At 35.7% G+C, this 72089-nt stretch overlaps 2 protein-coding genes and 2 pseudogenes across 2 annotated transcripts; 3 read left to right on the top strand and 1 right to left on the bottom strand.

Annotated features, from left to right (window-relative positions):
• The first annotated feature begins 16688 nt into the window (after nucleotides 1-16688).
• Nucleotides 16689-18660, top strand: LOC113277343 (annotated as a pseudogene).
• Nucleotides 18661-19351: 691 nt separating this feature from the next.
• Nucleotides 19352-21492, top strand: LOC113281203 (patellin-6-like). The gene is made up of 6 exons (XM_026529880.1): nucleotides 19352-19589; nucleotides 20077-20341; nucleotides 20446-20482; nucleotides 20562-20670; nucleotides 20766-20876; nucleotides 20968-21492. Exons 1-6 carry the CDS (start codon nucleotides 19488-19490, stop codon nucleotides 21082-21084), a joined length of 741 nt encoding a protein of 246 aa, XP_026385665.1. The 5' UTR covers nucleotides 19352-19487; the 3' UTR covers nucleotides 21085-21492.
• An 814-nt stretch (nucleotides 21493-22306) lies between these two features.
• Nucleotides 22307-29222, top strand: LOC113278875 (annotated as a pseudogene).
• A 124-nt stretch (nucleotides 29223-29346) lies between these two features.
• On the bottom strand, nucleotides 29347-31744 carry LOC113281202 (cytochrome b-c1 complex subunit Rieske-4, mitochondrial-like). The gene is made up of 2 exons (XM_026529878.1): nucleotides 31432-31744; nucleotides 29347-30320 (listed from the first exon to the last, which is right to left on the bottom strand). The coding sequence occupies exons 1-2, from the start codon at nucleotides 31619-31621 to the stop codon at nucleotides 29674-29676; spliced, it is 837 nt and encodes a 278-aa protein (XP_026385663.1). The 5' UTR covers nucleotides 31622-31744; the 3' UTR covers nucleotides 29347-29673.
• Between the last annotated feature and the right edge of the window lie 40345 nt (nucleotides 31745-72089).

Below are 72089 nucleotides of genomic sequence, written 5' to 3'. Positions count from 1 at the left end.
ACTATAAGCTTAAGCATTTTCGTAAACACTTAAGACTTAACTCGAGTAACAATTAAGTGATCAAATACGTCTATGGTATTTTTAGAGATTATTCAAATGCTAATTATCTCGGAGAAATAATTTACATGCTTATAAATTTAATTGACATGGTAAGTAGGCGTACAAAGTACAAATACTTAACCTCTTCGTGAACAGTTATGTCATGGTACGTGTACCGGTTTGTGAACCTTAAGACATAACCGAGTTCCGGAGTTCACAGAACTTTTTCGTTATGCATACTGGTACGAATACTATTTAAACATAACCGAGTTCCGGAGTCCACAGAACTTTTGTGATTTGCGTAGTGGTATGGATACCAAACCTATACGGATACCATTTAAACATAACCACGTTCCGCAGTCCATATAACTTTTCTGGTACATGTACCGGTATGGATACCAAACTGGTTCCATAACCCAACAGTTCTTTTCTAGTACGCTACTGGTTTGCGTATCGATCCGGTTTCACGAGTTCACAAACTTTTAAGGTATGCATACTAATATGCATACCAAAAAATTGTTTGTCGACATATAGCTACTCCGTTACATGTACAGAGCACATGTATTACGGCTTCAGACTTATAAAAGTTTTCCCAGTTTGTACGATCGGTATGTACACTGTCTTATATCCGAATCTACAATAGTTCTATATTTCTTTCTAAATCGATTCGAAACATTCCCGAATAACATCAATGACACATATCACTATTCCAGGTTATTTTCGAATGATAATCCCTGAATCATAATTTTGATTGTGAACAATAAATTGTCCTTAATCGAAATTCATCAAGTATGAAACTGTTCATTAAGCTTAGTCATATTATGAGAAATAATTACAAGATGAATCTTGACTCGAAATTCTTGATATGCTTATGACATTCTAATTAGTTAGTTAGAACATTGCTCAGTCGAACTCAAGCATGCGTTGCTATCTCAAGCATGTTTGTCAATGTTAGTGATCAAAACTATAAGTCTTGATTTCTAGCCTACTATAGCTAAGGTCTCGGACTAAAATAGAAAGTGTAGTTGAGCTAAAGAACTCCATGGAAATCATCATACAAGACAAAGGACTACTCAAGGAACTGGTGGATCTTCATCGACTAAAAGGTATGTGGAGACTTGAACTTATATATCACTCAAAAGTCTATCTACTCTATCTCCTATTCTTGAGACAAAAGTCGTTTTGGTATATAGACTTTGATTATACACATTTGTTATTTCGAGCCGAGTTTATCTCGCCTATCTATTTCTCGAAATATGTGTTGGTAAGCTTTTGTTTTGGCCAAGTTCATCTTTACCTAGTGACGAAAGTCATGTTATGTTTCAATCACTTTGAAAATTGCTCTGACGAAAAATAGTTTGTGAATAACAACTATATAACGTCCTCTGAGAATGTTTCAATGATTGAAATGAAAGTTTAGATTATATAACCATTGGTGGATATAAGCATTGTTGTGGAAACACATACATGTATAAGTCCTTATTGCTTGAACCGAAGTTTGCGAACTTTGTTGATCAAGAGAACCGGAATAGTGGTGTGAGCTAAGTCCAAGAACTGGCGGAGGTTCTCGACCTGAGAAAATATGCTGGAGTTTGTGAACTCCTTCCGGGAACTTAAGTTTGAGTTGGTTATATCTAAAAACGGTTGTTTGTGAACTTATTCATATCAACTAAGGAATGCTAAATGCAAACCGTGGCTATATAGTTCATGAACCGATTCGAGTGAATCAAATTGTTTTGCTTCAATTGTGTCTTTTGTAGTTACATAATATTTCCTTGCAATTGAACAACTCTCTAACTAGTTCATTTGAGTCATTTGAACTAGTTATGGTGAAGAAGAATATGGTTGATATGAAAGTGCTCATATGGCTAACCATTGGTTAACTATTATTGAACCAATAAATGTTCATGTTTGGGTACGGTTACATAAACCCAAAATAGTACATTTTATTTGTGTGTAACAAGCTAAGTTTTCGATCTAATGGTTGGGAAATATTAGCTTGAATCTAATCAGGTTTTCATCTAACGGTGAATATTGAATGCTTTGTTACCAAGCTAACATTGATTACAAACCCTGATTTGAAATATTATATAAAGGAGAACTCTAGCAAATAGGAAACCTAATCCCCACACCTTACGTGTGATACTAGTTGTGTAAGCTAGAGTCGATTCTCCTTTAACCTTTGGTTTCTTCTCTAAACCAGGTTAACGACTTAAAGAATTCATTGATATTGTGAAGCCAGACCGATACTACTTTCTCGTAGTTGTGTGATCTGATCTTGCTGATTCTATCGTGTTGAGTACAATCGTAATGATTGGCTTGAGATTGATATCTCCGATAGGCAAGATAGAAAAGTAATCACAAACATCTTCGTCTCATAGTTTGTGATTCCACAATATCTTTTTTCGCTGCGTCGATTTAAATTATTGTGAGGTGATTGATAATACTAGGCTGTTCTTCGGGAATATAAGTCTGGTTTATCAATTGGTTCATGTTCACTTTGATTTATCAAAAGACGGAACAAAAACTCGTAGGTATATTCGTGGGAGACAGATTTATCTATTCTGTAGACTTTTCTGTGTGATACAGATTTGTTTATTAAAGTCTTCGACTTTGGGTCGTAGCAACTCTTAGTTGTGGGTGAGATAAGCTAAGGGAATCAAGTGCGTAGCATCCTGCTGGGATCAGAGATGTAGGAGCATAACTGTACCTTGGATCAGTGTGAGATTTATTGGGGTTCAACTACAGTCCAGACCGAAGTTAGTTTGAAGTAGGCTAGTGTCTGTAGCGGCTTAATACAGTGTGTGTTCAATCTGGACTAGGTCCCGGGGTTTTTCTGCATTTTCGGTTTCCTCGTTAACAAAATTCTGGTGTCTGTGTTATTTCTTTTCCGCATTATATTTTGTTATATAATTGAAATATCACAGGTTGTGCGTTGTTCAATCAATTAGAATATCCGACCTTTTGGTTGTTGATTTAAATTGATTGACACTTGGATATTGGTCTTTGGTAGCATCCAAGTTATCTCTCTAGTATTTGATAAAGACTCACAGATTTCTATTTGTTTGAGTATATATCAAATCGAGAGATTGAGATATAAACTCTTTGATATACTTTTTATCTGGATTGAGTCTGACTGTCTAGTTGATTCTCTAGAAAGTATATTGGAGTTTGTCCATACAGATTGCTAAGCGAAATATTAGGTGTGGTTGTTGTACCCCCGGTTTTTCAAGTTATGCGACATCGTCTCATAGATAGAAAGATGAATATTTCTTGAGAAATAGGTGGTTCAGTCTTTACTTACCTTTTGTTGAAGAAGTTATTCCAAAAGTTTCGGTTGATCTTCGCATTCAAATGGTAGAACGCGATGATGGCTGTCGTGATGTCCGTTTCTCAACTACACTTCTATACTAATCCGAGACTTAACTAATTGTAAGATAGAAATCAAGATGTAGTTTTTACAAATAAAATTGACAACAAGCTTGAGATAGCAATACTTGTGAGTTCGACCGAGCAATGTTATAACACATATTGTATATCAATCCATTCGATATAGGAATGCACTAATTGGGGATTGGGCATGTCCATGAAAGAAATATAACAAGAATGCGAGTTACGAAAGCTTGCATAAGCTACTTGCATCAAAAGATGATGCAAGGAAAATATGGCATGAGTATGGATGATGTACTCCTGGAATGACGCGTTGAAGCAGAGTAATGAGACCAAAATAGGCTTACGATGAACTATGTACAAATCCAAGGCATTCCCTATGCCTGTACAAGACTCGGAAGTCAATGATGCATGAAAATATATCATCATCATCATCCTTTTTAACCTTGAACCCTTTGCATAACAAGGGCATAAGTTGAAAGGTGAGGAAGCTAAGTTTAAGGTGTCATGCTTACAAAAAATGTTTGGAAAGAATAATGTACATTGTCTAGTGGGAAGTGAAGTTTCATGGCATCGAAGGCTTAATTTTCTGGTCTGCCACAGTTGGTATCACATAAAGTTATGAGATAATAATAAGGACTGTGCGTTTTGGACTTGTTAGTGTTCGTTTGTAATGAGACTACAAAATTTTCCTTGAAATGTAAAGGAATCAGTTAGAAGAGTAGGCCAACTGTTTTGCTGGAAGAGAATTCGTAATTCTATAGTTACTTTGCTAATAGCGTTAGACTTAATAGAGTATTGCGAGTTTTCCATGCCTTAAATGGTAACCCACCAGATAGTTAGTGACATGGAAGATCGTTAGCTGTAACGGCAGACAGACACTGGGACTGATCATCCCCTCAGCCATTTAGAACGGTGTGTGTTTCTAAGACGGCTAGCTCCCACATAAGAGCTAGTGGCAACCCGGAAGACCATTAGATGTAACGGTATGCTTGCATCCGATTATTTTGGAATTATAGTTTGGTCCTCACAGTACTGCGTTAAGAATTGCTTGTCATACTGGACTACCTTTTTTAAATTGTGAACTTTGAGCACTCCTGAATGTCACGATATGAGAAGTGCACTTAGGATCCTATGTTGGGATTTCCTTTTGGCAACCCTGAGTATGTTGTATAGGACATATGCTTAGATGATCCAAATCGATATTATCGGTAGTGTTGTAGACTCTTTTAGGATTCCTAGGTGTGCGATATGGGACGTATGCTCAGAAGGTCTTAATTGATATTTATGACAGAACTTGTGAAACCTTTTTGATTTCATTGTTTGGGCTATGGGACGTATGCTCATAAGGTACTAATCGACGTTCACAATCGAGTTAGGACCCTTGTACAAATTTTCAGCATCATATGCTTGGTAAATTCGAATCAACGAAACTGGCCAGTATAATATTTTTTGTTTTGAATTTCAGGGACAAAATTCTTTAAAGAGAGTAATAATATAAACACATATTTTTCGCATGACAATATTCTCAAAGATGCATCACTGAATGAGATTAAGTTTCATCTCAGTCATGTGTTATGCATTCAGGACATGTTATCCTAGAAATGACGTTACATCATCATGTTGCATCACGCCAGTATGATGCAGGTCAAGAGATTAAATGCATTATTATGGTGCATTTCGTCAAAGTTCTGCATTGGCCCAGAATTATGATGCATTGTTGTTGTGTAACTTCTCTAATTCGTTTTCAAGGAAGTATATGGACTTGGTCAATGTCAAATATCTCCCCCGTTTCTATTTATGGAAATGTCAATAAGACATATATATATATATTGGAAAAAGGTGTTGATCGAAGGTGCATTAAACTGAGAGGCATCTTTAATCTATAAAGCCTGGACGGTGAAGCATATATGATGCAGAACCATCAATATGCAGTGTTGCTTAATCGAGAGAGCTTCATGAAGTGTAGGCATCATCATTGCTACATTGTTAAAAAAAGTGTCACTATGATGTATTCCAAAGGAGAGGTCAATGATACACACTCTTGCACATCATTTTCAAAAGATCCTTTGGCCTATACCGACTAGGGTTTGCTTAGCCTTGACATCGAAGTCATTTTTTCCTTAATAGGCTCATGTTTCATATTCCTTTCGAGATGACCCACCGGATGAATTACTATATGTGATTGATACGTTTGAGTTGAGAAGCACGGTACGTAGGCATCCACAATGAGTTGCAACATTAGTGGTATAGCACCTTGTCACTCATACTACATAACTGCGAGATTATTGCTACAAACTTGATAGGGAAGTTATAGTTAGTTTCTTAAATGTTCATATTATATATCAATCCATTCCATGTAGGCATGCACTAATTGGGATTGTGCATGGACTGGAAAGAAAGCTAACCAGAATGTAACTTACGATATCTTGCATAAGCCATTTATATCAAAAGGATAATGCAAGACAAGGATGGCATGAGTCTGGCTGATGCACTTTTGGAACGAGCAAGATTAGTGCATGCTTTCGTCTTATTGCCGAAATGGAGTAATAACGCGAAAATAGGCTTTCAATGGCCTATGTAAAAATCCAAGGCATTCCCTTTTCCTCGACGGGACTCGGAACTCAGTGACGTATGCATCCAAATACATCAGCAATAGCCATTATATCAGCCTTGCACCCTTCATATAACAAAGGTAATTTGGAACCTTGTGAAAGCTACATTTAAAGTATCTCGGGAAGAAAAATGAATGTGCATTTTCCTAGTGGAAAATGAAGTTTCACGGTATCGGAGGCATAATTTCTGGTCCATCACACATCAATTCAGGTGTACGACCAAGGACAAGGAAAGATGTTTCTCCTAGTTAGATTAATCCTACTTCTTTGAAATTGGGTTTTTCATATGATAAATTTGTGTTCAGTGGATGAATTTGTAAGGGTAGAAGACTCCATGTTTATAGATCTATGACCAAGGCTTATTTGCAAACAAGATCTACCAATTTTTAAAATCCTATAGATATGCAATGATTGTATGTTTCCGAATTTTACAAATACCATTTATATTCCAACTCATAACCGATTTCACTCATAGTATATATGATAACTAATATTATCTAGAAAATATTCACGTACTTTACTATTATGGCAACTACAGATGTACAAACCTTTGGGATTTGGTGAGCATATAATTTGATACCTAAATTGGTATTGAAAAAATCGGTTTCCAATATCTTTCCTTGAGTTTAAAGGAATATACTTGAACAATAAGATATTAGAGTTCAGATGTTCAAATTTTATGCTCACACCTATGAGCATTTCAAGTCTAGCTCGTGTATTTCTCTATGTTTCCATAAACACAAATACAACAGACCAATCAATAATGTAGAAACAAATAAGACAGTCATGTTCGGTCATATGATCAGTCCTGGGATGGATCATTTCCACAACAGATGGTCCTACACTTAAAATCGGTCCCGGATCAATCTTGAATCCCTTTTCAACTATCAAACAAGTTTTGCAAGTCTACTTCCTTAAACTATGTTTTTTTAAATTGCTTTCAATTACCAAGTTATGGCTTCATCCGGAAGGTCCGCATACTAAATAACCACAAGTTACCAATTAATGCAATTTTTACACGAAGTTCAGAGATAAAATATACTTTGTAGTTTCATATCACTTAAGTTGTTGAAAGAACTATTGTATAACCTTATTTAAAATACTTTGATCATGGTATAATGACCAAGTCATCCGTACTGAAGTCATTGTAACAAATGTAACTTTAAATTTGCAAGTTATGTTTTCCATGAATAAAGACTGGAAAAAATATAGATAAAAATAGAACAAATCAAATATGTAGTTATTAACCTCGAACTGGAGGATGATGTCTTCATTGCCTTCGGTATGTCTTCAGGTCTTCATGAATAACTACACAAAGGTTCAACATTTTTATGTTCTTAGTCTAACCTAACGAATTTGACTTCAAGCGACTTGAGTTTTACAACTAAACATGATAACCAAACTTGACATACCAATGTTTGGTAGGTTCATCCGAGCAGTGCTTTAACAAGTTCGCGAACTTTATAGGGTATTTTTCAAAGCCCAAATCGACGGTTCTAGAACCATTATGAGTTAATCTAATTGATGTAACTTGACCTTTTTCCAATTTTCCGTATACAACTTAAGAATCGAGTAGAAAATTAGTTATTATTACAAAAGAGAAGCTTCTAGTAGAGCATCTTTGGTAATCATCCTTGGCTAGAAAGTTAATCACATAACATGCATTAAACCAAGGAGAAAGATGTTGCCCAAAATATTTATCTGATAATTATCCAGGGTAAAATCAAGACTTGGAAAAAAAACTTGAGATAAAGTTATCTAAAGATATGCTTGAGATAGCAAAAAAAAGCTTGAGATAACAAAAATTTAAGTAGACTGGAAATCAAGATATGGTTTTGTGCATCTAACATTGAAAACAAGCTTGAGACAGCAAAATTTGTGAGTTCGGCCGATCAATGCTCTTACAGTCTCCCCCTTATCAATTTTAGTGACAAATTATCAATATGTATGGATTTAAAATAAATGATATCTCATCTTCAAATTCATCATGCTTGATTTCTTTGGTTCTTCAATATTGATTTGATTGACTAACACTTGTTGAACCTTTGATTGCACCTAGTTTAATTATTCTGGAGAACCTTCTCTTCTGACATAAGGTCACTCAAACTAGATCAAAGGATTGACGGAATCTTCAGAACTGTTATTAGATCTGAAGACAACTTGTGATCATCCATTGTTAACAAACTTTGTTTTGTGCGTGATCAATCATAAGTGGAATCAAGTTTTTTGTGCAGGTACAATTGAAGATTTGAAGACAAAAAGACTTTTCTTATTTGTTTTACATCTTGTGATATTTGTGCACACATCTTGATTGACTGGGATCCGACTATGATCTTATTTATCTTTGGTGGATTTGATCAAGTAGTCGTACATATCGGCAACTATAATTTGGTGGTATTCTTCAATATCCAAATCTGATAGCTTGTGAATCCAGATCTGATTATTTTAGATCTTGATTGATCTAAACCCGACAACGGAGTTTACTTGTTAAACGGAAGAGCCTTTGTCAAATATTCAACATATTTTTATTCAAAGATTGATAAAGTGGTTACCGAACAACTTTGTTCTTTTACTGTTTGGAATACGATCAAAAGGAGTTGAGTGCTAAAGACTTTACATTGGTAAAGCAACTCAAAATAGTGGTTTCTGTCTTGGGATTCATGTGCTTTGGCCAGAAGGTTGTAGGTGCAGGGATGCTGAAGGAACTAAGTAACTAGGGGTAGATTACTTAGTTTCAACTATACGAAGTTGACTTTTTTCTTTGTATAGCGGCTTAATTTTGAATGTATTCAAAACTGGACTACGTCCCGGGGTTTTTCTACATTTGGGGTTTCCTCATTAAAAAATTCTTGTTGTGTGATTTACTTTTACTTTCGGTAATTATAATTATTTTAGTATCATTAAAAGTAAATACACTAGTACGTTAATCCAAGTCACTTTATAGTTATCCTATAGTATATCGGTTTTATACCGTAACTACTATCAAGTGTATACCTTGTTGTTGTATTGTCTCGACTTTGTCCATAGACGATCACACTAGGTATAATACTTATAGGTTGATATCTAATAGATTGTGGTGTACTTAGGTACCCTCGTCATTTCACTAAGAGATGCTTTAGCAGTGAAGACTTTTGACACCAATCCGCCTCTAACAGATAAACCTATTTGATTTCTATTTAGATCGATATATCAAGGCTGGGAAATCTATTTTCAATAGACAAAGCTAGCAAACATCACAAATCCGTAACACTTACTCTCGGTTAGCTGAGAATCCTGGATTATGAACCATCTCTCAATAACAATTTTAAGACGGTCAATAAAGAAGAGTTTTAGATATCTATCTCGAGGAATCATAATGAGACGAAGAGAACTTTATGACTTCTATATATCTCGTTCCGTAAAGATATTACTAAAACCTCAATAACATAAAAAACAAGATAAAGATGCACGAACTATCAAAGTAAAGATAGTCGGACATAGCTTCACGAATCCTTAAATGAAGTTTTTAAGTGGTAAACCTAATTATGTTTTTGAGAGGAAACCTAGGTTCATATATGACGACTCTAGCAAATAACTAAGACACAGAAGTATCAGGGATTGAATTTCCTGGTTGTTTGACTCTCTCTATTTATAGGCTTTCGAGATTAGGGTTGCTTAGAATTCAAGCTAAGATAACCTGAGATTCAAGCAAACACTTTCTCTGCTTAGATAAAACTCTTGTCAGGAGTTCATGTAAGCATGTGAGAAGTTTTTCTTGAAATTACATAGAATAATATAAACTATGGAAAGTATGCTTAACAACTAATAAGTATAATTGTGTTCATTTAAACACTTCAAACTTGAATCATGATGCACATACATAAGGTGTTTTAGTGATTAAAGATGTCTTAGAGGTGTTCATGAGAGTTGTAGCAATGTTAAATGTATTTATGAAAATATATCATAAACATCTGCTAATTTGTACCGGGTAGGTATGCGAGGGTACGCGTACTTACAAACCAGTTCTTGAATTCATATAACCAAGGTGCGCGTACTAGGTATACATACCCTTAGGATATTCACGAACTAAGGATCTTGAGGTAAACATATGTATTGGGTATTCGTACCTACCTATATTCCGGAACTTAAGATATCCATGTACCGGAACTAGGTATGCATACTTACCCTAAGTCCAGATTTTAGTAGTCTCAAAATATCTTTTTTTGATGATTGAGACACTCCCAATTTCCATAGATATAAATATCATTGCTTGGGAAATTTTTAAATGATTCACAAACATAGTTCTTAAACAATAATTTTTTTCGAACTAAGATTGCTAAAGACCTATTCGAGATATTTAACAAGACAAGCTTGACTCGAAACTTATTATTTGCAGTATTAAATCTACTCGAAGTCATACGACATAGTCTCATATAGATAAAATGATAATACTTGTGAGTAAATGGAATCCCTCAGTATTCAGTCTTCACATACCTCTTTGTTGATGAAGCTCTCAAAATGTCTTTGTTTGATCTTCGATCTTCAATCTTCAAGGGTTATTCAGTGATGTCTGATACTCAACTACCAAACTTTAATCTTAGTCCGAGAATTTTCTTAAGTAGACTAGAAATCAAAATATAGTTTGCTTGAGATAAAAAAAATTGTGAGTTCGACCTAGCAGTGCTCTAACACAACCCACCAGACATTTCCTCAATCTTCACAGGAATTGTTTTTTCAGTAAAATCTTCTTTTTGCCAACGAAAACTGAAGATTTCGTATTGTTTTTCAACATAGAACTTAGGTCGGTTCCTATGCACATACCAAACGTTAATATTTTCCACTTTTGCACCTTTTGCACCCACTATAGGGATAGAAGCATACATAATTGGCTAAGTGGTATTATGTGAAAGAGACTCTAACGTGAGATAAAAACTTCATCGCTCGTTGGTCAGCAAAACTCCACCAATATAGTGATTATTGCTCGATGTTATTCTTGTCGTTCTGTAGTTCATCATCGAACGGTCACAATTTCATCCCTCTATAAATACTCAATTCCAAACTCATTTCAACTCACACCTTATCCATACTTCTCATCATTTCACACTCTTCCATATCTCTCAAAATCTTCTAGTTTTTCGTACTATCAATTCTACCATGGTTGAGTTCATAGGATACGAACGTGTCGCCGAAATCAAAGATGTGTTAACCTATCTAATGTGCAAAATCAAAGAAAAAACCGGGGTCCAAAATTTATTATCCTCTTAGATGAATGTATTTGTCAGAGTTATGTTTACTCTACCATAGATAGTATCAATGGTACACAACAACAATCGGATTTTGGTAAAACATATTTTAGAAATTTCAAGAAGAAACAATGAACCTCTATAATCGTGATACAAGTGGGTTGAGCGGTCGCTTCATTGTCATCACTAAGTAAGTAAGTTTGTATATTGCTCAGGTGATGCGAGCTGGTCAAAACATAAGGAGTGGTGAAATCCTGATGAGCCTTGAACAAAGGTGTCAGGCGAAGTTGCTCCACATGGGCGGAAAAGGCTTCCAATATAGAAGTTGTTATGAGATCTTAAAAGTATTTCCCTATTATAATCCAGTTTTGTTATTTTAAGTTATGTTTATTTAATTAGTTGACTTTTCAACTTTAGTATATTGTTTTACTTTTTCTTAATTTCTTAATCAAATGTAAATTTTAATTAAGTATCGATAAATTAAAAATATGTGTCCAATTAACAACAATGCATTTTTACATTATTTATGAACTTCGAATTAACTAATAATATTGCGCTCTGTTAGAGCACTGCTCGGTCGAACTCGCATACGTTGCTATATCAAGCATGTTTGTCAATATTAGTGATCAATACTATATGTCTTGATTTCTAGTTTACTTATGACTAAGTCTCGGTCCAGGATAGTTAAGTGCAGTTGAGCTCCAGAATCCATGGCGATCATCTTACAAAGACGAAGAACTACTCGAGGAATAAGTGAAACTTCATCCGACAAAAAGGTATGTGGAGACTTGAACTTATCTGTCACTCAAAAGTCTATTCTATCTCCTACTCTTGAGACAAAGTCGTATAAGTATGATAGTTTTCATACATACACATTTGCTATTTCGAGTCGAGTTTACTCGCGTATCTTTTTCTCGAAATATGTGTTGGTGAGCTTTTGATTTAACCATTTTCATCTTTACCCGTGACACAAGTCATGAAGACGTTTCAATGTTGAAAATAGCTTTGATGACGATAGTCGTGAATAACGATTGTTATAACATTATACAAGAATGTTTCAATGATTGAAATGTAGAGTTGAGATTACCAACTATGGATATAAGCATATAATATGTTCGCACGTTAGTGTATAAATCCATGTGCCGGAAACCAAGTGCGTGCATATGTGTGCATGCGGTATTGGCGAAGGAGACAGGTTGAGTACGCGTACCCGTACGCGTACCTGCAGAAGTTTTCATACCGAAAATTTCTGTTGAGTTTGTAAGTTTGCAAACTAGTAAACCAGTCACCTTAGGTAAACATACCCATACGCGTATTCACGGAAGTTTTCGAACCGAAAATTTCTGCTGAGTTTGTAAACTCAAATCTGGTAGCTAAGGTACGCATACCCGTACGCGTACCCAAGTTGGTTATTTCTCAAATCGGTTGTTCATGAACTTAAAGGATTGCAATCTTTACAAACCGTGGCTATATTGTTCATGAATTGATTCAAGTGAATCAAACCGATTTTGTTTCAATTGTGTCTATGAATAAAGACCTAAGCAATTGAACAACTCTTGAACTAGTTCTTATGAGTCATTTGAACTAGTTATGAGAAAGATGAATACGATTAATACGAAAGTGCTCATATGGCTAACCATTGGTTAACTATTTTTGAACCAACTAAGTGTACACGTTTAGGTACGGTTACTCAAACCTAAATGAATACATTTCATTAGTGTGTGACAAGCTAAGTTTCGATCTAACAGTTGAAAGATATTAGCTTGGTTGAATCAGGTTTTTCATCTAACGGTGATTATTGAATGCTTTGTTACCAAGGTAACTTAGATTGCAAACCCTGATTTAAAAAATAAATAAAGGAGACATCTAGCAACTGGAAAAACTAACCCCCACACCTCCTGTGTGATACTAGTTGGTTTTGCTATAGTCGATTCTCCTTTAACCTTAGGTTTCTTCTCGAGACCCTGTAGGTTAACGACTGAAAGACTTCATTGGGATTGTGAATCCAGACGAAACTACTTTCTTGTAGTTGAGCGATCTGATCTTGCCATTTTCTATCGTAGGAGTTCAATTGAATAATTAACTTGAGATTATATCTCCGATAGGGCAAGATAAAAAAAATAATCACAAATATCTTCGTCTCATCGTTTGTGATTCCACAATATCTAGTTTCACTACCATACGATTTAGATTATTGTGAGGTGATTGACAATACTAGGTTGTTCTTCGGGAATATAATTCCGGGTTATCAATTAGTTCATGTTCACCTTGATTTATCAAAAGACGGAAAAAAAATCATAGGTTTATCTGTGGGAGACAGATTTATCTATCATCATAGACTTTTCTATGTGATACAGATTTTTTTATTGAAGTCTTCGACTTTGGGTCGTAGCAACTCTTAGTTTTGGGTGAGATCATCTAAGGGAATCAAGTGCGTAGTATCCTGCTGGGATCAGAGATGTAAGGAGCGCAACTGTACCTTGAATCAGTGTGAGATTGATTAGGATTCAACTACAATCCAGACCGAAGTTAGTTTGTAGTAGGCTAGTGTCTGTAGCGGCTTAATACAGTACGATGTTCAATCTGGACTAGGTCCCGGGGTTTTTCTGCATTTGCGGTTTCCTCGTTAACAAAATTTGTGGTGTCTGTGTTATTTCTATTCCGCATTATATTTTGTTATATAATTGAAATATCACAGGTTGTGCGTTAAGATCAATCAATTAGAATACCCAACCTTTGGTTGTTGATTTACATTGATTAACACTTGGATATTGGTCTTTGATACCATCCAAGTTTATCTTTCTATTATTTGATAAAGACTCGCAGATTTCCATTTGCTTGAGTAAAGATCAAATCGAAAGATAGAGATATTAACTCCTTGATATACTTTTTATTAAGATTGAGTCTGACTGTCTAGTTGATTCTCTTAAAAGTATATTAGAGTTAGTCCATACAGATTGCTAATCGAAATATTGGGTGAGGTTGTTGTACCCCAGCTTTTTCAATATCTTTGACCTCCTTGTCTTGTTCATTTCAAGAAACTTCCATTAGGTATGCTCTTAAGGAGAGTTTCCTTTGTTCTTCTGTCCAGTGTGGTTAACTTTCAAATTTACTTTGTCTTTGCCTTTATTTTCCTTGTCGTGCCTCTTTTTTGCCTTTTTAGCTGCAGATTCGGTTTGGTTAACATCCAAGACTTGAAGACTTCTTTGTTTTTTTACCTATTTCTTTATAACTATCACATATCTTGTTAACAACAACTTCAAGTACTACTCCAGGAAAATCAAGTTGCGTTTGAAATTCTACCATTTGAAATATTTTTGAGATAAAGAAAGAGAAAAAAATTGTAAAAAATTTAGTGTGGAAGTCAAGTTTGAAAATCACCTATTATAAGCGACGGGAAAATAGCTGTTGGCGATGGAGTTTTCAGCGAGCGATATTGACAAAATTGTCTGCCATAGATAGAGTCCTTATCGCTAACGCTATAATGCACATCATCCGATAGGACTACCATCGTCGAACCAGCTTCGCATGATGACGCGGCCGGTTTGCCAGGCTACCTGGAGCATCAAATAGGATTTTTGGGGTACTCCGTAGGAACCGGCCTTATACCGTTAAGACTTGGGAGTTTCCGGGAAGAGATGCCTTTATGATGTGTACCAAACAATGAGGCCACGACACGAATGAACTGCACATTGGGTCGCCAGGTCATTAAGCAATTAGGTGCAGTTCCTTAAATGGGTAGTAGGACCAACTCGTTCAATCATGTGGCCTGGACTATTATGGTGGAGTGTCAATTTTGAAGATTTAACCATGGAGAATGGGTCCAAACATAATTAATGAAGGTTATTACTGGGACGTCATCATCTAATAGAGGGGTTTCATTTGGATATTTAATGATCAAAAATTTAGTTATGGGATACTTTTGATTCAATAGCAACTGTCCAAACTACCCTTAAACTAAAATTAAAACTTAAAAATATAAACAAAACCTAATTTTTATTCTTCATTCTTAACATTTCAATTGCTCTTCTTTTTCCTCTCCTTTTTCTCTTCATCCTCTTCAACGATAAATCCATTTGAACTCATATCATCGAACAAACTCATGGTGTATGTAAGGTAATAATCGAACAAACACATCTTTGTTTACTCGTTTTTGTGCTTAAAATAGGTTAGATTGAATGAAATTGAAGTAAAATTAGGATTTCAGTAACGTTTCTGCTAGTGCTACGTCTAGGTTCGGCGCTTCTTTTCTAGACGTAATTTTAATTTATAAAGAAATCACAACCAGGTTTGGATTAATTCCAACCGTAGAATTTTATTTGCATGTAGTTTTACGTCCACCTTCCTTTTAATTCTAACCGTAGAAATTGACTTTACGTCCATGTTTGGATTGATTCCAACTGTAGAAATTGATTTTACGTCCAGGTTTGGATTGATTCCAACCGTAGAAATTGATTTTACGCCCAGGTTTGGATTAAACCGTAGAATTTTATTTGCATGTAGTTTTACGTCCAGGTTCCTTTTAATTCCAACCGTAGAAATTGATTTTACGTCCAGGTTTGGATTGATTCCAACCGTAGAAATTGGTTTTACGTCCATGTTTGGATTGATTCCAACCGTAGAAATTGATTTTACGCCCAGGTTTGGATTAAACCGTAGAATTTTATTTGCATGTAGTTTTACGTCCAGGTTCCTTTTAATCCCAACAGTAGAAATTGATTTTACGTCCAGGTTTGGATTGATTCCAACCGTAGAAATTGGTTTTACGTCCAGGTTTGGATTGATTCCAACCGTAGAAATTGATTTTACGCCTAGGTTTGGATTAAACCGTAGAATTTTATTTGCATGTAGTTTTACGTCCAGGTTCCTTTTAATTCCAACTGTAAAAATTGATTTTACGTCCAGGTTTGGATTGATTACAACCTTAGAAATTGGTTTTACGTCCAGATTTACATTGATTCCAACCGTAGAAATTAATTAAATTAAAATTAACTAAAGGGTTGTTCGGTCATTACAAAATTATTTGAGATAAGGATTTTTGATATTATTTGTGGGTGACTCTTTTTTATCCTATTAGGTGATGCCCCTCTAATGGAATGTGACGCCCCAATAACAACCTTCTCATTAATAGTTAGAGGTGATGGGTGCAACCACAAATCTACAACTACTTAAATGAACTTTCTCCCAAGTTCTCAACCACAATTTCTACACCCCACATCAGCACGTAACTATGACATTTTTTTTTGAGTCCATGACATCAAAACTTATAATGTTCCGGCAAAAGGAAAGAAAATCACCAATTTTTTGAAAAATGATTGAAGAAATTTATCTCCGTCTTCTTAAAAAGTTCAGCCGACCAAACTTTAAAAGTTTCTGTCATATATGGCAACGACATATCTCATGGCTTTTTGACGAGTAGTCCACTCATGACTTGCTCACTCCACCAAATATAAATACAAAATCTCTATAATAGAGAACAAAGACCTTGAAAGAGAAAGAGAAAGAGAAAGAGATCAAAAAGATGGACACAGAAAATCATTCTGAAAAAGTAGAGAAAATAGTGGAAGAAGAAGATGGAGGAGACTTAGCGAAGAGCTTCAAAACAAACAATCATCAAGAAGTTAGTGATGAGCAGAACAAAGTTAGTCTCATGAGAACCTTTGTCGAAACTCAGGATCCCACTTCTAAGGTATGCCTGCCTCTCTTCTTTCTTTTTCTGTGTTGTAGTGTAGTACTGTAGCAGCATATCCATTTTGCTGTAGCTTCAATTTTGTTTAATTTTCAGTACAATGGGTACCCTTTCTAGTTACTTGATTTAGTAAGATTTAGGGGCTGATAAATTCAGTCTATTTATAGTACTATTCCTAGAATTGTGTATTTCCTAATGTAGAATATATTTATTGACTTTCAATTTGAGGCTTAAATTGGTGGTCAACTCCATCTTATTGCAACATTTCAGATACTAGATCCTTGCAAGTTTTGTTTCTCTTAGCTCAAATTTTTCAAAAACCAAAATTTTACTAGCCATGACAATATCACCTGATACTCTTTGTTTGTCCTCTGGCCCTAATTGTACTTCAGATTCACTCTTGTAACGCACAAAACCACATGTTTCCTGGTTCGCCTATAATGTATGTGGTGTTTGTTTTGTTTAGGATGTGGATGATCTCACGCTAAGACGGTTTTTACGTGCTCGTGATCTGGATATCGAGAAAGGTTCTGCATTGTTCCTGAAACACATGAAATGGAGACGTTCGTTTGTACCTAATGGTTTTATCTCTGAATCAGAGGTAACACATGATATTGCCCATAGCAAGGTGTTTATGCAAGGATATGATAAGAGTGGACAGCCAATACTAGTCATTTATGGTGCTAAACATTTTCCTAACAAAGTTAAGGGAGGTATTGAGGAGTTCAGGCGTAAGTTCTTACACTTACTAATATATGGAGTTTGTGTTTGTACCCGATCGATACATTACTTTGAACTACTTATTAATTCAATATTTTCTTGTAATTGTTACAGGGTTCGTGGTGTACTGTCTTGACAAATTAAGTGCAAAGTAAACTACTCATCGCACTTCATATATATATGAATCTTTTCATGTATATATTCTCCTGAGTTTGTCTTTGAATCTACTACACAGGATTCCCACAGGACAAGAAAAGTTTTTTATCATTGCAGATCTTGAAGGATGGGGGTACTACTCGAATTGCGACATCCGTGGATACCTAGCAGCTCTATCTGTCTTGCAGGTATAGCTAAAGCAACCTTTAAGTATTTTCATCGAGTCTTGTTTGGGTCTTAAGACAGCTTCATAGATATTATGCATGGTGATTTACAGGAGAATTACCCGGAAAGACTTGCGAAGTTTTATCTAATTCATGTCCCTTCAGTTTTTATGGCCGCATGGAAGTTAATATAATATACCCATTTATTGATAACAACACCAAGAAAAAGGTAACACTTAACTCTTATTTCGTGCGTGACGTATTAATGTCACAATGTGATGTTTTGAAGCAGTTCCTTCTCAGTGGTTTTGCTAAAAGTTGTATCCACAATCTTTTCAGTTTGTTTTTGTGGATGACAAAAGCCTTAAGTCGACTCTGCTTGAAGAAATCAATGAAGACCAACTGCCAGAGGTTTACGGAGGTAAACTGCCATTATTGCCAATTGAAGAAAGCTGATTAACTAGCCCAATCCCATGCCAAAGCTCCTCACAAAAAGAGCATACACTATCGGGATCATCATCTTGAAAACTGCAGAAGAGAAAGGAAAAGTTCCAATGGTAGTCCTAATGTGATCGGTCAAGACCAAAGATTATCTATCTTAATCTCTAGACAATGAATGCCTACCTACTATATATAGATCTAATATAAACGTACCAATGCTTATATGTTGTATGAATTAAGGAACCCATTGCTGCCTTACATTTATGGACAAGGCTGAAAAACGCAGTAAATTCTTAGTAGTTGCTGTACAATATATGGCCGGTGGATGGCACTGCTTGTGTCTTTCAGCATCGATCGGTAACACAACAATACTTGGCCCCAACTTTTGTGGCCCTCAAAAGCTGACATAAATGAAAACTGTAACAACATTTCCTGCGAACAGCAGCTGTTAAATTCAATCACTTCTACAAAAAAAATCATGAATTCGATCACCATAACAAAAATCAGCCATTGCTTAAATAATTTTAACAAAGAACTCAGATATGCGAGACACCATCTATTGTTTACTCAAGGTTACCATCATGATGCAGGCTAATTTTTTATCCTATGAAAATTTAGTTTCTAATTACTAGTTATGTTTGATATCCCATTTTTATTTGATTAGGTTAGCAGTTAACAGATGGTCTCATGTGAACACTTGGGCACAAAATTGGATTCCTCGTGCATCTTTTGCATTTATAGAGAACTGAAATGCGAAGCAAGTGCGGAGTTGTACAGCTTGTGTGACTGAGACCCATATCCAAAACCATGACCATCTTAGCCATTCACTTGCTTGTAGGTTTGTTTGACAGTTGTAAATGGGTAGTTGAATCATGCTTACCATAATGGAATATTGAACTGTAAGTTTATATTTGTTTGTTGGCCGCTGAGTTGACTTATTAATAGTCCTTCTCTCTTCCTCCTCTCCTCACTGCATAAAATATACTTTTCATTTCAAGAGTACAAAGATAGAGAGATCAGAGCTCAGAAGAAGTAAGGTGGTGGTGATCAGATGGATAATACAGTGAAGGAACATGAAGAAAAACAGGTGATGGAGCAGAACAAAGTTAGCCAAATGAGATCCTTGGTTGAAACTCAGGATCCCACTTCTAAGGTCTGTGTCTCTATCTCACTCACTCATTTCAGTACAATATGTAAACCATCAAAAAAAAAAAAAAATTCAATCGGATAATATTTTTGTAACTACTTCAAGTATAAATTGTTGCTATTTCAATTCATTTTAGTGCTACTTCTTTGATTTGGGTTTCTTAATTCAGTACTTGTTGATTGATTTCCTCATGGAACTTTAAAAAGACTAGCTAGACAGCGCCATTCTGCAACCAAGATCTTGCAATTTCCGTTCCCTCTTGCAAAATTGCAAGAACCCATTGGTATTTAATTGTGAGCATTGTTGTGAGTGAAGTGTGAAAATAACAAAGGGAGTTTGATAACCCCATCAGAACAATGCATTGGATGCACTTACTAGAACAAATTTGGTTGACTTCATAGGAATGTTTGTTGTTGTTGCTTAACTGTTTGTTCGAATTTATGGGTTTGGTTGTTTGCCTTTTGAAGATATGTGGTATGTGTATTTTGGACAGGATGTGGATGATCTGATGATAAGAAGGTTTCTACGTGCCCGTGATTTGGATATCGATAAAGGTTCTGCATTATTTTTGAAATATATGGAATGGAGGCGTTCGTTTGTGCCTAATGGTTTTATCTCTGAATCGGAGATAGCGTTTGATTTATCCCATAAGAAGTTGTTTATGCAAGGATTGGACAAGACCGGACGCCCAATTGTAGTCACCTATGCTTCTAAACATTTTCGTAACAGAGCAAAGGGAGGTGTTGAGGAGTTCAAGCGTAAGTTCTCACATTTACCATCGAGTCAAGTTTGAATGTGATACAGTGGCATTAGTGTTTGTTTTTTTATCTTGATCTAAGTCAGCTTCTCTTGGTCATTGCAGGTTTTGTAGCGTACACTCTCGACAAGATATGTGGACGGTAAACTACCTACTTGTTCTCCACCGATATACTGAATCGTTCCTATGTTCTGACTTTGTTTTCTTTCTTTATCCTACAGGATGCCCGCAGGACAAGAAAAGTTTTTAGCCATAGCGGATATTGAAGGCTGGGGATACTATTCGAATTGTGACATCCGTGGATATCTAGCCGCTTTATCCGTCTTACAGGTTAACACGTTACCACTAAAGCATTTTCCTGACTGTTGTCTGCATCTTAGAACAGCTTAATGGATAACTATGCAACTAAAACTGGTGAGTTGCAGGATAATTACCCAGAGAGGCTTGCAAAAATGTACTTAGTTCACGTCCCTTCTGTTTTTATGGCGGCGTGGAAGTTGATCCACCCATTTATCGATAGTAACACCAAGAAAAAGGTATCGCCTGATGCAGCCAAACTAGATCATATCTTTGCTTTATATGGTGACATAAATGCTCAAGTTTGTGATGTTTGGCACAATCTTGCAGATTGTATTTGTGGAGAACAAAAATCTTAAGTCAACTCTTCTTGAAGACATTGATGAGAGTCAACTGCCAGAAGTTTATGGAGGTAAACAACCATTAGTTCCCATTGAAAAATGCTAAATGATATTCATGCACATTCCAAAATCTTGTCTATGCGATATCTATGATATTGATACTGAGAAGTTGTGGCAAACGATCCTACGATTGACAAGTTAAGTACTCATTATTGTTACTTCAGTTGTGTATCACAGCGCTTCAGAAGCTATGTATTCATTTATTTCATTTTTCCTGTGTAAGTTTCTACTATTGAGATTCTACAGGTAATTGTACTGGTGAGACAGATATATATACACTGCACCACCCATCTTGTGCGACTAAGAAACAACTGTTACATTCCATACTGTGTAGGAACGCATTGTATCCGAGGAACATATACTTATGTAAATCTTGCCCGCCTGTTCTTGTGGCACTTCTTTGTTAGTACTTTTGCTTTAATATCGAGTCTTGTATTTTCTGCGTATACCGCAAGCTATGTAGTGAAAGGCGAGCTAGGCGCTCGAGCATGCAAGGGGCGCCTAGCTAATAAAACGCCAAAGGCGCAAAATTGTGAGATTTTATTTATTTATTTCTAGGCGTAGGCGAGGCGAAGGGTTTGGCTCCTCGCCTAGCGCCTCAGACAACATGGTCTGTAAGAACCTTAAATCGACCCTGCTTCAATAATTCGACGGGATTTAACTGCCAGTAGTTAGCTATCTGTCACTAGAAAGCTATGTCCTTGTTGTGATGGTCATTTTGAAAAGTTAAAATCAATGAAAAAAGAAGGAAATCATGACAGTTGTTGACAAAGTCCTAACTCACAAGATCCAGTAAAAGTATGTTCTCCAAAATATTGTGGACCGCGTTTAATGACCCATAAGGCTATAACCATCGGTCAATTTTCCGCGTCTTTGGAACTAGGCTTCTGGCTAAAGATTATTTTCCGCAAAAGTCAGCCCTCAAAATTGATAAAGTGGGTCGGCGTGATGTCTCCAGTACGGTGGTAAAGTTGTCAGGTGTGTTGATTCTCATTTCATGGGGTTGAAACCGGTTCACAATCAAAAAGAAAACAAAAATGAAATGGGATACCGCATATAGACAAAGAAAATCTTAGTAGCGTCTATTAACCGTTATGACAAGTCTTCTGCTGCCATTTTTGAATGTTTTGGCTGATGAAATCGGAGTTTACGTTAGTCTATTGACTTCTAGTCTCTATCACCATACATGAAATATAGGTGTCAAGAATATGCAACAGACTTGCAAAGAGTGAAGACTAGTTTGGTATTCAAAGAGAACAAAAAATCAGATGGCCACAGAAGATCAATCTGAAGAAACAAAGGAAATGGAAGTAATGGAGCAGAAGAAAATCAGTCTTATGAGAGCCTTTGTTGAGAGTCAAGATCCCACTTCTAAGGTTTCTTTCTCTTTGCTGTCTCCTTTCGTGTGCTTCTTGAACTCGAATCTTGTTTTATCAATTACATTAGTTTGTTTAACTACTTTTCTGATTTCGGTTTCTTACTTTTGTGTGCATTACTTGATTTTCACTTGGAATTTAAACAAAACTAGAACTCATTGGTTCCTGAAGTTTAAGAGTTGGTCAACTCCATCTTGCAGGTTAAATATTCAAGAAACATGGGGTATATCTAATGTGGAACAAGGTAAAAGAAAGCAATACTAGATTGCTATAAGCAAGAAGAGAAGAGAATTCAAGCAAGAAGAGAAAGATAAGTTTTGTGTTTAATAATTTGATTAAGTAATAGATAGCTCTTACAAGACTTAATCTAGCCTTTATATAGGCTTGAAGAATAACTAAACTAGGAAACGGAAAACTAAAAGGAAATCTAAAAGAATCCTAAAAATAAGAAAGACTGAAACTAAGAAACCATGGAAGCCAAACCTCTAAGCGGAATCTTCTGAAATTGTAGTATGCCCTGCATCAGTCCCCCCTTCTAGAGTAAAGCTCGTCCGCGAGTTGTCCAAACAAACCAGAAGTTCATTGTCACCATGAAACGTAAAAATCTCTTGAACATTAAATGTGTTGGAGATATTCCAATCATTTGGTAGATCAATAACATGAGCATTATCATTGATCTTCTTTAAAACCTTGAAAGGACCATATTTCTTCATCTTGGTTTTGTTATAAGTATCCACTGGAAATCTCTCTTTTCTTAGATGTATCATCACGAGATCCCCTTCCTTGAAGGTTTTAAACCTCTTGTGTTTATCAGCATCCTCTTTATATTTAGAATTGGACTTCTCCAGTTTAGATTTTACTTCATTATGTAATTCAGTTGCTTTGTCTACAAAAGAGTCGGCTGCAGTGTTTGTACTCTGTGTGGTGGGTAAGGCTACCAAATCAAGAGTATGATTAGGTACTTTAGAGTACACAATCTCAAATGGAGTTTTCCCAGTAGAACGATTCACAGAAGTGTTGAAAGCGAATTCCATATGTGGCAATAACACATCCCACTGCTTACTATTATCCAGGCACTTAGCTCTAATCAAATTCCCAAGTGATCTATTAACAACCTCAGTCTGTCCATCAGTTTGCGGATGTGAAGTTGTGCTGAATTGTAAACTGTGCCTAAGCGCATCCATAAACTTTTCCAGAAATAACTCAAAAATTTGGTATCTCTGTCAGAAGTGATAGACTTTGGAACCCCATGCAATCTTACTACTTCTTTAAAGAACAAAGAAGCAACATTAGAAGCGTCAGTTGATTTCTTACAAGCTACGAAGTGAGCCATTTTAGAGTAACGATCAACTACGACCATAACAGAATCATTACCTCTAGCAGTACGAGGTAAACCAAGTATAAAATCCATACTTATATCAACCCAAGGTGCATCAGGAACTGGTAAAGGAGTATACAACCCGGTATTTTGAATTGTACCCTTTGCTCTCTGACAGACCATGCATTTTTGTACGAACTTTTGTACATCACGTTTCAAAGATGGCCAGAAATATCTTTCTTCAATCAGGGCAATGGTTTTATCTCTCCCAAAATGACCACCAAGACCACTGCCATGTAATTCTCGCATAAGATGTAAACGTAAAGACCCTTGAGGAATACATAATCGATTCCCTTTAAAAAGAAAACCTTCTTGTATAAGAAAATCATCAACCCCATGAGTTTGAGAACTGCATTGATCCCATAGTTTGCCAAAATCTCATCTTCTGGATAAATGTCTTTGATATAGTCAAATGCATAACTCTCATTACGAATTGTTGTTAATAGATGACTTCTTCTACTTAAGGCATCAGCAACTTGATTCAATTTGCCACTTTTATGTCTCACGGAGAAAGTGTATTTGTTGAGTGTGGAAAGCCATCGATCATGCATTCTGTTAACTTTAGCAGAAGTATTCAAAAACTTCAAAGCATGGTTGTCAGTGTTGACAACAAATTCCCTATGTATAAGATAAGTATGCCACTGCTTAAGAGATTGAACAAGAGCCAATAACTCTAATTCATATGTAGACCATTTCTTTTGTGCATCTGAATTCTTCTCACTGTATATGCAATTGGATGACCCTCCTGTGATAATACTGCACCAATACCAACAACAGATGCATCACAATCTATTTCAAAAGGCTTGTTGAAATTCGGAAGTGCAAGAATTGGTGCCGTACAAAGCTTTTCTTTAAGAAGAATAAAGCTTTTATCCATTGCTTCCGTCCACTCAAACTTCTCCTTCTTGAGACAGTCAGTCAAAGGTGCAGAAATAGAGCTAAAGTTCTTCACAAATCTTCGATAGAAAGAAGCCAAACCATGAAAACTACGAACATCACGAATAGAAGTAGGAACTGGCCAATCTTCAATTGCTTGAACTTTAGAAGGATCGACATGAATACCATCAGTAGAAATCACATATCCCAAAAATGTTACTGAAGAAGCCATGAAGGTACACTTCTTCAAATTAACATATAAAGAGTTGTCAGCAAGAACTTGAAACACTTGTGAAAGATGTTGGAGGTGTTCTGGCTCACTGCGACTAAAAATTAGTATGTCATCAAAATAGACAATAACAAATTTACTGAGAAAGGGTTGGAGAACCTGATTCATAAGTCGCATAAAAGTACTAGGTGCATTAGATAACCCAAATGGCATGACCAGCCATTCATATAAACCTTCACGTGTCTTGAATGCTGTTTTCCACTCATCTCCACCTCGAATGCGTATTTGGTGGTAACCACTGCGTAAATCCAACTTAGTAAAAATAATAGAGCCCGACAGTAAATCAATCATATCATCAATACGCGGGATCGGAAATCTATAAGGAATGGTGATGCGATTTAATGCTCTGCAATCGATACACATCCTCCATCCATTGTCTTTTTTACTAACCAAGAAGGAGGACTGGCACAAGGACTGTTGCTAGGTCGTATCAAACCCTTTGTAAGCAAATCATTTACCTGTCCCTGTAATATCTCATGCTCAGCAGGACTCAAGCGATAGTGTGCTTGGTTTGGTAAAGAGGCTCCAGGAATAAAATCGATGCAGTGTTGAATATTCCGTAAAGGAGGTAATGCAGTTGGTAGTTCATCTGGAAATAAAACATTATATTGAAATAATAAGGGCTTCACCTTTGCAGGAACTCAATCATAGGCTTAGAATCTTCATGGGAATGTAAAGAATGTTGTGGGTGCAAAGAACGAATAACAGTGGCTACGACAGCATCAGTCTGCGCACAAGAGTTTGAAGTGGAATTGGATGGACTAAGAACCTTGGTTTTCCCATTATGAACAAAAGTGTAAGTATTCTCGAATCCATTGTGAACCGCGTGAAGATCGTATTGCCAAGGTCTGCCAAGAAGAAGATGGGTTGCCGTCATATTAATGACATCACATAGAACTGTGTCTTCATAACCCTCAAAAGAGAATGACACATAACACTGAAGAGTAATCTTCTGTGTGCTAGAGGCATTAACCCATCCTACAGTGTAAGGTTCTGGATGAGAAGTTACTGGTAGTTCAAGCTTCTTAACTACGTGATCAGCAATATAATTATCCACACTGCCACTATCAATTATCATCTTGCAGATTTTACCCCCAATATAACATCTGGATTTAAATACTGTGTCTCTGAGACTTGCATTGTTGAGTAAGAAATAATGGACGAATCATCCCAACAAACTCATCGTCATCACCAGGTGAGTCTTCATCTTCGAACTCATTAAGCGCACCAGTGACTTCATTAATGAACTGAGGTTCACCAATCAAAGCATTGAATTTCCGACAATCACTAGACGTGTGCCCCGATTGCTGGCATTTATTGCACTTATCTCCACGAAATTTTGCATAAGTATTAGTTTCTGTTGCGGTGGAAATTGTTGTTGCCTGTTATGAAACCGATTCCCTGTAGTAGGAGGAGTTGGTTGCAGAGAGTGAGACTGCTGACCCGGCTGAAGATCAACTGGATTGGCTAAGATAGGTGTAGCCAGAGGTGGAGTATAAGGCACAATATGGCTAGGTTGTCGATGTGAATGGCTAACATCATCATAAGGAGGCCTGGGAATAGTCAAAACAGTATCTGGAGAAAAGTTTTGAGATGAATTGGTACCCCTGGAATTATTTTGATAACGCCCTTGTCTGGATGGATAAGTCCTAGAAGAACGAAGAAGGCGATTTTCTATCTTAATAGCTTGCTGCACCGCTTCGACCATAGTAAAAACTGAATGAGTCATACCATTTTGTATTAATCTATTCAGCCCCTCAATGAATCTTGCAACTAACTGTTCTTCAGATTCTTTGAGTTGATTTCGTGCCACCAAATTATAAAAATCGGACACATATTCTTCAACAGTGTGTGCCCCCTGCTGAATGTTCTGCAATTTGATGAAAAGTTGCGGCATAAAGTCTCTAGGTAAGAACTTATCCCTGATCAAAGTTTTCATACGTGTCCAAGTACGTATTTTCGGTTTGTTAGCGTTTCTACGATCATCACAGATCTTATCCCACCAGGCTGCAGCTCCTCCTTTGAGCTTGTAAGTCACAAGTTTGACCTTAGAATCTTCAGGGACTTCCATAAATTCAAAAAAAGCTTCTACCTCAAAGAACCAATCAGTTAGTTCTTCAATACGAAAATTTCCAGAGAAGTTGGGAATATCAGCTTTTAGCTTATATTCGGGTAAAGAACTGTAAGGGTTGTGACCAGTTTTTAAACGTCGTTCTTCAATCCAATTCTTCTCTAGATCGTTCTCACGTTCATCTTCATCATCACTGTCGAGTGTAGGAGAAACTAGCTTCTTCTTTGAATGACCTATGAACCCTTCATACGGTTTCTTAATGTTTAAAGTACGCAATACATCTTTAGGTACTTCATCATTCTGTAAAAACTGAAGTGTATCATTTTTAGTTTTGTCTTCTAAGTCTACAAGCTCAGGCATATCCAAATCTATATTTATGTGTTTTGCAACCTTGAAAAGCTGATTCTGCATTGCTTCAACCCTAATTTTTCCTCCATGGACTTCTCAAGAGTTTCAGTAATGTTTTTTGCCAAAATCTCGGTATGAGATTTGATGAGAGCTTCGATTGCTGCTAGAGTAACTGGTTGAGCAGTCATTTTTTTTTTTTTTTTGTACTTAAAAGGAATGAAAAGGCGTTGTGGAAGCGAAGTAAAGGATCAAGTGATAGGATGAAAAACCTAAAACTAAGCTCTGATACCAACTAATGTGGAACAAGGTAAAAGAAAGCAATACTAGATTGCTATAAGCAAGAAGAGAAGAGAAGAGAATTCAAGCAAGAAGAGAAAGATAAGTTTTGTGTTTAATAATTTGATTAAGTAATAGATAGCTCTTACAAGACTTAATCTAGCCTTTATATAGGCTTGAAGAATAACTAAACTTGGAAACAGAAAACTAAAAGGAAATCTAAAAGAATCCTAAAAATAAGAAAGACTGAAACTAGGAAACTATGGAAGTCAAACCTCTAAGCGGAATCTTCTGGAATTGTAGTATGCCCTGCATCAATATCTTACGGGCATTGAGTTTGAGAGAATAAAAAACGGATCTTGAGTTTATGATACTTCTATGCTATTCAGTGTTTCATATGTAGCCTTGAGTTCTTGTAAATGTGAAATGTTTTGTGTAGGATGTGGATGACTTGATGATTAGAAGGTTTTTACGTGCTCGAGGGCATGATATAGAACAAGGTTCTGCCTTGTTCCTGAAATACCTCAAATGGAGACGCTCATTTGTACCTAATGGTTTAATCTCCGAATCCGAGATAACAAGCAATTTAGCCCATAAGAAAGTGTTCCTGCAAGGATTGGACAAACGTGGACGACCAATTATAGTCTCCTTTGGTTCTAAGCATCTCCCTAAGAAAGAGAAAGGAGGTGTTGAGGAGTTCAAGCGTAAGTTCTCACTTCCACACACTGTTTGAATCAAAATCCAAATTGTTCTTAAAAGCAGCGGCATTTGTACTCCCTCAGCTAATCTGAAGTTAAGAATTCCCTTTATCTGAGGCGGTTTTCCCTGATGATTACAGGTTTTGTGGTATACACTCTCGACAGAATATGTGCGAGGTAACTATTAATCATTCTTCACTTGTGTATGGCATTCAGTTCCGTTATCCTTACATTAACTTTTATTCCGACGACTTCAGGATGCCCGCAGGACAAGAAAAGTTTGTCGCCATCAAGATATGGAAGGCTGGGGATATTACTCGAATAGCGACACCCGTGGATGCCTAGCTGCTCTAACTTACAGGTTTGAACAGTTAACATATAGGATTCAACCAAATATCATTTGGGTCTTTACGCAGCTTAATAGATGAGTACTGCAAACTGGTACTGAATCGCAGGACAACTACCCAGAAAGGCTTGGGAAAATGTATCTAGTTCATGTTTCTTCAGTTTTTATGGCAGCATGGAAGTTAGTCTACCCATTTATAGATAGCAGCACCAAGAAAAAGGTAACAACTGAAGCACTCTCACTTGCTTAAAATTTGCAATGTTCCAAGACATTTCATCTGGGTACTTTTGGCTGAAAGCTTAACATAATCTTGCAGATCGTATTTGTGGAGAACAAAAAACTGAAATCTACTCTGCTGGAACACATCGATGAGAGTCAACTGCCAGAGATTTACGGAGGTAAACAACCATTAGTCCCCATCGAGGAAAGCTAAAGATCTTTGAAGTGGAGGAGATGAAGGATCCTGTAACTGACCTGAAAACAGAGGGATTATCGCCTTTGTTGCTTAAGTTGTGTGATGCACATCAGAGGCAACTTATGAATTCATTACTATTTCCATGTCACTTGTAAGTTACAAAGAGATGCTGCATTGCCTGATCACTATTCCATATTTAAGAAATTTGTGACATTCGACAAATGTACTGCATACATAACTAAATTGGCAATCCACATAGTATTATTCAACAGACTGAATGACAAGCAACAACAATAAAGTGTTGATGGTGGAATAATAGCTTGTACATATATATATGCAGTTGTTCAAAACCCACCTCAATTATTCAGAATTCAGAGCCAGACATAACTTCATCGATACAAGAATCCAAGTTGTAATATAAGAAACTTAATTAACAGGCTCAAACTATTTTCTTGAAGGAAAAAAAATGAAAAGATTGAACTTTTCTGAAAGAAAAATTGGTCTGAGATGTACCGATCCAACAACAAAAAAAGGAAAAGAAAAAGTATTTCCTTATTGTTTATCAACCAATCAGTAACTTGTTATCTTCCAAAAAGCTGTAAGTAGGTACTTCCAGGTTCTTTGGTGCTGGGCCCTTTCGGATCCTACCTGAAATGTCGTAGTGAGAACCATGGCATGGACAGAACCAACCACCATAATCCCCAGCGTTAGGCAAAGGGATGCAACCAAGATGGGTGCAGACACCAACAACAATAAGCCATTCTGGGTTCTTGACTCTAACTGCGTCCTCCTCTGGATCACGTAGGGTGAGTTGGTCGACACTGTTGGCAAGTTTTATGTCATCCTCAGTCCGGCGTCTGATGAAAACTGGTTTCCCACGCCACTTGACAGTCACAGTAGAGCCAGGCTCAATGCTTGTCAGATCAACTTCAAGAGAGGCCAGGGCCAACACATCCTTACTTGCAGACATGCTCAATACAAACTTGAGGACCAGCAAACGAATCAGGGAAGCATAGACGAACCTTCCACCAGTCAACACAAAGTAAGCAAATGCACGCTTGCTTGGATCTCCAGGGGGGTAACGCTCGTGGTTGTAGTTATCATAAACTATTTTATTGGTGGGGTTCTTCAGAGCTGCAAGAGTTGCTGGGGTGTGTTCCTCCATTCCAATGTTAGATATTTGCTGTGTAATAGAATCAGAAGCAAACCCTGGCACAATTAACAAACCCATTAGTCCAAATGAAAACTTGGCATAATGCATCTTCGTCATTTCCAACAGAGCAAGTGGCTAAGAATGACCGTAGCTTATGTGAGATTCCCATTCCCCAGTCAAAAAAATACGTAATCTTCAAAGATTCCGGTGTGACAGATGGTTTACATCTTGATCAATATGCATAACTCTTTGTAATCCTAGTCTTACCTTGAAGCGCACTCAACTAAGAAACTTCGAGTGTGCCCTTAAGTAGTCCCTTTTAAGATGTTGCTCTATAGAATGACAAGATATGAAGGTTTATTTCGAAACTGTACTTGTTGATACTGTCATAATTCTATGTAGGCTACAATTCATTCTATTATCTCATATCTTGCTATTTCATTTCAAGTAATTATGTCACCGCCACACGAAAGGTTCTACTTCATTTTATTTTTTTTCCTAATAGGTATGAAGTTACAACTGAACATAAGAGCTCTAATACTTAATACTTCAAAACACTTGCAATTTGATACTCTAATGAATAACCAGAGAAAGGAGATTAAGTTACAACCCCAGAAAATGGATGTAAATGGAAGTTCAGACAAACCATTAATTCTTGAATTACAGATAAAATGTAAGAATTACTTCAGCTATTACATAATGACTGAACATGGAAAATCTTGAGAATAGCTTCAAACCAGTAAACAAAAACTTAATTCTCAAATCTTACTGAGACGCATCTCGTCCCACCAAAAGACTGCAACAAACAGAGAAGGAGATGCAACTCACAGATCACAAATGAAAAAAAAAAAAAAAAAAAAAAAAAAAGGTCATTTTCTACAAAATGGGAACACTGAACAACAAAGCACCAATCTGGGTCATCTAATTGACCACACAAAACAAACTTTTCTAGGTCAGTTACCCTTACCCCTCCCCTCTTCGCATCATATCATACAATATAAACGCATAGGAATCAATATGATGATAACAAATTTCACTAATCAAGTTTTCATCCAATCATTACCACCTCATAATCTAACCCATAAAAATTTAATCAAAACGAAATATTATCAAAACCCTAAAAATGAAAATAAAATAAATCTGAAAGAAAAATGAAGGAATTCTAACCTCGGGTGGAATAGAGAAAAGCAGATCTAGATGTGAAATTAGTAATATCTGATTTTGATTCATCAGAAGTCATCTTAGAATCTCCACCACCACCGATGAGATTCCTGTATGAAGATACTGAAGCCGGAGCTGCAGTTTGATTACTTCTCCATGAGAGAGAAGACAATCTTCTCCCTGCAATTCTCAACATCTTATTTTCTGATTTTTCTTCTTCTTTTTGGATTTCTTCTTCTGATTATTAGGTTCTTACTCCTCTGGATCTTGAGAGACGAGATACAAAGAAGAAGGAGATAGAAAAAAGAGAAAAAGAGTCGGCTAAATTTGGAAGAGGTAATCCGATTTAATGGGGGTACTGTTTCCCGTGTATAAACTATTGACCGTGATACCATCATCGCAGCCGTTTAAACTGATGACTGTGATTATTAACGGTGGAGATTGGTGAATAAGAAGATGCTGGGCTTGGCTAGAGTAAGTAAGTGTGATTAATGGGCCTTGTATGTGTTTGAACTTCACCAAGGTATTGAAAGCGTCAAGCCAAGCGTGACTCGTTTTTCATTTTTAAGAAGTGATGCATATGTTGAAACGCAAGCGTCAATTCATGGTTGGTGTTTGAAGCGGATATTTATATGTAAATAATATTGAGTTATGCGAGACATTCAATAGATTTGTTTTCTACAATGAGATATAATATAAATTTAAGATGTGATATGAATTGATGTAATATAAATTTGTTTTTTACGATAAGACGCAGGTTCAAACATTTTCAAGGCTCAATTTTTTACTTAGACTTAAGAAATTGACCGTCCAAAGCTTGATTTTTTTACTTAAACTTAAGGAATTGACTGGTCAAATGTCAAATAATGGTCAAGAATCGGATATTCTGTGGAAAGCTTAATTTTTTTAATTTACACTTAAGGAATTGACTGGTCAAATGTCAAATAATGGTCAATACTGGTCAAATTTCAAATAATGGTCAAGAATCGCATATCCTGTGGAAGGCTCAATCTTTAACTTGCACTTAAGGAATTGGCTGGTCAAATAATGGTCAAGAATCGCATATCATGTGGAATCTTAACGCTTCTGAATAGATACGCTTCACTAACGCGACTCGAAGTGTTTTAAGGAAATTCTAAGCGACTCGTGCGAGTCTAAAAACCATGCTTGAGATCAGTGCGATTGCTCACGCGTGGTTGTTCAAAACGAGTAATGTACAAAGAAGATATTTTTCTTAGAGAGCTAGATTTTTTTAGTTTTTGTTAGGAAAGAAAATATATTAAACTCAAAAGGAATACAAAATCTTTATGATGAAATGGGTAGGAGTATTTTTCCCATTCACCTATTGCATCATTTCTTCTGTTAAATTTGGCGGTTTTCTCTGCTAATCCATTAAGATCACGACTATATAACAAAATTGAAAGAAAGAAAACGAGTTCAGGAAAAATAAACAATCATCTAAAATTGTGGAACTAGACCAACTAATCTGGTTATAACTTTTATTTAGGTTGGAGATAACATTATTGGCATCCCGTATAACAACTATCTTATGGTAGTTCTTCGACTCGACAGCTTCCAGTGCTACCAAGCTTTCTGCTTTCTCTGCATCACTTGTTATCCCTGAGATGGTTTTTGCAGCTATGGTAGCTTCCTGCTGAGTCTGCTAAGATTAAACCAATTCCAGACTTGTGAGTCTCTGTATCAAAAGAGGCATCAAAATACACTACGTAGCAATCATGAGATATGTTTTCTAGGACTCTAGAAACATCTTCAATATTTATTGTGTGTTGTCGGTGTTGATCATTGTTATTATGATTCATCATGGCATTAAATGTTTCAATTGATGTCCTACATGCAATTCTTGACACACTTAAATGGTCAACTTGTTTCTCCTGAAACATAATATAGCATCGCTCTGTCCAAATACTCAAAGTTATTGTAAATACATAATAGATCTGTTCTTGTGTATAGTTTCCAGTTAACCATTTCCTTATTTATTCAATGATCAAAATGTTGGTACCAGAGTATGATAAAACAAAATTACCATCATGAAACAGAAGCCCGGACTGATCTAAAAAAACTACAACGGAGAATAATATGCTCCATTGTTTCATCATGGTTATTATCACACATGATGGAATGAGTATTATGGTTAGGAACATAGTCTGTTAACCTATATTTTGAAGGTAGAATGTTCTTGATGCATTCCTAGATGAAAATTTGTACTTTAGGCATGACCGTAGAAGCCTATAGATTTTTATAGATAAGAGTCTGGGAGTTTTCCAGAGTGTTGCTAGCGGGGTTACTAATTATAACTCTATACACTGATTTAACAGTGAGACAACCATATATTCTTAGTATATGTCCATATAAGTCTATCATCACAAGTTATAGGGATTCTAGTTCTCAAAATCTTCTGGGTATTATCATGGGTGTAGAAGAACTCTACTAGGTTGGAGTTCCAAGTATGAGTGGTTTGATCAATGAAATGCGCAACAGTATGGTTGGGTTCTGATATGAGATGCAAAAGGTTGCAGATGCATTAGGTATCCAGTTATAATTGAATGCATTGATTTGGTTACCATTTCTAACTTCCCAAATATAGTGTTTCTTGATTACATTAAGACTAGTACAAATTCTAGTCCATACCTAAGAATGGTGTCTAGTTTATATAGTGGAGGGGATGACAATTACTAAAATACTTATATTTTAGTATGATTTCCCAGAGTTCATTGGAGGAATATATGAGATTCCAAGCGGTTTTCGTAAGGAGAGCAACATTCATCTGCTTTAGTTTACGGAAACCTAAATCTCCTTGGGACTTGTGAGTACAGACTTTACTCCATCCTTTTAAGTAAACTCCCCTGTGATAATCCTTTCCCTAGTAGAAGTCTATTTGAGACCTCTCCATTTTTTGGATGGTGGTGTCAGGAAGTAAGAGGGAGTTCATAGCATAAATTGGGTGGAGTTTAGAACATGTTTAACTAAAATAGATCTTCTAGCTATATTAAGATGGATTCCATTCCATTTGGATAGTTTTTTATCAAATCGGTCAACTAAAGGAGCACAAGTCTCGACTTTAGATTTACCATGGAATAAAGGAATATCTGTGTACTTCTCGTTTAACTCAACTTTTCTTGACATTCTAATGAGAAAAACACAGTGATCAGGAATTCTTACAGAAAAAACAAGCTGACTTTTTAAAGTTTATCATCTATCCAAAAATGAGACTAAAGTCTTTGATTACGGATAATAACTTTTGTGTGAGATGCCTTAGTGAAGATAAGGCAGTCATCGACAAATTAAAAGTGATTTCTAGTTACCTTTATGCCATGAAACAAGTTGGTTTCTTCTGCATGTAAAAGATACCTAGAATGGTTCCATACATAGGATATAAGGCACGGAGACAATGAATCTCATTATATTAAACCTCTAGTACCTCTAGTAGGCTTATAAACAAGACAAGGTGATTCATTATGCATCACAGAGATAGTGGTTGTGCTGATGCATTGTTGGATAAGTTCACACCAATGATACGAGAAACCAAATATTTTAAGCACATTTATTAGAAAATTCCACTCGACTCTGTCAAAAGTTTTTGACATGTCGAGTTTTAAACCCATTATTTCAGTTCTATCCTTCTTCTTTTTGATATAAAGTACCAGCGCATGTGCAAAGATTACATTATTCTGGATATTCTTATTAGGAACATAAGCATCTTAGTATGGGCCAATCAATTTATATAGTAAGGGTTTCATTATATTAACAAGAATTTTGGAAATTATTTTGTAACTAATATTACATAGAGAAATTGGTCGAAAATATGATGGAGTAGCAGGATTTTGACCTTAGGGATAAGAGATAAGAACGTATGATTCATTTCCTTAAGCAAATGTCTACTATTGAAAAAACATTTAATTATATTCCATATATCAGTTTCTACATGTTGTTTGCAAAACCCCAGTGGGAATCCATCTGGACCAGGAGATTTCCAAGATATCATTTGCTTAATGGTATCTCTTACTTCTTGTAAATAAAGATGAACATTCTCTGGATTAGATCAGTTTTAGCATCATCCACGTCCAAATCAATACATGACGCATTTCAAGTTTCGCGTACATATCTGATCCAACACCTAATGGATGTGAGGATAGATGGATTGGACGCAGATGATCCTATGGATTTTTAATTTTGCAAATAATACAGGTGGGAAAAATGCAACAATAACCATAAATTAATACAAAAAATCATTGTTAAAGATGGAAAAATGCAATTATTATTTGTTTCCTCACTACCTCTCAAGTTCAAGCCCTAAAAATTCGATGAAAGTAAATGTTGATAATAAGTGAGAATATGATGGATCAAATATTAATAATATTTGAAGTTATATTTTCGAAATTCCATATATTCAATTTAATGGTTCTAGGTGTCCAATGAATATCAACATCCAAACCAAAATTTATTCATCTAATTGTTTAGTTCTCCACTGTGATTTATTTACTGACAAAAAAATATATTGATAAACTGAACTTTTATTAAGAACAGAGAATTACATTAGGTAGCAAGTAATGGGTATAATCTATAATTGACACGATCAAAGAACTCGACCCCTTTAGGTTTAACTTCTTTTGCTGATGTATCTACTAGAAGTAAAACTTTCAAATTCCAAACTTAAAAGCAATTGATGGGAAAGAACTAAACAAATTTATACAAGCATTTAAATTAACATGTGCTCTCCAACGTAAAGTAGAACGACTAACTAGATCACCATTTATTAAGTTCACTAAATTTTGACAATTATTTATTATGTAGCAATTATCAATTGCAGATATTTCATCAAACTCAAAGTTTGCATTAAGGTTTCAGCTTCTGCATCTAGGGGTTGGCTGCCCATCCAACTTTGTTTATTATCAGCAATATGAATGGTAAAACCCATATAATAATAAGATTTTTAAAAACGAGACATCAAAACTGATATTCCAACCGTAATTTAAATCATTCTAGTTTAAAGTTTGAATCATACTAGAAATATCTAGGTTTGGCAACAAGAATGTTTATGTGATCCAAACTGATCTTGTTAATATGCTTACTTGCATCAGGAACAAAGCTTTCAAAAATAGTTTCATTTCTATTTTTCCATATTGACCAAAGTATGTACAATATTTTATCCGGATATAACTTAAAAACTTTTTCATGCATCAAAATGTTAAACCGGGAAGAAAATTATTATTATGATTATGATTATTCAGAGTATGCAAGTAAAGCAAATCAAATGGTCTTTTGTAAAAGGGCATGATCACGAAGATACCAAGTACACCACAATCTCAAGTTGTTTCACCTGCTGTGAAGACTTATGTTGTTATGTTATCTCAACTCCTTCGGATCGTAACCCGAAACAGTAAAGGACTAATTACTTGTTTCGGTAACTACCCTACAGTGTACCGGCAATGGTTATAGATAATTTGAGTATTAAGGGTGTTTCGTTTATTTAATACAATAAAAAATCCCTTGGTCAAAGATGATGAGATTTCAATTGTAAAACCACAAGTGCACGGCTATCGATGAGATATTATGCAAAATACGCGTTCGTTCCACATGGACTAAATAATTGTCATCTCTAAATTTATAACTAAATTGTAAATAATAAAATTTAATATTAACTAGTAAAGAAAATAATACCAGGATTTTGTATCCCACCAAATTAATCATCCAAGATATCCATTTTATCTCTAGAAAATATTCATATATATCACTCAAGACAGTATCGAAATCAATCTCATGTCTCGGTAAATGTTGCAATTAAAATAAATATACAACTTTTGTTGTAAACCCGAAATAGTTTAATCTCCTTCGCTTATAAAAAATCAATAGCTGAAGGCTATTCAAAACGGTTAAAAGAACAAAGCACTTAAAAGAGAAATTAATAAGCAGTTAAATCCAAAAGAATATTTTATTAGATAATACATGTGTTTCTTACATAGTAGAATTGACTTCCTCCTCCACCCTAGCGGAGAAATTACTCCATTATTACAAAAAAAGAAATATTAAAAGAATGAAATAAAAACTTTACTACTCTTTTGCTCCGACTCCGGACACCCTTTTTTCTTGTATCCACAACTTATTTATAGCTTTCAAAGGAAACCATTTTACTTTTTTATTTACCGCTACCACATCATCGCCCAATGAGAATGCGCCACATGTCAGGATAATGAAAAATCCTTCAATAAGAATGTGCCACGCGTCAAATAATATAATTCTCATGCAGTTACAATTTTCTTTATTTGAGAATGATTTATTCTTTATTAACTCCAATCATAAAGAATAATATTCTTTTCATACTATTCATATATTTAATTCCCATTAATTACTCCATGTAGATTTATTACTTAATACTTTTATTTTCTTCATTATAAATAAAATATCTCCAAATATGGTTTTAATATCTTGTAAATAATGTCGACATAATGGGTCCCACACTTTTTACACACACCTTGCCATGTTTACCACACTCTCATATCTAAATTTTTGGACCAAATGAAATAATTCTCTATCTTCTTCCTTTTGGGCCTAGGCCATTAAATTATAAATCAATTCATTTCCTCCATTTTACAAGCAGAATTTCTCATTTTAGTCCATCGAGCTTTATTTCCCCAAAACACCTACAAATATATAAAAACAAGTTTATTAACGAAAAAACTGAGTCCTAGCTAATGTAGCGTCGCACTTACGTACTTATCAAATTCCCCACGCTTACATTTTGCTACTCCTCGAGCAAAACAGAAAATATATCCGCTCAACAACTGGATATGGAGTAATATATAGAGAGACCCGCTGAACAGCTGATCATAAGTAACAAACCTCAAGACCTGCGGAACAGCTGATCATGCAAGAAAATACCATACTATAGACCCGCTCAACAACTGATCATTTTTTTTAAACCGCTCAACAACTGATCATATATTTTGTTTTTTTTTTTTGAAATTGGAAGAAAATGCCCTATAATAGACCCGCTCAATAGTTGCATAACATGCAAGAAAATACCCTATAATAGACCCGCTCAACAGCTAATCATAACATGCAAGAATATAACCTACAAGTTAACTACTCTTAGAGCACTGCTCGGTCGAACTCGCAAGCGTTTCTATCTCAAGCTTGTTTGTCAAGTTTAGGTGATCAAAACTATAAGTCTTGATTTCTAGTCTACTTGTATCTATGTTTCATATTAGGATGAAATGTGTAGTTCATCTTCAGACTTCATGGAATTCATCGATTGAAGACGAAGATCTACTTAGGAGAGCTTGGAGGAACTTCATCAACAAAAGGTAAGTGAAGACTAAAACTTATATATCACTCAGAAGACTATTCTATTCTATATCTTAAGGAGACTAAGTCGTATAAATATATAGACTTTTATATTATACACATTTGATATTTGGAACTGAGTTTAACTCGATTATCTATTTCTCGAAATATATGTTGGAAGCTTTTTGCTTTAGCTACATTCATCATTATTCTTGATGAGTTTAGTTGGAAACAATTTATTTGTTGGAAACTAAATAATAAGTCAAAATATGATCATATGAAAATCGCCTTGAAATATCTTACACGATTTGTGTGAGACAATCATTTGATGTCGTCTCGGAAAGATTCTTATTAATCATTCGATCACTTGAAAATGACTTATAAGCTAATAATTTGTGTGAGACGGCTATTGTCGTCTTCTAAGGATGTTTCAACGATTGGAATGGGAGTTTAAAACAATTAACCTTTGTCTAGATACATCACAGTATGCATACCAGTATGCAAACTGTTTTGGTATGATTCAGGTCCGGAAACCTTATTTGCGTACCTAGTATGCGAACGGTTTTAACTGTTAAAGTCCGGGAACCAAGTACGCATAGCAGTATGCGGCCGAATATATCTGAGTTAAGGTCCGGGACAGCAGTATGCATACCGATATGCGAACTGCTGGACAAAAACCAAAGTCCGGAACTATAGTTTGCGTACCCGTTTGCAAACTTAGTGGTTAAAGTTCTCAAATCAGTTAAGTATGTTTTCATACTCATGAAACAAATGCATTTACGAATTAAATAATGCAATCTTTTCAAACTGTGGCTTAATGTTCATGCATTAATTCTTGTATAAGTACTTTGTACAATTACAAATCAACCTGATTTGGTTTCAATTGGATCATACATACTTCTATGTGATTGAGAACAATTAAACAACTCTATGTGAAACACAATTAAATTCATTTAATTATATTTCATGTTTGATTGATCATCATAGTTGATCTAAAAATATTAGATGAATGTGGTTAATACAAAATTGTTCATATGGCTAACTTCGGTTAACTATTATTGAGCCAACTCAATATATACGTTTAGTTCCGGTTACCCATATCTAAATAATAGTATATTTCATTTGTGTGTAACAAGCTAAGACCATCTAACGGTGGAGAGATATTGTGTTGGTTTTAAGCAGACTTAGCTTGAATCTTAAATCAGGTTTTCATCTAACGGTAAATATTGAATGCTTTGTTACTAAGCTATCTTAGTTTTGATTGAAATCAAACCCTGATTTAGAAGACTATATAAGGGAGAACTCTAGCAACTGGAAAACCGAATCCCGACACTTTCATGTGTCCTAGTTGCGACTAGAGTCGATTCTCCTTCAACCTAGGTTTTTCCAAAACCATTATAGGTTAACGACTTGAACACTTCATTTAGGATTCGTGAATCTAGACCCAACTATTTTATGTGTAGTTGTGTGATATGTCTTACTTGTTCAATCGTATTGAGTACTATCTTCTCTAAGATTAACTCGAGATTTATCTCCGATATGTAAGATATATAAACTAATCACAAAGCTCTTCGTCTCATTCTTTGTGATTCCACACACTTCTTCTACTACCATATAGTTAAGTTATTGTGAGGTGATTGATATTTCTAGGCTGTTTTTCGGGAATATAAGACCGGATTATCAATTGGTTCCTGTTCATCTTGATTTATCAAAAGTCGGAACAAAAACTTCATGGGTACTTCTGCGGGAGACAGATTTATCTATCAGATAGACTTATCCGTGGGAGACAGAATTGTTTATAAGTCTTCGACTTTGGGTCATAGCAACTTTTAGTTGTGTGTGAGATCAACTAAGGGAATCAAATGCGTAGAGTCTTGCTGGGATTCAGAGGCGTAAGGAACGTGACTATACCTTGATCAGTGTGAGGTTGGTTAAGGCTCAACTACATTCCAGTCCGAAGTTAACTTGTAGTAGGCTAGTGTCTGTAACGGCTTAATACAGTGTGGTGTTCAAATCTGGACTAGGTCCCGAGGTTTTTATACATTTGCGGTTTCCTCGTTAACAAAACTTCTGGTGTCTGTGTTATTTCTTTTCTGCATTATATTTGTTTATATAATTGAAATATCACAGGTTGTGCGTATTTCAATCAATTGGTAAATCCATCCTTTGGTTGTTGATATAAATTGATTGACACTGTAGACCCGATTCAATCACCTTAATCTCCACCATAACCCTAATTTCTATTTTTTTAACTCAAACCAACATCACTTCAAAATGCTCACCGTTTAATCCATGAAATCAATAGCAGTTGCCCCTCTAATTCTTGGTCTGAAAAACAACCATATCTCCCTTAACCAACGAACCAGACCCAAGGCTTGCCAGCGGTAGACTTTGGTTAAAGGCAGCAACGAGAACCCACTGTGTTCTACCCTCAAACCATATATTTGTTGTTAGTGCTCGAATAAGAGAAGTAAAATTAATAGCTTGAGTCTTGACCTAAAACGATGTATTTAGGCACCCATACTTCAGATACGAGATACCTTTATTAACTTAAAAGAGAGAATAATGGTAGCCCTGATAAACTGAGTGTCTGCCTTCAGTTGCTTTTCACACTTTGAAGCCTCCTCTCCCTCCATGCTTCGTGTTCCTCAATTCCCAAGGTTTCCAAGCAATAAATTAATCTTTTATTCTCTTACTTTTTTTTTCCTGGGACCCCAAAACACCTATAAAACTCAAAAAGAATGTAAAATACACAATTCACAAGAAAAATAACAAATAAAGCATAATCAATTGATAGTAAATCAAGGTGTTTAGGACACATATCAAATTCCTCCACACTTAGACTTTGCTAGTCCTCGATCAAACTAAACTAAACTGAACATCAAGTGTAAAACTCCCTATTATTGAGGTTACGGTTACACTTATCATGTGTAACAGGCCTTTAAACCCCTAGGTGTCCCAAGCGGACGAGTTATAGTCTCATGAGGGTTTTTCAAGTGGTATACCCACAAAATCTACTCTTCCAACTTTCAAATACTTCAAAATTGTTAGCATCCAATGCGCTACAAAGATATAGATCTTCTTTACACTAATAATAGGAAGTTATAAGTACCAAAGAACATATTCTCATGCTTAAATGTTGAGAGAGCCATACGAAAAAATTCAGGTTCGAGAGCGACCGACTAAGAATTTCACCTTGACTTGTGCCTTATCAATAGGGTTTTATGATTGTTAACACTCAAAAGATGATTTTTTTAGTCTCACATGTGTGCATGTAGGAATGAAGAAAAAAATCATGCAACACGTTGAATGGTGGGAAGGAACAACTTCTGAAATAATATTTTTGAAAACCCACATCTTTTACCGTTTTGAAACCCATTTTATGACGATCTCTAAGCAAGGAAATCAACCACTATGCAAGGATGGGAAAATGCTTACTTACCTTGTTATCCGATCTACAATTAACAACACTTTCACAGCATCCCATAGAAACGTCTTCGATCTTCGTCTTCGGTCTTCAACTATTGATGATGAACTCTTGAACTTCGTAGAATCTTGACAATTGTAAATCTTTTTTCTCAAATCCTTGTTACTCGAAACTTCTTCATGGATTTTTCTTATTCCCGTGACTTTATTAAATACATACAACACTAAATGCAAACTAAAATAATGAAACAAATACATTCTCTTCTTTTTTCTTTTATTTTCTTTTCTTTTCTCTTTTTTTTTTCTGAGACAAGAAGAATAAAATTTATAATACAAATCAGAAGGGATTTTTAAGTCCTGAACGGTCGGACAACATTTTGAGAGACAGACGTCGTATCTGACCATCCCGGTCCCATCCTAGCTAAGGACATCCGACAAATGTAAGAGTTTTAACCTCTTTTCTTTATGACTTTGCATTAATTAGGTTCCCTCATAATTAGATCATAAATAAAACTGAATATTTAAAAAAAAAAAAAAACATCATTAGCTTTATTTATCTCATTATTTGATTTTTCCAATGTATTATCCATCTAAAAATATATAAATGCTTAATTAAATATATAAATATTGACTAACCTATGGTGGATTTCCTCAACTGCCAACATATCAAAAGTAGGGCATTTATGTACTTTGGCATCACCTAATAACTCAAATGACTTAAAACTAATTATCAGGTCTTCAACATATACAAGTTCCAAATTCATATCAATATTAAAATTTATAGTACTCCACTTATTTATTTTTTTAAATGTGGGTTTTTATTTTTTAAAAAACTCTATATTGTATTTAGGAAAAATCCTTCAAATGTAAAATAAAAAATATTTAAAATTTAAAAAGTAAGTTAATATTTTTTAAATCTTTTAGAAAATCTTAGTTTAACAATTTTTTTTTTATATTTAAGAATATACTTATCTAAGCTTTGATCATGTTGGAGTTGTTTTAATAGAAGAAAAATGGTCATGGTATGACTGCTCCTGCGCAATACAGTTCGTTTCAGTGCACGCACAGAATATCGAAATATGACATGAGTATTCAAAACATGCCATATATAGCGTAAAGGAAAGTAATCGCTCATTACATGGCCAGATACAATCGTCTATTTCGTTGTGTCCGACCATCTCAATCTCATTCCAGAAAAAGACATCCGACGGATGTAATATTTGTAACGTCCAGTTATGGATATATCCATTGATAACCCTCATCATTAGTTCCTCGCCAAACAAAAAAAACTAACGTGCAACAAAAAAAGTCATTACCAATTAAATGCTACAACTATGTAAAATTCATAACTCATAATTTTTATTAAAAATAAATAAATAAATTGACTCGTATCTTTTTAAAATCGAATTATCCTACCTTCATCAACCTACAAAGAACGAATAACATTAGAATATTTGCGTTTACAAATGTAAAACCCTCATTTCTGCCTTGAAATAAATTAACTTTCCTTCATTAACATGCAAAGAACAAAGAACATTATGTCAAAAATACAAAATTTAATTTTCATTTGACTTGATTTCTTTTTCTGGAACAATTGAAATATAAAATTAAATACATACAATTGAAATATATCGAGATAATGAATCAGCAAATTTTTTTACTTCAATCATACACCTAATTTTAATTTTAGTGCAAAAACAATGGATATTTTAAAGCTTATATTTGACCAAGCTATTACATGTAAACTCGCAAGCTTACATTCTCTTTAGCCTTGCAAATCGAATGAAAATCTAGCTTGGAATCACATTCCTTTTCAAAGATGCACTGACACTGAAACCTCAATCTTTTCATAAACCTCCCAGAATTTTTGGATAGTTTCTTTTTTCCTATGCATCTACTAAATATATGTTTTTATCTTCTGGATCCCAGTTGTTTTTTCCTCCATAACAACATGATTGAACATCGTCATCTAAATCTTCAGTTACTGACCCAACACTATCACTAAATCCTTCTTTAGTATCGTGATTCACCTCCAGCTTCACAACTCCTTTTTTTGTGTTGCAAATATCGAATATAGAAAACGTGCAGAGTGATGTTGTATTTTCTTCCAAAAATGGTTGCAAATATTGATGAAGATTCAACATATATAATAGTCTGAATACAACATAAAACAATATTAAAGACCACCAATCTTTGGGGATCAACTAAAGATTATTATTTTAGGGGAAAATAACACAATGACCTGGCATTTTTATAAGAAAATATTATTTTAAACAATTACAAGTGTGATCAAATTTATAATTATTTGGATGATAAATATGTAAGATTTTCATAACTACAAGTTTTCATGGATCAAAATAAGTCTTATCATAGTTGGTGGTATTTATTTAAATGATTGTGACTAAAAATTATTCCATCTCATGTCGTGTCGTGGTTATTTCTAGTAAAATACAAAATGAAAAAAAAAAGAACAACTAATCAAACTAATGGAATTTTCTCTGGTCTCTTTTTCTTTTCTTTTTCAACAAAGGGCTTAGCATGGTTATGACTCTTCCCTAGTTTTTTTTTTTACAAGAGATATATAAAAACTGAAAATAAAACTAAAATAGATAATTAAAACTATCATGGCCTTGGGATAAGTACTTTAACGCTTGATTCTTCACAACTTGGATTGTCTCAATATTATAAACTTCAGTAACTCTCATTCTTTGATAATCTTCGCTCTTGTACATAAGTCTCAAACTTTTAAGAATTCTGCTCCTTGTCTTGTTACTTTACATGAATATAAAATCTGCTCATTCTAGTTCCGTTGCTTGTAAACCATAAACGTCTTCAACTTTCCTTCAAATATTTGGATGATCCGCTTGTTGATGATCATGGTGTTTCCATGGAACTGTTGTTGTCGAGAGAGAGATAGTGGATGGTGCTAGCTGCAAACAAAATTACAAGTGATTGTGTTAGTTAGTGAAAAAGCGGGGGTCTAACAACCACACCCAATATTTCGTTTAGGCAATCTGTATGGACTAACTCCAATATATTTCCAAGAGAATCAACTAGACAGTCAGACTCAATCAAGGAAAATACATTCAAGAGTTATATCTCAATTACTCAAATCAATCTGCAATAGAACAAACATAAATTTGCGATATGGTATCAAAGGCCAATATCCAAGCGTCAATCAATTTCAATTAACAACCAAAGGTTGGATTCACCAATTGGTTAAACTAGTACAACCTGTGATATTTCAATTATATAAAAATATAATGCGGAAAAAAAATAACACAGACACCATAAATTTTGTTAACGAGGAAACTGCAAATGCAGAAAAACCTCGTGACCTAGTCCAGATTTGAACACCACACTGTATTAAGCCGCTACAGACTCTATCCTACTACAAGTTAACTTCGTACTGGAATGTAGTTGAGACCTAACCAATCTCACACTGATTAAGGTACTGTCGCGTTCCTTACGCCTCTTGAACCACGCCGGATTCTGCGCACTTGATTCCCTTAGCTGATCTCACCCACAACTAAGAGTTGCTACGACCCAAAGTCGAGCACTTGATAAACAAATTTGTCTCACACAGAAAAGTCTATTGAATAGATAAATTTGTGTCCCACATAAATACCTGCGAGTTTTTTGTTCCTTCTTATATTCCCGAAGAACAACCTAGTAATATCAATCACCTCACGATGATCTTAATTGTATGGTAGCGAAACAAGATATTGTGGAATCACAAATGATGAGACGAAGATGTTTGTGACTACTTTTTATCTTACCTATCGGGGACTAAATCTCGAGCAAATCCTAGAGAAGATAGTACTCAATATGATAGAACAAAGTAAGATCAGAACACGCAACTACAAATAAAATATTTGGGTCCGGCTTTAGAATCCCAATGAAGTCTTCAAGTCGTTAACCTATAATAGTTTTAGAAAAAACCTAGGTTAAAAGACAATTGACTCTAGTCGCAACTAGTATCACACAAGAGGTGTGGGGATTAGGTTTCCGAGTTGTAGATGGTGGATTTTCGATAAAGGGTAGAATTGTAAAACTATACTCCAAATTCGGAAACCGGATGAGTATTGAGACTCATATCCCTCATTAAAGCATGAAAGCTCATGTCATAAATCTCTGACTGAGAAGGTTGTCTATCAGAGTACGTGTAGATGTGTAGTCTCTCAGCTGAGGCCACGGCACATCTCATGAATACTGAGCAATTTCAGTAATTACTCCGGATCCGGCAATCGGATGAGTATCGAGACTCATGTATTTGTGCATGAAAGCTCATGCCACCTCTGATGGAGAAAGTCTCTCAGAGAATATGAAGATGCGCAGTCTCTCAGCTGAGGCCACGACACATATCATACTGTATAGAATCAAAAGATTGGGAGGCTCCTAGACAGCATGTCTGCTAGTATAGAGCGACAACGTCTTCGGGATGTAACCGGATTTTCCCCGACTATGCAAGAGGAATATGACGCTCCAGCAAGTTCATATTGCTCAACCCTCAGATAATTAATGCTCCTAGACAAGAAGCCCTTCTAGTATAAAGCCAGCAATTAATTATCTTAAATCGTCTGAATATCCAGCAATATTCTACGAGCCATCGTCTGAATATCCAGCAATATTCTACGAGTCGTCAATTAATCGCCTGAATATTCAGCAATATTCTACGATTCCTCGTTATATTTCGTTACTTCAATCTGTGGTTCTTCCCAGCAGAATTCCACAGGTTAGTAATAAATATTCAACGAAACAGGCATCTGGGAATCGAATAAGCCCTGACAAAATGGTGCAAGTGTAATTAGCAGATAATACACAGACCAGCATTTTGAATGCACGAACAAGGAACCTATGCAAAATAGGAAAGGAAAATAATAATAATAAAATATTAAACAAAAGCGCCAGGGGACTAGGCTCACCAGCCGGCCAGTCATGTCGTGACTAGTCCCGCACCCAATTTTATATTTTACCATATCTTTACTATTTTCACGATCTCATGAAAATCCTCTCGCTCGAGCAAATTTCCTTTATTTCAAAGAAATTATCTAAATCACATGATTTTATCAAAAAATAATAAAATTAGGGAAAGGTGTCACGGGACCGCCGGCCGGCCGGTCATGCCTTGGCCGTGGCCGGTCCCACACCTCACGTCCCATTATTTTATTATTCCTTCTCAAATTATGAAAATTCCTTGATTTTATGAATTTTCCCTAAAATTACCTAATTTCATGTATTTTCTCTAAAATCATGGAAAATATTAAAAAAATTAGGAAAACTTGTGGGACCGGGCTCTAGCCGGTCCCACACGCCCATTATTTTATTATTATTTGGTGTTTGGTTTCCTGATTTCATGAAAACTCCCTGATTTCAACAAAATATCTTGGTTTTCAACAAATCCCTTTGATTTTATGAAAAATTATCTAAAATCATGAAAATTACATAAAATTGGGAAGAGTGCCTTAGGGCCCGCGCCCATTGGCCGGTCGGCCATCCCACGGCCATTTCCAGTCCTACACTCCCATTCCCTATTTTATATTTTAATTTATGTCTCTCATCTCATGGAAGTTCCCTAATTTCGCCAAACTCTCCAGTTTCATGGAATTTCCCTTAAATCAGATAAAAATACATAAAATCACATAAAACTGGGAAAAGTATGTGGGACCGCGTGTCAGCCGGCCGTCCATGCCCTAACCGTGGCCGGTCCCACACCTTGTGATTCCTTGTTTATTTATTATTTTCATCATCTCATGTATTTTTTCCGGTTTCAGTAAAACCATGGATTTTGCATATTTTCTCCAAATGTTGCTCAAACGTGCATCAGAAAATATCAAAATTCTCAGGACTGAAGCACGGACACTATGGTGACACGGGCACATCCCCTTGACCGACCAAGTGTGACCCTGAGGCTTGCAAACAGCTGGTCCCGCATGTTTTAATGATTTTAACCTAATTTGCCCAGTTGCTCATATTAGGTTCGAACTCTTTCCAAACAATTGGAAGTTCGCTCAAACGACCATCTACTGGTCCCACGACCATCAAGAGCCGGTCTCATGACCTCTTGGTCGGCCCCTCATATTTTCTACATCAGGTTTTATGATTTGTTGCTCGCACGAGCATTATTTCAGTAAATGATTAAACCAACATTTTATCATTCTTTCACCAACTGGTCCTCAAGAGAACAATATTTGCTTGAACTAGCAATATTCGCTCGAACCGGCAATATTTATTCAGTTAGCAATATTCGCTCAGACTAGCAATATTTTCTCAAATCAAAGAATATTGGTTCAACTACCAATATTCAACAATTTAGCAACACAGTTTTGCTCGTTTTAGGTTATAATGATACCTCGTCTCAGCAGACACATTAAATTCATGAGTTTCGAAACATTTGCTAATCATGTTCAACTCAGCGCTACATGGACTCATCATCCCATAAAGTCAGCAATTGACTCCACAATCACGAGATTCCAATCGTGTCACATGGGGGGATATTAACTAGGGTTTTGGTCTGGCGGTCTACAGCACGTGTGTTCACCCACGACGAAAATGTGAGCAAGTTGTGCAATCAGTTGGAAGAGTCAGCAAAGTAGTGGGTGAAAGGTTAACCAAGTCTCTGCACGATGAGTAATTGGTTTTAACACGATTTCCCCATTTCCCACTCTCTGATTCCAACAACTGTCACACTTCATGGGATCATGGTTTTTTCAACTCCGGCATTATAAAATGTCTCTGAATCCTGATTGAAGGAGGGAGGTTTTTCGAACAATCGAACAACATTCGCCAAAACGAGCAATTTCTCATCAAAGTTCATACAGACAATCTTTCGTCTACACGAACTCACAGAAATTACTCTCAATTGAGAAAAATTCAGTCATTCAAAGCATTTTCACGCTGAATTCACAACACACCTACAATCTCAGATCACCATTAATCTCACGCATTTCTCAGCTTCCCTCCTATAGATCAGCCCATCCTCTCTTGTGACCGAATTGACTCTGGAACGACCATTGTTCTTGGTTTAGGCCGGGGTCTTACAGATTGATCTCTCTAACTTAAAGCACTCCCTTCTTGAAGTGCATCTATGTGAGGTTCAACATTTCGCTCGGTTCAAGGAGTTTCCACACGGTCGACTCTTCAATTCCGTAAAAACCATCAAATCGTTTTTGCCCATCTACACCAGTTGCTATAGTTCTCCCTTATATAGTCTTCACATCAGGGTTTACAATCAATGTTACCTTGGTAACAAAGCATTCAATATTCACTGTTAGATGAAAACCTGATTAGAGTCAAGCTAATATTTTCAACCGTTAGATCGAACTTAGCTTGTTATACACAAATGAAATGTGACTTCATTTAGGTATGAGTAACCGTACCCAAACGTGTGGACATGGTTAGCTCAACAATAGTTAACCGAAGTTAGCCATATGAACACTTTCATATCAACCTTGTTCATCTTAATGACAACTAGTTCAAATGACTCAGATGAAACTGATTCTAGAGTTGTTCAATTGTTTATATTCTCATAGAAGTATACAAGACACAATTTAAACAAAATCTATTTTGATTCACTCGAATCAATTCATGAACATTATAGCCACGGTTTGCAAAAGATTGCATTCCTTATTATATAAATGTATTTGTTCATGAACAAACCGATTTTAGAACTTAACCCACTCAAGTATGCAAACGGGTACGGACACCTAAGTAGCCGGACTTGGTCTGGGTTCGCCAATATGCGAACGGGTACGCATACTGTCGTACATGACCAAACTCAGCTAAATTCACGGACTTGAACTTTTAAGCCAGTACGCATACGGGTATGCATACTAAGTTCCCGGACTTCAACTATCAAACCAATACGCATACGGGTATGCATACTATGGTTCCCGGACTTGGAATAACTTGCAACAGTTAGCATACAAGTACACATACTGTGTTATATCCAATCAATGGTTCATCGTTCTAAACTCCATGTTAATCATTGAAACATTCTTGACAAACGGGAATAACTGTCTCACACAAACTATTAGCTTCAAAGCAATTTTCAAGTGATCAATAGATCAATACAAAACATTCCGAGTCTACATCAAATGACTGTCTCACACAAATCATGTAAGATGCCACCAGGCGATTTTCACATGATCATCTTTTGAATTTCGTCAAGAATAAAGATGAACTTGGTTAAAGGGAAAGCTTACCAATACATATTTCTCGAAATATGTAAGCGAGTTAAACTCAACTCGAAATATCAAATGTGTATAATATAAAATCTATATAACTATATGACTTTTGTCTCAATAGGAGATAAAATATAAATAGACTTCTGAGTGATAGATGGGTTCAAGTCTCCACATACCTTTTGTTGATGAAGTTCCACAAGCTCCCCTTAGTAGTTCTTCGTCTTCAATCGATGAATATCGTGAAGTCTAAAGCTCAAATACAAGACTTATAGTTTTGGCAACTAAACTTGACAAACAAGCTTGAGATAGCAGCGCTTGCGAGTTCGACCGATCAGTGCTCTAACAGTTAGTAATTCGATGACACCCTCATGATTGATAAAATAACACTCAAGAGATCAAAAATAATGTTGAAATTGGTGCGAAGTTGGGTAGCTCACCATTCTACCCAGAATTAGCACACGGTGACAACACTCTAAAAGCACAATTTTAGACATGTATAAAAAATTGAAGGTCGGTGCCTTGCTTGATGTAATAATAGGTAGCCTCTGCTCATGAGCGATCAACAACTCTAATAGTAAATATCTTTCTGCATCTAATTTTCCACCGGCATAGTTAAATTCAATTTTAACTCTCTAACCAGTAAGAAACCCTAATGTTGTTCACTAGCACGTCTAAGTTCAGCTACTCGATTTCGTTTTGATTCACAAACATTTTCTTTTCTTAATAACTAGTTTGATTTTTGATCACTCATAGTAACAATCTAGTCAATTCACTGTCAATTACAAGTTCATTCCCTATCTGCAATCACCTACAAACAATCTTCCTTCTTGATTTCGTTATTCTATGTAATTTCAACCACCAACACCTTCTCAACTCGTTGTAGACTCGATTCAATCACCTTAATATCCACCATAGCCCTAATTTCCATTTCTTAACTCAAATAAATATCACTTCAAATCCTCATTGTTTAAACCATGAAATTAATAACAATTGTCCCTCTAATTCTTTGTCTGAAAAACAACCAGATCTCCCTTAACCGATGAACCAGACCCAAGGCTTTCTAATGGTAGATTTTGGTTAATGGCAGCAACAAGAATCCACTGTGTTCTACCTTCAAACCATCTTTGTTGTTGTTGCTCGAATAAGAGAAGGAAAAGGAATAACTTCAGTCTTGACCTAGAACGATGTATTTAGGCACCCAAGCTTTAAATACATGCTACCTATGTTGACTTATAAGAGAGAAAATGATGGTAACGCTGATAAATTTAGCGTTTGCCTTAAGTTGTAGTACGTTTTCCCTTATTTGAAGCCTTCTTTCCCTCCATACTTCATGTTCGTCAATTCTCAAGGTTACCAAGCAATAAATTAAGCTCATACTCTCTTGTTTTTCTTCACAGGACTCCAAAACACCTATAAAACTCAAAATAAATGTAAAATACACAATTCACAACAAAAATAACAAAGAAAACATAATCAATTGATAGTAAATCAAGGTGTTTAGGACACCTATCACAAGCAAGCTTAACTTCTCCATATAAATTTTTCATGTAAGCATGTGAGAAGTTTTCATTGAATCACAAAGAAGAAATATGCAACCGTATGTTATACACCAAGTGGTTAGCCAAAGAAAAATCGTTAAGTTGGTCTGGAACCGAAAAAGTATAAGTCGGAGTATAATATCACAACACCAAAATCAGTTCATGAATTGTCCAAAATAATTCGTGAATAATTGGTCGCCTCGTATTGATAAGTTCGCAAACTGTCCAAAACAGTTTGTGCACTCAAATACAAAAAGTGTCTAGGAACTTTTCAAAATCAGTTTTTGTACTAACAGAAAAAAAAAAAATCTAGTAACATCTCAAAATCAACCAATTTGTGAACTGACAAAATCAATTCATGTACGCGAGTTAATTGAGAATAATTCATCAAGTTTTTATTATTTATAGGTTCAAGTTTGTGAACCAAGCAAAACAGTTTGTGAACATAAGAACTAACTTGACAACTCCTTATTGTTTGAAATATTCTTTCCGATGTTCATCATAATACTAAAGTCATATAACATGTCTCAGTAGATAATATGAATAGATAGGATAATCAGTCTTCACATACATTTGTTGATGAAGTTTTCGTTTACGTTGTTGTTCGTCAGTCTTCAATCTTCAAGGTCGATTCATGATTTATGATACTCAACTACCATGCGCTATTATAAGTCCGAGACTAACTCTAGTAGACTATAAATCTAGATATAGTTTTAATCAGCTAAATTTGATAACAATCTTGACATACCAAAACTTATGAGTTTGACCGAGCAATTGTCTAGTACCTTGATTTCAATCTTTAATATAGTTTTGGTTCTTGAAGGTATAGATTGTACAAGGACGGTCCATACAGGTTCACGAACGAAAAATTTTGTGCAGTACTATATACCTTTTCCTTTCATCTTTATTAACCTGTTACGGTGATTTTTAGTTTAGTGCAAAAACCGTCAAACTCTATATTTATGAATACTGAACTCTAATATGTCTTCATTATGCAAAGAATCTAAGTAATCCAATGAGCACCTACGCCTCTCTCTCTCGAATATGTATAGCTATATTTATGAGCTTCACCCAGCTGAATTTAGAAAATATATCTGTGTATACAAAATTTGTATTTACTGTATGACTCAGTACCTACATGTACGAAAATTATTTGAATACTACTGGTGCATGTTACAATATTCCCAGGTATTTTGTAATTTTATTGATTTAAAACTCAAGGTTCTAGTTGAGTTGTTCACTAATGTATATCATGCTGAGCATTTATGTAATATTATGTTCTTTAGGACTGACATGAAGTTCATCTTCATTCTCAGCTGAGTAGCATGAATTTCATGAAGTGTCTGAATTAAGATATGCATAAAGGTACCTGATCAAAAGCACGCAAGCTGTGCCAACAATACCAGCACCTCGCTACTTGCAAGAGTAGCAAAATTCAATGATCTTGCGCTATTGTGCAAAATGCAATTAATTTGCTCAATTTTGTGTCAATACACAAAATTCAATTATTTGACCTAATTTTGTGTCAACTCACAAAATTTAATTTTTTGCCCTAAAAATGGAGCATGCACGATATCTTGATTCTTATTGGTCGAGACTAAGCCTAGGCAAACTAGGAATCAATGTATCACAAGGACGGTGGGCGTAAAACCCTAATTTTAAAAGAAATTGAATATGTCAGTCACAGAGGAGGCTCAGCCACGCCACTTGGCCGGCCAAATTAGCATGTCCCGTCTCCCATGATCGGTCGTACATGACCCATGTTGGCCACCTCATGTCACTCTTTTAAACGTACCAATCATATCGCTCGTAGCCAACATGCTTCGCTCCCAGTAGCCGGCCAAAGTAGGCTAGTCGAGATGCTTAGTATTAATTAGCATTAGACCCTGGGCGTCCAATCCAGTCGCAAAACGACCGCGACCACTCAACTTGGGCGGTCAAAGTGGCAAGCATAGATCCTCTTATATTTGGCCAGTTTGGGACCATCGTGACTACCCGTCGCTCGTTTATTGCCCCAGCCAATAGGATCGCTCAAAGCCTACGTGCGCCGCTCCCAATATTCGGCCAAAGTAGGCTAGTCGAGCGGCTAGGATTTTTATTTAAAATTTGATCTTGACCGTCCAAAATAGTCACAACCATCCATCTTGGTCGGTCACTTTGGCTATCTTAGGTCTCCTTATGGTTGGCCAGTCAGGAGCCACAGTGGCTACCTGTCGCTCATCTGTTATTCTGGTCAATTAGATCGTTGGTAGCTTACATGCTCCACTCCCAGTGATTGGCTAAAGTGGGCTAGTCTAATTGGATCCTGACCTCCCAAGCCAGTCGTGAAGCTATCGCGATCATCCAACTTGTCTGGTCAGTTTATCTAACTTAACTCCTTCCTTATATAACCGAGCAAGCTTCATAATGATCGTTGCTCGTCCCTCTACCTTTTCAGCCAACATGAACACTCCTAGCCTACATGATCCGCTCCATATATCTAGCCAAAGTAGGCTAGTCAAGTTACTTTTTAAAAAACCCTAATTAGGACAAATAGGTTGTCCATGATAGTCGCAGATTCATCTCGACCGCTCGACTTCGCTAACTAATTTGATCGATTTAGACTTAGTTTCGATCGACCAATGAGGTGCCATGACTGCTACCAATCGTCCCTCTTCCTAATAGACCAATCAAGTTGTCCATAGCTCACATGTGCAGCGACCAATGGTCGACCAAAGAGGGACGGTCATGCTTCTTAAATTTATATAAAAGCATTTAAGACTGAACGCGCAAGTCGCACATGTAAATCTTTTAAACATTAACTTTAAGGGTTTTGAGGTAGATTCAAATTTCTTTGTTATTAAAGATACGTGTATCAATTTTGATTAAAACTTAATAATAATACATTACATGTATCGATTTTGTTCAAAAACCTAATAACAACCATTTGAAGAGCCCCACTCTAGGTACCTCTCCTGGAAAGCAATGGGAGACTCGAATTGCCACTATCTATATGTAACATAGTTCACATGTGATTGGTATAAACTATCGCATGTCATACATACACGTTCAACACCATATCTTTAGTGATTAAAAAATCACGTCTTCTTATCCACCCCTCATAACTACTTTTATTCAAGGAGAGGTGTTAGAGTAATGACGTCTCACACAACACAGCTTGTCGACCTAGTCATACAGGTCATCCTAGTCATGCAAGGAAATCTAGTAATGAAAGATGATTTCTTTCATATTTTACTTGAGACACCAACAATGTCACAAATGGGGGATGTTCATCAAGGTATTGGTATGGAGGCCTATGGCATGCAGTGTGCAACACACCCATTATGAGAAAGTGACAGGAAGAGTGGATAGTTAACGAGTAAATGAGAAGTGGGTGCACAACCGTCAAGTACTACCTTCACTATAGGAAAACAATTTTTGTAACTTCCATACGATCCCCACTTCTTCACTACTCCACAAACTCCACTTTCCTATGAGACCAGGGTGTTTACTATGACTTATTATAAAAATAGATTTTCAATTTATTCAAAAGGGGATAAAAAAAGGTATCCAGAAGACACATAGAACTTACAACTTACCATCTTTTGCGAGCAAGTTCCATCTTCTGAGATAAGTCATACACAATTACACATTACCGAGTCTATCTCTCTGATCTCAACACCTTCTCTGCTTTCCTCCCTAAGATAAACCCTTCTCCTTTATTTTCTGACCGATGCAAGACTGGAATGAATATTTCTTGGTTTAGGCCAGAACTGTACAGATTGATCTCTCGAATCAAAAATACTCATGTGCAATACATTTGTTTAGGAGTCGTGTTATTAGGAGGGAAATAATAGATTTGAGGAGGGAAGGATTAAGGGGAGGGAATTAGATTTTCAGGGGAGGGATTGACTCTTGAATAAACAGATAAAATGTCTAGAATGTCCTTAAAATTAACTTTGCAAAACAAACTGTTAGAGCATATCTCGGTCGACCTCGCATGCGTTGCTATCTCAAGCATGTTTGTCAATTTTAGTGATCAAAACAATGAGTTTTGATTTCTAGTCTACATAGCTAACTCTCGGACTAGGATAGAAAAGTGTAGTTGAGCTCAAGGACTTCATGGCGCGATTCATCATACAACGACGAAGATCTACTCAAGGAACCGTGGAACTTCATCAACAAAAAGGTATGTTGAGACTTGAACTTATCTATCACTCAAAAGTCTATCTCTTCTACCTCTTACTTCTTATGAGACAAAAGTCGAATGCTATATAGACTGGATCATACACATTTGATATTTCGAGCCGAGTATATCTCTCTATCTATATCTCGAAATCATGTGTTGGTAAAGCGATTCGCTTTGATCGGGTTTATCTTCACCTAATGACGAAAGTCATAATGTTTCAATCACGTTGAAAATCTCTTTGACGAGAAATAGTGTAACAACTATATAACGTCCTCTAAGAATGTTTCAATGGTTGGAATGAGAGTTTAGGTCTATATAACCAATGATGGATATAAGCATTGTGTGGAAACACATATGTGCATAAGTCATATTCCTTAATCCGAAGTTTGCGAACTTTGTTGATTGAGAGAAACCGGATGAATTGGCTTTGCCAAGTCCGCGAACTCAATTTACGCTCACGTAAGTTCTTTTGCCGAGAATTTCTGCTGGATTTTCCAAAAACTCGTTTGCGTGTTTAGTCCGCGAACTGGCGGAAATCTCCTTGCCGAGATTTCTGCTGAGTTTGGAAAACTCTGCCGGTTGCCTTAAGTCCGCGAACTTGTTTGCGTACTTGAGTGGATTATGATCTAAAGATGTACTCTGAACATGAAACTTAAATTACTAAGGAATGCAGTATGCAAACCGTGGATATAAAGTTCATGAGTCGATTCAATCGAATCGAATCATCTTTGTTTCGATTGTGTCTTGTGTAGTTACATAAGATCTCATAGCAATTGAACAACTCTCTAACTAGTTCATTTGAGTCAATTGAACTAGTTATGGTGAAGAAGAACAAGGTTAATATGAAATGCTCATATGGTTTACCTTTTTGGTTACTATGTTGAACCAACATACACGTACACGTTTGGGAACGGTTTTCACAAACCCAGTAAACGTATATCTCAAGTTTGTGTGACAAGCTAAGTTTTCGATCTAACGGTTGAGAAATATTAGCTTGAATCTAAATCAGGTTTTCATCTAACGGTGAATATTGATTGCTTTGTGACTAAGGAAAAACCCTGATTTGAAGACTATATATAGAAGACATCTAGCATTGGGCAAAAATAATCCCCACACGTCTGTGTGATACTAGTGCGCTCGCTAGAGTCGAGTCTACTCTAACCTTTGATTTTCTTCTCTAAAACCAGGTTAACGACTTAAAGACTTCATTGGGATTGTGAAGCCAGACCGATACTACTTTTATCGTAGTTGTGTGATCTGATTTTGCATCTTCTATCGTACGAGTATAATCTTTGATTGGCTTGATATCGTGAGAGTTCTCCGATAGGCAAGATAAAGAAGTCACAAACATCTTCGTCTCACTGCTTGTGATTCCTCGACGTCCTCTTGTGTATTCAAGTAAGACTGTTGAGAGGTGATTAATAATCTAGGTTGTTCTTCGGGAATATAAGACCTAATTATCAACTGGTTCCTGTTCACCTTGATTTCAGATCTTAATACGGAACAAAAACCTAGGGTTTTTCTGTGGGAGACAGATTTATCCTTTGATAGACTTTTCTATGTGAGACAGATTTGTTTATTATCAAGTCTGTGATTTTGGGTTGCAACAACTCTTGATTGTGGGTGAGATTAGCTAAGGGAATCAAGTGCGCAGTATCCTACTGGGATCAGAGGCGTAGGAGTACAACTGTACCTTGAATTAGTGGGAGACTGATTGGTGTTCAACTATAGTCCATTCCGAAGTTAGCTTGGAGTAGGCTAGTGTCTGTAGCGGATTAATACAGTGTGTACTCAATCTGGACTAGGTCCCGGGGTTTTTCTGCATTTGCGGTTTCCTCGTTAACAAAATTTCTGGTGTCTGTGTTATTTCATTTTCCGCATTATATTGTTTATCTTTATAATTGAAATAATACAGGTTGTGCGTTAAAGGTTAATCGATTGGAGATCCGACCTTGTAGTTGTCTATTTCATTGATTAACACTTGGACATCGGTCTTTGGTACCGTCCAAGTTATTCCTTATATTTGATAAAGACTCGCTATTGTTTTTAGCTTGAGTAAAAATCAAATCAAGAGAGAGATATTAACTCCTTGAGATACTTTTATCTAGATTGAGTATGACTGTCTAGTTGATTCTCTAGCAAAGTATTTCGGAGTTAGTCCATACAGATTGCTAAGCGAAATATTAGGTGTTGTTGTTAGACCCCCGCTTTTTCAATTGGTATCAGAGCAAGCAAACACGTTTAAGAACTTACAAGTCTGTGTTTGTAGCGATCTGATTATGGACGAGTCTATCTCTAATAACATACCAGTTCAGAAATTACCAGATAATTTTAAAAGCTTGGATTCACCTGAGAGAACTGTCACATCTAAGTCAATATCCAAACATTCTCTTGATGTAAAAACTGTTGATTGGGAAACTTTCCTAGAAGAACAGTTGGATGAACTTTCTGTTGAAGGTGATTCAGATATTGATAGAGATGTTGATGAGAAAGTCTCAGAGTATGTTAAGTTTTTGGATTCGTGGAATATGAAGAAGATTACAACTTCTCATGTCACACCTCTTCTGACTCCTCTCTGTCGAGAAAACAAGAAATTGAGAAGATGATATGCAAGTGTTTATTTTTCGAATCGTTCTACCGAATCGATCCTCAAGGATTCTGAGGAAAACTTACGTATGAAGTCACTTGAATGTGATAATCTTTATTAAAAGTACTTTTTGTTGGAAGAGAAACTTGCAGAATCTGAAGCAAGGTTTAACTCCCAGCAAACAAGTTTTGACGACAGAGAAAGCGCTTATCTCACTCGAGAAAAACGCCTTGAGGCTGACTTAGCTTCTACTCTTGATAAAATCAAGATGTTGGAAGATGACTTGAAAAATTTCAATACTAGTTCAAACAAATTAACCACTATGCTAGGAGCAAGTAAAATCATCGTGATATACGAGGATTGGGCTATAAGGGAATAGATGCTCCAAATACTAGCAAAGAGGTAAAATTTGTCAAGGATAGTGATTCTTCTCAACAAAAGGTTTCCACTGATGGCAAAAGTGAAATACCTTCTCCGACAGTTAAGGTTCAAAAGAGCAAAGTTTATCAACCTCGAAAGTTAGCACACACGTCCTTATGTTTGCCAGTATTGCGTAAATAAAGGTCACCTGGAAAGGAGATGTCATTTCCGTATAAGGAATGAGAAACTTCATGATGTTCTTGTTTGGGAATCACAAGAAGTTGTGAAACCAATATCATACGTTAAGACTGATCCTCTTAACGTTACATGTTGTAATTGTCCAACCTTTAGGCAAAGGAATCAGTGTTATGATAGACCTAAATTTGTCTATAAACGTCGTACAAATCCTTTTCATAATCGTAATGGTTATCAAAAGGATAAATTCGTAAAGACGAAGACAAGATCCGATGCTCCCAATTGGAGAAAGACTAACTTGCAAAAGAATAGTCAATCCAATTCTCTTCCAAGAATTCTAGAGGAGAGTGATGGGAAGAAGGTTCCGACTGTTCCTAAACGCACTCAGAAGTGGATACCGAAGAAAGACAATGATGTTTTGAGTGTGAAAAGGAATGATCTTCCAGAAAACTCCATGACTATGGAAAAGGCAGTACCCATGATGTTGGAACTTAACAAGGTTTTTGGAAAAATGGAATTGGATGTGAAAGGTTCTAAAAGTGATCTCTTTCATGATAATCCAAAGGTCACTTGTGGTGAGCAAGACTTTGTTCACTCCAACACAACTTGATTGTGTTGGAAGTGCATCCTCACCAAGGAATGCCCTGTTTTGTATACGGTGAGGGAAGCACAAGAATTGGGGCACACAAATTATGTTCGGTAAGGCGGTAGAATTCGATTGGATTCATCTAAAATGGTATGTCTATAAACTTGAGCAAGATTTGTACTTTTATTTTCTTAGAATACTTATAATAATCTTGCTTATCGTTCATTTCTGCCTAACTTGATCTGTATTTAAGGTCTTAAATGTTTAGGTTTGAAAATAATAGTTCGGGATGTTTGGACTACATGGTACACATACCAAGTATGCATAACAACATTTAAAATCAAAATCCAGGGGTTTAAGTTCGCAAAACCGTATGCATACTTGGCGTCGATATTCGGTAAACTTGTTTTGGCCGTAACTTCTTCGTCCGAACTCGGATTTACCTCATTATTTTTGCATTCTCTTTCTTATTGAATTCCCTTCAAAATGGAGATGAGAATTGTTGAATTTGGATGAGTTAATATTGGTATTTGTCATGTCTCTTGTTTTTTAGTGTTTGCTCCGTTTCGTTGCACTTGTTCTATTCTCTTGGACTTGGGCACTGGGATTCTTGGAGAATCCTATTCTAAGCTATTTTGTGGCTGTTACAAGAGTGATGTTGGTGAATCACAAAGAAGGAAGTTCTAGAATGGGTAGTAGTTCACATTGTTATATATTCTTGAGTATTCACAATCATCTCATGTGAACTATGGTGCATAGTCTTCAATGACTTTGTATGTTCTTCTTTGTTAAGAAAATCTTTTTGCACGCTTTTGGTAACCACTCTTGGTATAAATCCGTGCGAAAAAGATTGATTATACATTCTAAGGGCAAAGATTGTTATTGCAGTATTAATCTTTATGATTTTGTGATATTGCAATTGTTTATGGGATATGTATTTTCTGCATCCGTGAACTTGAAGGTCCCATATGTTGTCAAAAGTAAAATCGTTCATAAATTGGTATTCGTATTGATGAAAGGACTAATGGAATTTTGACAAATACAAAAGTCATACCTATGCAGTCATTTATTTGATGGAAAATAGGGTAAAATCTTTTGTGTGACAAGAATAAAGTCTATTATGTCGTTATGCAAATAGTGATGGAAAAATATAATAGATCCTTGTATGTATTCCACAGTAATGATCATCACTGATCCTATCTTATGTATTACTGTGAGGCTCCGTAATGTGTCTTATGTCGAGCACGATACAACTAAGTTGATTACTTTGTGATTAGCTTTGTTGGTTGTTCCGTAAGGTACTTTATGTCGATCATCTTTGAACTAAATTAATCATCTTGGTTGGTATTTAGTTATTTGCTCCGAAAGTTTTCTTTTGTCGAGCAACACAATTGACAATTAAATTGATTACCTTCGTGATTAGTTTGGTCGTTTGTATTCCAATTAGATTAATTATGGGTTCTCTTGTAATTAGTCTAGTTGAGTTTTCATATATTCCACAAGTTCTTGTGTTGAGTATATGAAAGACTATACTAACTATCTTCTATTGGTTGATGTAGTCGTATATTCCGTAAGGTTTTCCTTATGTTGAGTATGTGAACGATTAAGTTCGTCATCTTCGTATGATTACCTTAGTCGTAGCTCCGTAAGTTTACTTATGTTGAGCACAATCAATTAAATTGATCACTTTTGTGGTTTGATTTAGTTGCGTATTCTAATTAAATTAATCATGGGTTTACTTGTGATTAATTTGATTGATTTTTGGATATAGAAAATCATTTTCCTATGGTTTTTGGTGTCCAATTAAAAATCCTTCTTTTCTTTCGAAATTAAGGTCACTCTTGTTGTTATCTTGGGAATGACATCAAATGGGGGAGAGTTCTTTTGAACTTGTGCTTAATGGTAATATCTCGAGGGGTGTGCGGCTGTGAAATTTTATAGGGGTTATCTTGTATCTTAAAAAGTCCTTGATGAATGCATTTAGCTTCGGCTTTATGACTGCATCTAAATTAAGTTGGTATGTATTTCTTCTTTTAGTCTATGAAACGTCTCTTCTCGGAAATTTCATTAGGAACCCGTTCTTGTACCTTTGCCAATTTTATTGACAAAAAGGGGGAGAATTAATGTGTAGTTCTACTACATTTACACATGGTTTTCGGATCATTGTGTAAGGGGGAGTGGTTTCCATGTGAGATGGAGTATTGACTAAGGGGGAGTGATCCATATCACCGTAGTATTATTGTTAAAGTCGTGATGCAATTGGACTTTGATGTTACATAATAATACTATGTCACTGTATAATGATGATCGAGAATCTCGATTTCTCTCATTGTTATAGCTACGGATCTTAAACAAAGGTGATGTTAAACTTACAACCTCTGGGATCATCGGAGTACTTGGAAGGACGAAGATTTCAGGGAACGTTGAAGATTAGACTATGGAATAGGAGCCACAAAAGTTTATCTTTTTTGTAATCCATATGTATTAATAGTTTTGTCACTAAAATTGACAAAGGGGGAGATTGTTAGAGCATAGCTCGGTCGACCTCGCATGCATTGCTATCTCAAGCATGTTTGTTAATGTTAGTGATCAAAACTATGAGTCTTGATTTCTAGTCTACATAGCTAAGTCTTGGACTAGGATAGAAAAGTGTAGTTGAGCTCAAGGACTTCATGGCGATTCATCATATAACGACGAACATCTACTCAAGGAACCGTGGAACTTCATCAACAAAAAGGTATGTGGAGACTTGAACTTATCTATCACTCAAAAGTCTATCTCTTCTATCTCCTACTTCTTATGAGACAAAAGTCATATGCTATATAGACTGGATCATACACATTTGATATTTCGATCCGAGTATATCTCGCCTATATATATCTCGAAATCATGTGTTGGTAAAGCGTTTCGCTTTGATCGGGTTTATCTTCACCTAATGACGAAAGTCATAATGTTTCAATCACTTTGAAAATCGGTTTGACGAGAAATAGTGTAACAACTGTATAACGTCCTTTAAGAATGTTTCAATGGTTGGAATGAGAGTTTAGGTCTATATAACCAATGATGGATATTAGCATTGTGTGGAAACACATATGTGCATAACCCCTATTCCTTAATCCGAAGTTTGCGAACTTTGTTGATTGAGAGAAACCGGAGGAATTGGCTTTGCCAAGTCCGCGAACTGACGGAAGTTCTCTTGCCGAGAATTTCTGCTGGATTTTCCAAAAACTTGTTTGCGTGTTTAGTCCGCGAACTGGCGTAAGTCTCCTTGCCGAGATTTTCTGCTAAGTTTAGAAAACTCTGCCAGTTGCCTTAAGTCCGCGAACTTGTTTGCGTACTTGAATGGGTTATGATCTAAAGATGTGCTCTGAACATGAAACTTAAATTACTAAGGAATGATGTATGCAAACCGTGGCTATAAAGTTCATGAGACGGTTCAATCGAGTTGAATCATTTTGTTTCAATTATGTCTTATGTAGTTACATAAGATCTCATAGCAATTGAACAACTCTCTAACCAGTTCATTTGAGTCAATTGAACTAGTTATGGTGAAGAAGAACAAGGTTAATATGAAATGCTCATATGGTTTACCTTTTTGGTTACTATGTTGAACCAACATACACGTACACGTTTGGGAACGGTTTTCACAAACCCAGTAAACGTATATCTCAAGTTTGTGTGACAAGCTAAGTTTTCGATCTAACGGTTGAGAAATATTAGCTTGAATCTAAATCAGGTTTTCATCTAACGGTGAATATTGATTGCTTTGTGACTAAGGAAAAACCCTGATTTGAAGACTATATATAGGAGACATCTAGCATTGGGCAAAAATAATCCCCACACGTCTGTGTGATACTAGTGCGCTCGCTAGAGTCGAGTCTACTCTAACCTTTGATTTTCTTCTCTAAAACCAGGTTAACGACTTAAAGACTTCATTGGGATTGTGAAGCCAGACCGATACTACTTTTATCGTAGTTGTGTGATCTGATTTTGCATCTTCTATCGTACGAGTACAATCTTTGATTGGCTTGAGATCGTGAGAGTTCTCCGATAGGCAAGATAAAGAAGTCACAAACATCTTCGTCTCACTGCTTGTGATTCCTCTACGTCCTCTTGTGTATTCAAGTAAGACTGTTGAGAGGTGATTGATTAATCTAGGTTGTTTTTCGGGAATATAAGACCGAATTATCAACTGGTTCCTGTTCACCTTGATTTCAGATCTTAATACGGAACAAAAACCTAGGGTTTTTCTGTGGGAGACAGATTTATCCTTTGATAGACTTTTCTATGTGAGACAGATTTGTTTATTATCAAGTCTGTGATTTTGGGTTGCAACAACTCTTGATTGTGGGTGAGATTAGCTAAGGGAATCAAGTGCGCAGTATCCTACTGGGATCAGAGGCGTAGGAGTACAACTGTACCTTGAATTAGTGGGAGACTGATTGGTGTTCAACTATAGTCCATTCCGAAGTTAGCTTGGAGTAAGCTAGTGTCTGTAGCGGATTAATACAGTGTGTACTCAATCTGGACTAGGTCCCGGGGGTTTTCTGCATTTGCGGTTTCCTCGTTAACAAAATTTCTGGTGTCTGTGTTATTTCATTTTCCACATTATATTGTTTATCTTTATAATTGAAATAATACAGGTTCTGCGTTAAAGGTTAATCGATTGGAGATCCGACCTTGTGGTTGTCGATTTCACTGATTAACAGTTGGACATTGGTCTTTGGTACCGTCCAAGTTATTCCTTTTATTTGATAAAGACTCGCTATTTTTTTTAGCTTGAGTAAATATCAAATCAAGAGAGATATATTAACTCCTTGAGATATTTTTATCTAGATTTAGTCTGTCTGTCTAGTTTATTCTCTAACAAAGTATTTCGGAGTTAGCCCATACAAATTGCTAAGCGAGATATTGGATGGAGTTGTTAGACCCCCGTTTTTTCACAAACGAATACCTAATGAATCCCCAAACCGCATCTTCTTCCCTACAAATACCAGAACTAGCCAAAAATGGTTAAATGCTTTTAAGTTTATTATGAAAGTAACTTAGATTTCAGATTGGAATTAAGTGAAGAAACAAGTGCAAATAGCACTATGCAAATGGCTAAATCGACATCAAACCCATCAACGTATTTAATGGTGGTTTTAGATCTTGTAACGATTGAACAACTCTCTGCATAAGTTTGAAATTTATGATCTCCTTAATAATGATATATAAAGATGAGGACTAGTGACAAGACTATTCAATTAATCAAATCATAATAGTGCACACATCAATCGATTGATTTTCAGTGCTTACTTGTATCGTAAAGGTTCTAAAATCAGGAATCTTAACTTGAATCTCGATTGACCCAAAGCTAACAAAAAAAATATTGAGATGATAATCACAGTTGGGTGAACTTTGACATAGAAAATAAGCTGGTTGTTCATCGAAAGCAGTTAGGGAGTTTGGACGAAGATAAGAACAATAGCTTAGTGGCGATTGTAGGATTGGAATTTAACAAAAAAATATTTATTCTGACTAGGTTTTTCTTTGACCAAACTTAGCCATGAATTTAGTCTAATTTTTCCCCAATAACATGACTCTTTGTTTAGGGTCTAGACTCCCTTCTCATCAACCTACCCGCTTTTACTCTTTTATCCTGAATCCGTTTTTACCTTACTACACCTGTCAAGGATTATTTGGAGAAATAATATCCAAATCTCTCTTAATACTTATCCATATCCAGGAATTATTGTATTTTTAGATTTTTTTAGAGGATTCCAACTATGTTAGTATTTATGCTTTAAAATTACAGTGCAAAACTGATCCTGGTTGTTAATCATTCTCCATGGAAACTTCACTAACATGGAAAGATTCTGGTTACAAGGACTTCTGATCTTCAATCCACCTTAGTCTTTGCCTTTACAGATATTCTTCCAGTCTATTGTGTATACATAATTTTTATCATCTTTTTTATTCCACTAGAAGTCTCGCTGAACCTTTTTAATTTTCTCTAAGACACCTTATGGAACAACTAAACATTGCATCTGGTGTTTGGGAAAAACATTAAGAACATTTTTACAAGTATAGTTCTACCTGCTGGATTTAACACCTTTGCTTTCCAGCCTTGGAGAGAGCCATACTACTTGTTTAAGAGTAGCTCAAAGTTGTTATTTCTTTCCTATCGGGAAAAAAAGGTTCCTAGATATTAATAATTTTTCATTTTTTTTCTCACTTTAAGAATTCAGAAGATAATCTTATAATATTTGTGATGCATCTAAGAGAGAAATAGATGCCAAATTTTTGAAAGTTTGTAACTTCTCCTGTCATTCCACCAAAAGCAACAATAATATGTACTATATCCTTTCCTTATGAAACGTTTGTTCTAAGTATCGGAAATAATCATCAGCAAAGAAAATGTAATAGATAGGACGGGCATCCTTCGTAACTCTAATTCCATTGATTTTATTATGTAATTATTATGCTTTAAAAAGAAGTCTCGACAAGACTTCCATGCATATTATTAAAAGGTAAGGATAGATAGCGTCTCCTTGTCAAATGCCTCTTTCCTCCTTAAGGAACTATCCGGGACATCCATTCAAAAGAAAAACAAAGTAGGTAGGTGAAAGACACCACATAATCATTTGGAAGAAACCTTTGTTAAAGTTAAAAGGGAGCAACATTTTTTCCAGAAATTTCCATTCAATTTTGTCAAAGGATTTTGACATATAGATTTTTTAAGCCATATTTTCATTTTCATGTTAAAAGTTTTCGTAGCATGTAAAATTTCGTGAGTTACAATAATGTTATATGTAGTCTGCTGTCTGCCTTTCAAAAATGAATGCAGATTGGTTTTGGGATATCCTTTTTCCTAACAGAGGCTTACGTCTGTTTTTTACTCCTTCCGTCCGGATTTAGTTGATAAAAAAATGCACTTTTATCTTGTCCATGTTTAGTTGTCAATGTTTATATTTTTCCCTCATTTTTCCTTATTTGTCCCTACATATTAATCAGTTCCTAATTTAGGAACTTGTGTTTGTTCTTACTGGGAACCATTAATAATTCAAATAATTAACTACATCGAAAGATATTTGTGGAAAGAACTATATATTTCTTAATATTCGTGTAAAACATAATTTTATCAACCAAATCCGATGCAGGGAGTGTTAGTTTTAAGATTATCTTATAAATAATATTTCTCAAAATAATAGGTCTAAAAATAATACTTTTGAGATTATCATTCTTCTTCGTAAGACGTTACTCCCTTGCGACCTCTTACTTTTTAATATAATTTGCCATTTTTTTGTCAAAATAAATAAATAATAGGCCTACAATCATTAGGAGAAAAAAGATTATGAACCTTAGGAATAAGTTGTATTTAAATATTATTTGTTTCCTTAGGTATATATTTATTCTTAAAGAAATCTTGAACAATGTTTATGGTGTCATTTTTGACGGTATCTAAATGAGATTTAAAGAAACCAGATGGATAATCATCTGGTCCTGGAGACCCCATTAATTTGTGTTGAAAAGAATGTTCTAAATTTATTTTTCATCAAGAGTTCTAGTTAGACTAGAGTTTTCATTACTAGTTATGTGTATTATATTAAAGTCCATGGTCCTAGGTCGCCTCAAAAATTGGATTGCAAGGTTAGGATTGCCCAAAGCTTATTAAAAGATATATCTTAAGTTACCCATGCAATGTGTAATTATCTCAACACTCTCATTCACGTGTATCTCGTTAGGTGTAACATGTAAACATTTAATCGGGTAACTTTAGAATAGGTACGGTTAAATTAGAATCATCACAAATTGCCTGCTCTAATACCATATTAGATTAAAGTCCATAGGCCTCACTCACCTCGAAAATCAGTTTGTAGGTTACGGTTGCCCAAGACTTATTAACTGCAGGATATTAAAGTGTCCATACAATGGGGGTCGAATCTCAACAATTCCAGAGAAATAAGATCATTTAATATATTTTTATGTTGAATTCCATTAGAATATCCAATTTCTTTAAATGATTAATAAGGTATTATTGAAGTTGGGGCACATCTTCAACCCAAAATCCATATTCATCTTTGAACGCATTCACCTTCTTCAAGAAATAAATTGGTGAAAAAAAGTTGTGTCTCTACCATAACGTTTTAGGAATTTATCTTTCGATAAGCGGCGTCAATATCCTGATTCTTTTTTGTATTACATGTCAAGTTAACTTTGGTTGTGTTTGGGTTCCAGAATGGCATGTACATACTGACAAGTCATATCCAGCTAATGCATATCTTCTGTCAAGAGTGATTGCAGTTGTATAATTGATACCATATATTTTGTTTACTAAATTAGTTAACATTAATATAAGTCAGAGTCAATAAAGGATCAATCATCATTATTATAATTAATCCCATAGATATCATCCTATTATATATTCCTGTAATTATAAATAGAGGTTCTTACCTCTCTGTAATATTATCAACAAAACTCAATTTTTGATGGTCCAGAGCAGGAACATCTGATCTTAGGGTGTTTGGTCAAATTCATGTGGGAAACTTTTTTTTATCATTTTTTTTCTTTCTCTTCTTTGTCTTTTGATTATGAAAGGAGATCACAGTTCTAATGTTTCAGGCTCTGTTGAGCAGCCTTCTTCACTTTCTTTGGATACCGCTTCTTATTGTGATCCATTTTTGTCCATCCGTCGGACAACCCTAATGTTGTTCTTTGTAGCCCTCCTTTAAACGATGATAAATATGCATCATGGAAGATAGGAATGATGAGAGATTTACGTGCATAGAACAAGATTGGTTTTATTGATGGATCTATTCCTAAACCAACTGATCCAACAAAACTCAGCGAATGGATGCGAGCAGATGGTCTTGTCATTGGTTGGATTCATAATGTTATCCTTCATAGCATTAAAGATATCGTTTCTTATGCTCCTACTGTTTTTCTTCTCTGGAAAGATCTTGAGAACATGTATGTTGAATGTTGTGCTCCTAAGATATATCAATTGAAATAACAACTCGCTTCTATTAAGCAAGATGGTTCATCTGTATTGGTTTTTTACGGTCATGTTCGTGCTATTTGGGATGAGATGGATGCTATTATACCTGTAAGTACTTGTATTTGTGTTAATGCCAAGGATGCTATTGATCATCTCAATCAATATAAGGCAATAGAGTTCTTGCAAGGTCTTCACGATAGGTTTGCTGGTTTCCTCTCTAATATCTTGCAACATACTGAGTTTCCATCCTTGTTAACTATTTATAACTTAGTCAGACAAGAAGAGGTTCAACAATCTTTGGCTAATACCATTCCGGTTGTCGAATCGGCTACCCTTGTTGTTGCTCGCCATGAAGGTGATAGCTCTTCCAAAACGGAAAAAAAGAGAGGAGTTATTATTGTGATTACTGTCATAAGAATGGTCATACTAGAGACCGTTGTTACAAACTGAATGGTTATCCACCAAAATACAAGCGCAAAGATGGCACAACTTTGGCTACCACTTCTGATGTTGTTCAAGGTGTGCTACCACAACACCATGATGCATCACAAGGGATAGTTCCTCCACAAACTATCGTTGCTCTTTTCCCTGGATTATCCGCTGATCATTTGGCTCGCTTGGCTGCTTTTTCAGGTACACTCCCTGCTACAGCCGACGAACAACCTAAAATGAATCTCGCTGGTACATTTTTATGTTCCTTTAATACTGAATGGATTATTGATAGTGGTTCTACCCACCATACTTGTTCATATTTAAAATTCTTTTCAACTTATAAAATTGCCCCGACTAATATGGGTGTTTTATTACCTGACGGTACAAGGGCTTTGATTTCCCATATTGGTACTATTAATCTTTCTCCCTCTTTGATTTTAATGGATATTTATTATTTACCATCTTTTAAATATAACCTCATTTCAGTGAGTAGATTATGTTCTTCTTTGAATTGTGAAGTTATTTTTTCTCACAATTTTTGTCGTTTTCAGGACCGATCGACGACGAAACTTATTGGTCTGGGTGATTTGGTTTCAGGATTATATGAATTACGCTCTTCTTCGGTGATTTCTTTTATGAAAAATAAGCCTTTTGATCGATGGAATTTTCGCCTTGGTCACCCTAGTTTAGGTCGTTTTCGCTTTCTAGTTAATCGTTTTAGTTATATGCATTCTAATTTGGATCACAAATGTGTTATTTAGCCCTATGGCAGAATATTCTCGCTTACCGTTTAATAAAAGGGTTACTTTCAGTACTTCTCCGTTTCAATTAATTCATTGTGATATTTGGGGAACTTTTTCGGTTCCTTCTTTGAACGGTGATCGTTATTTTTTGACGATTGTTGATAATTACACTCGGTGTACTTGGGTTTTTCTGATAAAATCAAAATCAGAAACCTTAAAATACCTGTTTTACTTCTTTAACCAGGTTATTACTTAATATAAGAAACTTGTTTGTCGTGTGTCTACGGGTTCGGGTTCATTTATAATTCCTGACCTTCAAAAATTTCGATCCAATAATGGATCTGAGTTCTTATCAAAGGAACTTCAGGCTTATTTTTCTAAAATGGGAAATGTTCACCAACGTAGTTGTGTTTATACTCCACAAAAAAATGGTGTTCTCAAAAGAAAGCATCGACATTTACTTGAAGTACCTCGTGCTCTTCGTTTTCATTCCAACCTTCCTATTCAGTTTTGGAGGGAATGTTTGTTGGTAGGAACTTACTTAATAAATAAAATGCCAACACAACTTTTAAATCATATATCTCCACATGAAAAATTGTTTGGTACAACACCAAATTATTCTTATTTACGCGTATTTTGGTATCTTTGTTTTGCTTGCAATATCAACATTAAAACTAAATTTGATCAACGAGTTACACCTTGCATTTTTTTTTCTTGGGTATCCTTTTGCTCAGAAAGGATACCCAAAAAGACATTTGGGTATCTTTGTTTTGCTTGCAATATCAACATTAAAACTAAATTTGATCAACGAGTTACACCTTGCATTTTTTATGATATTAAAAGACTTCAAAAGTTTGTTTCTCGTGACGTTGTCTTTCATGAAGACATTTTTCCTTTTGATGAGACTAGTTTCTCAAAACCATCTACAACTACGTCATCTACAGATGATGATTTTTTCTTTGATTCTCCACCATATTTACCTATACCTATGCACCCTTCAGATTCCACTAATAATCCTTCACCTACTTCCGCACCTAATTTGTCTACATCACCACCTTCTCCCATTCCACATGCTGCAGACCAACACAATTAACCATTTCAGGACTTCCCAATTAATGTTAATACTCATGCACAAGAATCTCCGTCCAAAACAAGTGCCCACATCCATGAACTTCCACCTGATTCTCAAACTAGTATTGTTCATGAATCCACACTTGATTCTGACCACAAAGTTGTTCCTATTAACTCTTCTAGTCATGTTTTACGACGATCGGAAACGTCGCACAATTTACCTCCTTACTTAAAAGATTATGTTTGTTCTTCTATTGAGTGTTCTCATTCTCAACCTTATCCTCTTACAAATTATTTGTCGTTTGATAATTTTAGTCCTTCTCATAAAATTTTCTTGATTACAGTTTTGAACACAGCGGAATCAACTTCTTTTAAAGCTGCTATTTAGATTCCAGTATGGCATAATGTTATGGTTAAAGAAGTTCGGGCTTTGAAGGACGATGACACTTGGACAGAGATGGATTCTCTTCCTCCTGGTAAGTCTATTGTTGGTTGCAAATGGGTTTACAAGATTAAATATAAATCTGATGGTAGTATCGAGTGATCCAAAGCTCGTTTGGTTGAAAAAGGTTATACCCAACTTGAAGGAGTGGACTATCATGATACATTTGCTCCTTTTGCAAAGTTAGTTACTGTAAGAGTTTTGCTTTCTTCAGCTTCCATAAAAGGTTGGATATTACACCAACTTGATGTTAACAATGCATTTCTTCAAGGTAATCTTGATGAGGAAGTTTATATGCGTCCTCAACCTGGATTTGGTAAACTTAACCAAGTTTGTCGTTTAAACAAATCTATTTACGTTTTTAAACAGGCTTCTCTCCAGTGGTTTGCGAAATTTTCGTCATCCTTTATTGCTGAGGGTTTCCAGCAATCTAATGCTGATTACTTTTTGTTTACTCTCCATCGAAAATCTTTATCTCTATATGTTTTAGTCTACGTCGATGATATTGTGATTACCGACAATGATTCTTCTGCTATTTCGCGTCTAATTTCTCGATTAGAAACTTTGTTTTCATCTAAAGACTTGGGTCATTTACAATATTTTTTGGGAATAGAGGTTTCTCATTCTTCTGATGGAATTTTTCTATGT

Source organism: Papaver somniferum, chromosome 5, assembly GCF_003573695.1.
Source record: "Papaver somniferum cultivar HN1 chromosome 5, ASM357369v1, whole genome shotgun sequence".
Classification (NCBI taxonomy): domain Eukaryota; kingdom Viridiplantae; phylum Streptophyta; class Magnoliopsida; order Ranunculales; family Papaveraceae; genus Papaver; species Papaver somniferum.
The sequence above is the reverse complement of the archived record's forward strand: the minus strand, read 5'-3'. Positions and strand labels throughout refer to the sequence as shown.

Coding starts and splice junctions, on each gene's coding strand:
- LOC113281203 (XM_026529880.1), top strand. CDS start 19,488: ATGGATAATACAGTGAAGGAACATGAAGAAAAACAGGTGATGGAGCAG. Junction 20,342..20,445: donor AGGTGTTGAGGAGTTCAAGC/GTAAGTTCTCAC, acceptor TGGTCATTGCAG/GTTTTGTAGCGTACACTCTC. Junction 20,483..20,561: donor CTCGACAAGATATGTGGACG/GTAAACTACCTA, acceptor TTTATCCTACAG/GATGCCCGCAGGACAAGAAA.
- LOC113281202 (XM_026529878.1), bottom strand. CDS start 31,621: ATGTTGAGAATTGCAGGGAGAAGATTGTCTTCTCTCTCATGGAGAAGT. Junction 30,321..31,431: donor TTTTCTCTATTCCACCCGAG/GTTAGAATTCCT, acceptor TAATTGTGCCAG/GGTTTGCTTCTGATTCTATT.